At 35.0% G+C, this 72,089-nt stretch overlaps 3 protein-coding genes across 3 annotated transcripts in view; 1 reads left to right on the top strand and 2 right to left on the bottom strand.

Annotated features, from left to right (window-relative positions):
* LOC138191380 (trichohyalin-like) overlaps positions 1-3,731 on the bottom strand; it is a 7,627-nt gene extending 3,896 nt beyond the window's left edge. Inside the window, exons 1-5 of the mRNA XM_069138126.1 lie at positions 2,754-3,731; positions 2,556-2,705; positions 1,493-2,340; positions 180-1,379; positions 1-35 (exon numbers count right to left, since the gene is read on the bottom strand). The exon at positions 1-35 is cut by the window's left edge and continues 659 nt beyond it. Of these exons, the coding sequence (XP_068994227.1) occupies positions 1-35; positions 180-1,379; positions 1,493-2,340; positions 2,556-2,705; positions 2,754-3,731 (3,211 nt within the window). The remainder of the gene's footprint in view (positions 36-179; positions 1,380-1,492; positions 2,341-2,555; positions 2,706-2,753) is intronic.
* Positions 3,732-26,880: 23,149 nt separating this feature from the next.
* Positions 26,881-34,950, top strand: LOC138190769 (NADH-ubiquinone oxidoreductase chain 1-like; the record flags this gene model as incomplete). Its single annotated transcript, XM_069135048.1, is given in 3 exon segments — positions 26,881-26,912; positions 27,322-27,469; positions 34,165-34,950. Coding segments are annotated over 3 exon segments (966 nt in total), but the record flags the coding sequence as incomplete, so codon positions are not given.
* Positions 34,951-35,061: 111 nt separating this feature from the next.
* Positions 35,062-35,885, bottom strand: LOC138190741 (cytochrome b-like). Its single transcript, XM_069134946.1, is given in 1 exon segment — positions 35,062-35,885. A coding segment is annotated over 1 exon segment (777 nt). The 5' UTR covers positions 35,839-35,885.
* Between the last annotated feature and the right edge of the window lie 36,204 nt (positions 35,886-72,089).

Genomic DNA, 72,089 nt, shown 5'->3' with positions numbered 1-72,089 from the left:
TCTCCGATGCATACTCTATTACCGTCCATACTAGCCTGTCAAATAACCAAATCCTTTTTTCCCAATCCCTCCCAAACCTTCTTTTTCCTATTCCTCATACCTGCCTCATTACTACCCCTGCCTTCCGTACTCTCTCTTTCACCTGTGCTTTCTGTCCCCCATTGCACTTTACTCTATACCCTAAATAGCTGAACTCTTTCACCTCCTCTATCCTTTTCCCTTTCCATCTCCAATCTATGTTTTTCCTTCTACCGCCTCCTTTCCTAAATCTCATAATCTTTGATTTCCCTACATTTACCGTCAGCCTTTTCCTATCCATATACCTTTCTAACTTCCTAATCATTACCTCCATTTCCTCTTCACTTTCCGCTAGTAACACTATATCATCCTCATAAGCTAACGTGCATACCCTGCCGCCGGCTAACTCCACCCCCCCAACCCTTCTCCCTCTCCCCATTTCCTCTTCTAAGTCCGCCAGCAGCAGGTTGGACACATGCGGACTGAGCGGATATCCCTGCCTTACCCCCCTCGCTGTCCAAAACGCCTCTCCTAGCTTTCCCCCGCTCCTTACTCGACTCTTTGTTTCCTTGTAAATTTCCTCTATCCTTACCCTTAGCCCTTCCCTCACCCCTCTCCTTTCCATAGTCTCCCACAGCACCTTCCTGTTCACTGAATCAAAAGCAGCTTTCAGGTCCACAAAAAACGCCACCATCTTTCCCTTATCCTTTCCCACCTGCCTATTGATTAAATAAATAAGTACATATATATTGTCAATGGTGCTCATGCCTTTTCTGAAACCCGTTTGGTTTTGCGGTATCAAGCCCTTTTCTTCTACCTCTCTTTCTAGCCTATCCGCTAATGCCATCGCATACACCTTATATAGAGTTGGCATCAAAGTCACCCCCCTATACTCTTCTACCCTTTTCCCCTCCCCCTTCTTAACTATCGGCGCTATCAATCCCTCCCTCCAATCCTCTGGCCAGCCCTCCCCCACCCAAACTCTGTTACATGTTTTCCATATCCTCTGCTCCATTTCTTCCCCCCCATACCTCCATACCTCGCTAACTATTCCATCCCCCCCTGGTGCCTTTCCATCCCTCAGCTTTCCTATAACCTTTTTAATCTCTTCCCTCTGCAGCTCCCCTTCCCCGTCCCCCTTCCTATTTACCGACTCCCCGCCTTCTGTTACCTTGCTTTCTACCCTGCCTAATAATCCCATGAAATACTCCCTCCACTCCTGATCTCCTATTTCTTCATTCACCCTCTTCCACTTCTTTCTTTCCCTATTAACTATCTCCCATACCTTGCTTTCTGTCCTTGCTTCCGCTGCTTCTTTTATGAATCCCTCATTTTCTTTCTTTTTTCTCTCCTCGCATAGCCTATTATATTCCCTTCTTCTCTTTCTATACGCGACCCCTTCCCCCTTCCCTTTCTCCATTTCCTTAGACTCTGCCTAATTTCCGCTTTTTTTCGCCTACATTCCTCATCGCACCATCCCTTTTTCGCTTCCCTCCCCCTCCCTTCTACATCTAAGGCTCGTCTAAGCTCCCTTATTCTTTTCTCTATCTCTTTACCTACATCCACTTCTCCTATCCCCTCCCATTTGACTTCTGTTCTAAACCTCATCCTACCCTCCTCCGTCCAGTCTCCTCTACTAGTTGCCCCTACTCTTTTTCCCTTCCTTGTCCTAGTCACTGCCCCCCTCAACCACACTATTACCGGCTGATGATCCGAGTCAACCCTATCCCCAATCTCTATCCTTTTGACCCTATACCTCACCTCGATGTCTCCTATAGCGTAGTCTATGACTGTCGCCCCTGCCCCTTCTACATACGTAAATTCCCCCTCCTCATCCCCCTCCATGTTCCCGTTCATTATTGCCCATCCTGTCTCCTCTAAAAATTGCACCAGCTGCCTACCTTCCGAGTTTATTTTCCTGTCCTTTGATTTCCTACTCCTACTCTCCTCCTCTCCTTCTCCCCAGCATCCTCCCCCCTCCTGCCCTGTCCTGGCATTAAAATCACCCCCAACTAGCACTTTTACCCCTCCCTCTATCTTTTCTGCCCGCTCCTTCAATTCCCCTATCTTCTCTTTTAGTTCCCCATTTACGTATATTCCTACTACTACCCATTTTTCCCCCCCTACACTTATTTTCCTTGCTATCATGCCCTCTTTTACCTCTTCCCTCCCTCCCTCCCCACTTACTATCTCCCTTCTTACCCCTGACAACATTCCGCCTATTGCTCTTCCCTTCCTATTTTTTCGAACCGCATACTGCACTTCCCATTTATACCCTACTGGCAACTTATTTCTAATCCTTTCCCATCCCTTCTTTTCTATCTATGTCTCCATTAGAAATATTACATCCCACTCCCCTAGCCCCCTCCAGAAATCTTCATCCTTTCTCGCGAGCCCCGCCACATTCCAAAAAGCTACTTTCCACCCCTCCCTTTCTGTCTCGCCTACTCCCCTCTCTCTCCTCCTTATCTCCCTCCCCACCTGCCTCTGCCCCCCCCCCCCACTACCCATTCCCCCGTCTGCCTTTCCCTACGTACCCTTTCCTGTGCTTCTATACTTCCCTCTTGTCTTTCCTCGCTTGCTGACCTTTCCCTATCGCTTTCCCCTAATTTTCCCCTCCCCTCCCTTTGCCCCTCTTCCCTCGCTCTCCCTGTACCGTCCCTAAGCACCTCTCCTATCTCATCCCACTTTCACATTTTCCCTTCTATCCAGATCTTTGCATACCCTATTCTTACTCTGTTTCCCCTTCGCTCCTCAATTGCTGCTACCTCCCTCAACTTCCATTTCATTCTTCTCTCTGCCCAGGTGAGATCCTCGTCTATTCTCTCCTCCCTCCCTTTAAGGAGGCTTTTTCTTCCCATTACCTGCCTCTTGTGCTCCCTATTTCCTAGTCTTGCTATCCATATCCCCTTTTCTTCCCCCTTTTTCGCGCCTACCTCCCACATATCCTTTACCTCGACCTCTACCCCTATCAGCTGCAAAATCTTTTTCGACTCTTCCTTTTCTCTTCCCTTCTCAAGTCTCGCTCCTCTCACTACTATATTTCCCCTTCTCTCTTCCCTTTCTTTCCTCTCTATGGCCCACTCCATCTCTTTTAATCTATCTATTGTTACCTGCGCCACTTCCGCATTCCCCTGTACCTGCCTTTCTCCCCCTCCTTCTGCACTCTTCTTTTCTAATTCTATCAGCCTCTCCTTTACCCTTTCCATCTCCCCCCTTCTCCGCTCTTCTACCTCTTCAAGTCTTTTACCTAGATCCCTTATCATTTCCTTCATCTCCCCCCTCTCTACTTCCCACTGCTCTTCCCTTCTAGTCATTTCGCCTTTAATCTTTTCCATTTCTTCCCTGATCCCCCTTCCCTGCCCTTTGACCTCCTCTAGACCTATCTTTAGCTCTTCCCTAATGAACCTTAGCATATCTTGTATACCCCCTCCCTCTGCCTTCCCTTCCTCCCCTGTCTTACCCTCCGGCGACCGGTGCACTTTCCTGCTTTTCCCAAATACTCTTTCTCTTTCCTGCAACTCGTCTACCTCCTCCTCCCCTTTTTCCCCTTCCTCCTCCCGCTCTCTCTTCCATAAGTCTAGCACCGTCGCCGTCGATCCCAGGCTATGCCTCCTATCCCTCCCTAACGCTGCTACTGCCCCCGGCCTACCTTTCTTTTTCTCCTTCTCTTCCCTGTTCGCCCCTTCTTTTCGGCCACCCGCGTTACTCATATTCTTTCTCTCCTTCACCGCTCCCTACCTTATCTATCCGCCGCCTACCTGCCTACTCTATCCCCCTTCTTACTCCCTAGGTGTCACTGCCTATTTCTATCTTATCTGAATCGTTGCCGTCCGCCGGCTCTTTCTGCCTAACCCCAAAAACTCTCCCCCTTCTTTCTTTTTTTCACCTGCCCTTCCCTTCTATTCCTGCCTCCCTATTCCCTTCACCCGACCTCCCGTCTATGTCTTCCCCGCTCCTTCTCTGCCCTATTTCCTTTTCTCCTCACCTTTGCTATCCTGCTAAATTCTCGCCTTTTCTCTCGCACTTTTTCGCACACCTGTCACTCACATTCAAAACGGAAACGGAAGTCCGGATTTTTTTAATAATTATATTTATTTTTAATGAATTTAATTATTGTAAAAAAAAATTTTTTTTTCTTCAAATTTCTCTTTTTCTAAAAGTAAAATCAAAATTATAATACATATATGTATATATATATATATATATATATATATATATCATACATCAATATATTATACAATAATTTAAGAAATATGAATACATTTATTTATATATATATTATACAATAATTTAATAAATATAAATACATTTATTTATATATATATAATATACATTAATATGATCGAATATAAATGGAGGTAATTAAGTTGAATGATTCAATAAAGTAAGAACATGATTAATTTAAATAAATTATTTTTCTCAAATTAAAGAATAAGTAATGTTTAAAAATTGAAAATATGAAATTAAATTAATAATTATTCATCTATCTGTATGTTTTCTTCAAACCTTATAATAAGTTTTCATTCATTGTATAAATGTTCCAAATTACAATTCATAAAGTAAATCAAATGGCATTTTCCTAATAAGTAATATTTTTATTTCCATTAATATGTGATTATAAGATATATAGGATTTTTCTAATAATTATATTCATTTTCAATGAATTCAATTAATGTAAAAAAAATTTTTTTTTTCTAAATTTCTCTTTTTTTCTAAAGTAAATTAAAAATTATAATATATATATGTCAGAAACACACAAATAACGTGTGTTAAAAATGAAATAGAGACAGCAAGAGTGTGCTCTCAAGACACAATAAATATCTCACTGACGGCCGCAGTGACACAGCGTACAGAATTTATTAAATGATTTGATACAAAGATTAAAAGATGCAGAATAATCGTCATAAAGAGATTTCTCGATGGTGGTGCTAGCGGAGTGTATCGCGCACAGCCTTTTCAAAGTATGTTCTTTCTGACTCGATGACTCGAGCGAGAGTGCCCGGAATGCATTCCCCAAAAGCCTGAGACCTCTTCGTCCTTCTTTATTCTTTATGACCCAGGCCTCTACGCGATACAACACACTCGTGGTACCTGCACCACGCACCCCCAATAGGCTAAGTATTTCTTAAACGTCCTGACGACATCTGGTCACTCGATGTTCGACTTATGACCCTCCATAAACGTCATAAAAAGGTCGAGTGCGTCGTCCGGACTTCGTCCTCGACGGCGATGCGACATATACCGGGACAATCTCTTGAAACTATACATACAATGCGCATGCGCCAAATAATTCGATCTCATTGGTCGGTGAAATCGCTCTGTGGCGATGTTTTCGTTTGCTGAGCAGAGCGCCAACGTACACAAAATGAAACTAAAGCTTTAAATCTCTCGCGCGTAAAGCCATGCATTGAGGTTCTGCTGTTGTTTATTTTTACGTAACGTGAATTGTTTAAGAAGAACAGTATCGTTCACCAATACCGCGGTCGATATCGGAAGATATCCAACCTACGCAATAAAGAATTTAACGGAAAAGCAAATATCAAATGATACAGAAATTGGGTGTTATTTATTGAAAGAAGAAATTTGAAATTCAATGTGAAATGTCATTAACAAGTGGGAGTCTGGACAAACAGAGGTAGGTAAGTAAAAACAAAGTTTATTGTGAACAGATTCTTCATTTACATAAAATTGAAAATGCGTCTCATTAACGATTTATGTTTTGTGCATTTTATTGGAAATTAGTTGTATCAAAAAACACCAAAAGATCCTGTCTGATAATAATAGCTTCTAATATTTCCAAGTACGAAATAATTCATTGTCAAAGCGGGACTAAATTTGTCAGGCATGGAAGCATGTAGGTACATTTCTAATTACGTGATCTTTGACTATTAAAATATTTTAACATGGATTCAATGATAAAATTAGTTTTTTTTTCAGCATGCTCAAAGTTTGAACTTTGATTAACACGAGGAAAATTATGCCTTACCTGATGGTCAAAACGTTTAGGTGGCAAGGATCCTGGTTTCTCGAGCGGTGCAATCATTATGACCATCGAACCTGGTTGTTCCGCCAGACATCAGGTGCCAGAGTGAATTTCATCAGGCCATCGCCACCTTCTTAACATCAGTTGAGGCAAAATTAAAGAGCGGGATATACTACAGATGATAATAGCTGAATATCCCATCATTTTGCTTTGATCGAGCCAATAGCGATAAGTTTGTTACTTAACCGTTGCTGCCAATTCATTTTACCGAGGAATCATTCTGTGCACCATTGCAATTCAAGCATTATTATTGACAAGCATTGTTTTTCAAACTTTATACCATTTAATTTGGTATCTTATTTTGAAGCTTACTTCTACTCTCTTTGGCATTAAATTCAGATAAATAGTTTTTCAAGTCCTCAATTAGATTCTAGGGTTGAATTTTTCCAAGCAAACTGAATCAATCTAAATCCAGAATTGTTAAATAACTTCGGTCAAAAATGTCTTTAAATTTAATCTTAGTTGACGGTGTCATTAGGCTAGCTAGTTGCACGATAAGTTTAAACCAAATTTAATTTTACACTCTTTATAGGGTCCTACGCTAAGACTGGAAGCTTGTGAATCTCAATTTACCGCAATTATTTCTGCATTTCATGTTAGCATTGTCTGGAGCAAAAAAAAATCTCATTTTAAGATTGGAAACGGAACCTGAAACGTAGAAGTTATTCAGTAGCACGAATTGAAAACCAAGAATTTTATAATGGTTTCTGCAACAAAGGGACTCTTTCCAAATATCCTTGTTAGAAGGTGATGTTCGGAGGACTATGAACAAGATATTGTATCGGATTACATTATTTGAAAAAAAATCTTCATGAACTTCGTTAAAAATTAGATATTAATTCATTCTGATGGAATAAGGGACACAATCTTGAATCCGATAAGTCAATATCCTCGTCATAATTTTCTGACATTACTCTAAAACATGATTGTCCTTGAAGCTAATTGTGACGTTAAGGCGCATTTTGAGAAAGTTGATTTTCAACTTGTGTCATAGGATGTGATCTACGTTCCTGGTTTCTACGCTTCCGATTAGATTTTCTTTGTTTTGAACCGCACTAACATGAAATACAGAAATCATTTTAATAAATCTAATATTACTTGAATTTTCAATTTGAGTATTAGGTTCCCGTCATTAATTTGATCAAACATCATTGAAAATTTGCGAAATGAACTCTGATATTCATTAGAAAATTTTTAATAGTAGTAGCAATAATTTACTGATCGAAAAACATACATTGACTATCGACTATTTGTAAATTTTGTTGAACTATTTTCGAGAAAAAAAAAGAGTCACCATTCTGTTACAGATAGTGAGATATTTAAATTTCTTGAACGCTTGGCTTAATGTCTCATTTTCAAAAGTGATAAAATTCAATATTACCACCTGAAATCACAAGAGAGTGAGAAAGTTGCTTAGTTACTGGAAAGTGGCGATGATCTTTGTACGTGTGATAAATTTAATAGGCAGATAACAGTAAATATTAGAGATGTCATTATTTTGGCCGTATCACCTGTTGATAGAAATAAACTTCATTGTTATTCCTAATGTACGAAATAATAAAAGTGATCAAATAAAATGTTCCCACCTACCTGCTGCGTTTCTTCCAAGCACCCAACATTGAAACAGATTTCTCATTTCAGTCAAATGAAGCCAATTTTCAAAGAGCATTAGCATCAACTTTCCGAGTCACTACCTCGACTGTTTGAGATTCTAACCTCAAAAATTCGTATGAACTACATCACCGCCAGAAGCAGAGTTTGACAGCTGAAACTCGGAGTCGCCAGCCTGTCCGAGCAGCCGATAAAACTCGCGCATGCGCATTATATGTATAGTTTCAAGAGATTGTCCCGGTATATATATGTATATATATATATATATATATATATATATGTATTATACATTAATATATTATACATCAATATAATTGAATATAAATGGAGCTGATTAAGTTTAACAATTCAATAAAATGGGAAAATAATTGATTTGAATAAATTATTTTTCTTAAATTGAAGAATAATTAATATTTGAAAATTGAAAATATAAAATCAAATGAATAATTATTTATCTATCTGTATGTCTTCTTTGAACCTTATAAGAAGTTCTGATCCATTGTATAAATGTTCCAAATTACAATTAATGAAGTAAATTAAATGGCATTTTCTTAATGAATAATATTTTTATTTTAATTGTTATGTGAGCAAATAATTGAAAAATATATAGAATTTTTTTAATAATTATATTTGTTTTTAATGAATTTAATAAATGTAAAAAAAATTTTTTCGTCGAAAATTTCTCTTTTTTTAAAAGTAGATGAAAAATTATAATATATATATATATTATACATTAATATAATCAAATATGAATACATTTATTCATATATATATATTGTGACGTGGATTTTTCCCGCTCCTCGGTCACTCGGAGGAAATGACCGAGAACTTACCGCGTGCACAATAATTTGGCGTCCACGATGTACCCTGGATCTAAAACAATATCGCAAAGTTTTTGTTGGGCGCCTGGCGTGATTAACACGCCTCGAAATCATTAATGCGCTATTCCTTGGGCATATGCTCGATAGCTCAGTACCGCGGAGAGAGAAGGGGTAATTTTTGGAAAGAGAGAGAGAGACACTCGAAATACACACGCTACTTAACAGAAGTAAAATAAAATCTCATATTTCCCAATAGCGGTGATACAAACAAAAAAAAAGATAATCCAAAAGTCGCTCATCGCGAGTCTAAAATTAAACAGAAAATTACACGTAACCTACTCTATTTCTTACTCTAATGAGCTCGCGGCTCCCTAACTAAAACGACACTCAAAGATCACAAAATCCTCATACGCAATTCTTTATTTGCAAATTCGTTATTTGTTTTCCATGGCGATTATTGCTCGAAACGAAACGAAAACTAATTATTCGACAGTGCGCCGTCGGGCTACCGAACAGACGGCGTCCTCAATCTCACCCGAGATCTCACCCGACTCGGAGCTTCGACGCTACCGCGAGCTGCCCTAAATCTAAACGAATCCGCAAACGTTACTGTATTTTAAACGCAAGCAAAACTCAATGCTCAAACTTCTCGTCTCAACTGCTGCTCAACGCAACGGCAATTTCGACTATACATCACCTCAACTAGACCAAAAACTATCTTAACTAAACGGCAACTTAACTAAGCGCAAGCACCACTACATTTAACTTCAACTAAACTCAAGCTCAAGGTAACGCAACTCAATCTACATTATCTTAACTAACGGGTACGGAACTCAATGCAGGCGCAACTAAACGTAACCTAAACTATACGCAATCGCAACGCATCCGAAATCAAATCTTTTCAAAATCCTCCAAAACGTTACCCGCTAATCCGAGCACTCCAATTCGGCACTTCCCGACCTACTCGAGAGGTGACACTTAAAAAACCCGATAACGCGGCTCGACCCGGTACAGCGAAATTCGGCTATACTTGATTTCACTAACGAGAAAGACTCAACTAAAACCCGTGACTCTACTCAACTTTCTCAGGAACTCAAAGTTTACTCTACTCTAACACGCGTACTCAGGCTATGGTCATCAAGCAAAAGAATCGGCAAAAGAATTTCGAGTACTTCTCTACGACGCAAATCCAAAACGGCTATCCGGTACTCGGCAAGCCTTCTCGTAATTATGCTCGAAATTCAATCGCGGGGATAGAAGCAGCGCTTACCTTTTACATCCTTGCAACTCCTTTTTCATTCCCCTCGCGATTTTTGGGCGACTCCATTACTTCGCGAAACTCCCCAAAACGCGACTACTTGTCACGACCGCGAGAACTGGAGTGGTTTCAAAAACCTACTACCTGCCGCAACACGGATCTCGATACGCCATCCCACACGTGACGTCATACCCACAAGAATACGCAATAATCGATCCGTCATCGATTTCGTCGATCGCGCAACTCGACGCGCACCTTCGATAGCATCGCTGCGCAGAACTTAAAGCTAGATCGCAATCTCGTCCTCCGCGCAGCTCCATGACGTCTTGGCGGTGAGCGTGGTGCTCCCTCGTCGCTAGTCGGTCCGTCGCAAGTTCGCCGGTCAATTGTTGGCGGGGTGAAGGGGAGAGGCTGCGGCGCGCCGGCCGCCAGCGGGAATCGCATCCACCTTGGATTCCCGCGATGCGGGGATTTGCGTCGGCTCCCCCTCCGCAGCCTCGACATCCTTCCTTCGCAATTGTCACTAGTTCGTCACTTCGCAATTTCCTCGAATTCGTTGTCGACTTCTTGCCTGATGCCGTTGTAGCTCGAAAAATAAAAAAAAAACAAAACAAACCTGAAATATCTTACGCTATTCGCTAAGGTGTCCCCTCTCGCAGTTTCGGATGCGTGACTCTAGTCCTGGCGCTCTTTTGCAAAAACTTCGCGACTCAATTTCCGAAATTTCTAAATTTTGGTTCCGCCCATGGTGCAAAGAGCCCCTGGTAACGGGCATCAAAAATGTCACGTTACAATATATATATTATACATTAATATAATTAAATATAAATACATTTATTTATATACATATATATTATACATTAATATAATTGAATATGAATGGAGGCAATTAAGTTAAACAATTTAATAAAATGCGAAAATGATTATTTGAATAATTATATAAAAATGCGCCGGGACGCCCCGCATTGCGTCCGACAGTCGATCACAGGCCGCGAGGACATGGGTCTATTACGGTCAAAGTCGTGCAAAAGGCAATACGCGTCGTCCCAGAGTCGATCTGTGGCAGTGGGGACTCGACACGAGCAGCGTCAGAGTTGAGCAGACGGCAATGATGGGCGTCCCGCAGTCGATCAGAGGCCGTGGGGACACGTGTCAAGTCCGTTCAAAGTCGAGCAAAAGGCAATGCGCGTCGTCCCTGATACGATCCGTGACAGAGGGGAATTGACACGAGCACGGTCGAGGTCGAGCAAAATGCAATGCGCGTCGTCCCTGAGTCGATCGGTGGAAGAGGGTACATGACACAAGAACGGACGAGGTCGAGTAAAAGGCAATGCGCGTCGTTGCAGAGTCGATCGGTGACAGCGTCGACTTGACACGAGCACGAAGAGAGTCGGGCAGGACACAAAGTCGTGCAAAAGGCAATGCGCGTCGTCTCTAAGTCGATCCGTTGCAAAGGGTATTTGACACGAGCACGGTTGAGATCGAGTAAGAAACAATGCGCGTCGTCCCAGATATGACCAGTGGCAGAGGGGAATTGACACGAGCACGGTCGAGGTCGAGCGAAAGGCAATGCACGTCGTCCCGGAGGCGATCGGTGAAAGAGGGTACATGACACGAGAACGGTCGAGGTCGAGCAAAAGGCAATGCGCGTCGTACCGGAGGTGATCAGTGACGGCGTCGACTCGACGCAAGCACGATGAGAGTCGAGCAGGATGCAATGAGGGGCGTCCGGCAATCGATCAGCAACCGTGGGGCCACGCGTCAAACACGGTCAAAGTCGAGTAAAAGGCAATGCGCGGCGTCTCTAAGTCGATCCGTTGCATAGGGTACTTGACACGAGCACGGTTGAGATTGAGCAAGAGGCAATGCGCGTCGTCCCCAAATCGATCCGTGGCTGAGGGTAATTGACACAAGCACGGTCGAGTTCAAGCAAAAGGCAATGCGCGTCGTTCCACAATCGATTAGCGATGGCTTCGACTTGACACGAGCACGATGAGAGTCGAGCGGGACCCAATGCGGGGCGTCTGGCAGTCGATCACAGGCCGCGAGGACATGAGTCTATCACGGTCAAAGTCGAGTAAAAGGCAATGCGCGGCGTCTCTAAGTCGATCCGTTGCATAGGGTACTTGACACGAGCACGGTTGAGATTGAGCAAGAGGCAATGCGCGTCGTCCCCAAATCGATCCGTGGCTGAGGGTAATTGACATAAGCACGGTCGAGTTCAAGCAAAAGGCAATGCGCGTCGTTCCACAATCGATTAGCGATGGCTTCGACTTGACACGAGCACGATGAGAGTCGAGCGGGACCCAATGCGGGGCGTCTGGCAGTCGATCACAGGCCGCGAGGACATGAGTCTATCACGGTCAAAGTCGAGCAAAAGGCAATGCGCGTCGTCCCAGAGTCGATCCGTGGCAGTGGGGACTTGACACGAGCAGCGTCAGAGTGGAGGAGGAGGCAATGCAGGGCGTCCGGCAGTCGATTTCAGGCCGTGAGGACATGTGACAAGCACGGTCAAAGATGCGCACGAGGTAATGCGTGTCGCCCGGAAGTCGATCCCGTTTTTCTAAATTCATGGGTGATTCATTTTCGAGTATTAAAAATATGAAATCGAATGATTAATTTTTTATCGATCTGTGTGTTTCCTTAAAACTTCCTGATAAGTTCCAATCCATAGTATAAATGTTCCGAATTACAATCCATAAAGTACATCGAATGGCATTTTTTAAGGGAATAATATTTCCATTATCATTAATGTGAGCGAAAAATGAAAAAATGTAAAGGATTTTTTTAATAATTACAGTTATTTTTGAGAAATTTGATTATTGTAAAAATTTTATTCAACTTTTTTTTTTTCAGAAGTAAACCGAAAATTTTGAAATGTTTAAATAGAATATGAATCATAAATTTATTCATCATTTTTTTATTTTAATCAATAATGTATATAAACAGATGTTACATTGATATAATTCATGTTCAAAAATTAAAAATATGAAATCAAATAACTAATCATATATCTATCTGTATGTTTTCTTCAAACTTTTTAATAAGTTACAATCCATTGTATAAATGTTCCAAATTATAATCCATAAAGTACATGAAATGGCATTTTTTGATTGAATTATATTATTATCATAATTAATGTGTGAGCGAATAATGAAAAAATGCGACGGATTTTTTCAAAAATTATAATCATTTTTGAGAAATTTAATTACTGTGAAAATTTTTTTTTCAACATTTTCCTTTTTTTGGAGGTAAATTCAAATATATAATATATATGAATGTGATATACATAATAAATTTATTTGTCACTATATTATTAAATAAATTATATATTTATACGAATGATACATTAATATAATTAAATATGAATGGAGGCAACTGAATTAAATAATTTAATGATATGAAAAATAATTTACCTCAATAATTAATTTTTCTAAATTTAAAGAATAATTAGCTTTGAAAAATCAAAAATATGAAATAAGATATTTAATTATATATCTATCTCTGTGTTTTCTTCAAACATTCCAATAAGTTCTAATCCATTGCATAATTGTTTCAAATTGCAATCCATAAGCGACATTGAATGGCATTTTTTTAATGAATATTACTTTTATTCTGATTAATATGTGAGCAAACAATTGAAAAATATATAGAATTTTTTTGACAATGATATTTATTTTTGAAAATTTAATTAATGGTTATTGTTTTTTTTCCGAAATTTTTTTTTCAAAAGTAAATTAAAAATTATAATATACATATTAAATTTATTTTTAATTTTTTTTTCTTTTCATTAATTATATATGTATATATACAAATCATACATTATTGTGATTGAATATAAAAATGAAGGCAATTGAATTGAATAATATGATGGTATAAAAAATAATTAATCGGGGTTTACCATTTTTCTTGTATTCAAGAATAATTGATTCTCAAAAATTAAAAATCTGAAATCAAATAACTAATCATATATCTATTTGTGTGTTTTCTTTGAACTTTTTAATAAGTTGTGATCCATCGTATGAATGTTTCAAAGTACAATCCATGAAGTACATCAAATGGCATTTTTTTAATGAATTATATTTTCATTTTAATTAATATGTGAACAAATAATCAAAAAATATATAGGATTCTTTACATAATTATATTTTTCTCGAAAAATTTCAATTATTGTGAAGATATTTTTCGATGAAAATTCTTCTTTCTTCAAAAGTGAATTGAAAATTATAATATATTTAAATGAAATACATATAATAAATTTATTCATCATTTTTTCCATTTAATTAATAATATATATTTACAAATTATACATTATCATAATTGAATATAAATAGAGGCAATTGAATTGAATAATTTGATGATAATGTGTTCACAACAACGTGAACACAACTCGTTGGTCGCGCGCCTTCCAACTCACGCGAGGCAACCAGCCTCGCGTGCTTTCCAATCACGCGACCCAGAAGAAAGTGTGACGTCACGCACGCCGCTCACGCCACCCACGCAGCTGAGCGCGTTGCGTAATCACCGAACGTGGTCTCCCGCTATCAAAGATCCACCGAGGCTGGAATAAGAGACGGCCGATCAGACCGATCGGCAGGACGCTTCGGATTCAACTCATCTGACAGACGCTGACTCTTCAACGACTCCACTCCAAACCCATCGACGTTACACCAACTGCTGACTGACTCTGCGACTGCTGACGGAACTCACGACAGACCTGACTACACGACGTTGTATGACGGACTCCTTTTATCTGGCTTCGGCCAGCGAACAACCAAGGTCAACTGCATCCAACCCGCCTGTCCCTTGGACACTACATCCAATCGACGTTCCCGCTCGACCACTGACCAGACCACCAGCTGTGCTTCTCTCCTTGTGGGATGTACGCCGAGCACGCCTAACTTCTCCAAGCTATTACCGGCGCATCCCACCTCCCGTATCACCATTTCCTGAGCCGCAGCGTTCTTTTGCGACAATTGCCACCCAGACAACAGACAGCGAGTCGGAGTCTCCGACCAAACCAACTGAGAACCGCCGTCCCCCAACGCCTCCCAGTTCACCGGAAAGTAGATACACTCCGCCACCCAGGACCGTGACCGATCCCCCTAGACGACCAACCTCTTCACTGAAGCCTCCACCACACTGTATTATCACTAAAACGACACCATGTATTACTTGGCAACCATGCAAATTACTGTACATATGTAAATAAATTAAATAATAAGTATAGAAATAAACTCAACACCACAACTCATCAAAGCGACTCACACCTTCCAAGCGGCTCGGTCGAACTACAAGCTCCCAAAGAGCGAACATAATGAAAATAATTAATCCGAAATAATCTTTTTTCTGGAATTGAAGAATAATTCATTTTCAACAATTAAAAATATGAAATTGAATAACTAATCATTCATCTATCCGTATGTTTTCATCAAACTTTTCAATAAGTTGTAATCCAATGTGGAAATGTTCGAAATCACGATCCATAAAGTACATTAAATGGCATTTTTCGATTGGATACTATCTTTATTATAATTAATATGTGAGCGAAAAATTGAAAAATATATAGAATTTTTCTAGTGATTATATTCATTTTCAAAAAATTTCATTAATGTGATAATTTTTTTATCAATTCTTTTTTTTCTAAAAGTTAATTGAAAATTATAATATATACAAATATAGTATAAATGATAAATTTATCTATCATTTCATTCACTCAATCAATCATATATATTCACAAATTATACATGAATATAATTGATTATAAATGTATGCGGATGAATTTAATAATTCAATGATACAAAATAAAATAATCCAAATGAATCATATTTCTTAAATTAAAAAATAATAGGTTTTCGAAATTTAAAAATATGAAATTAAATAACTAATCATTTATCTGTCTGTATGTTTTCTTTACACTTTTCAACAATTTCTAATCCATTGTATGAATGTTCCAAATTGCAATCCATAAAGGACATTAAATGGCATTTTTTTAATGGATAACATTTCTATTTCAATTAAAATGTGAGCGAGTAATCAACAAATATATAGAAATTTTCTAATAATCATATTTATTTCTAATTAATTTGATTAGTGTAAGAAATTTTTTGTTTTTTTAGAAATTCTTTTTTTTTCAAAAGTGAATTAAAAATTATAATATATATACATAAAATATAAATGATAAATTAATTTTCTCATTTTTTTTATTCAACAATTTTGTATATATATAAATTACCCACTGATATAATTAAATATAAATGGGGGCAATTAAATCAAATAGTTCAGTAATATTAAAAATAATTCATTTCAATAGATCATTTTTCTTGAATTCAAGAATAATTAATTTTGAAAAATTGAAAATATAAAATTAAATAACTAATCACATATCTATCCGTAAGTTTTCTTCAGACTTTTCAATAAGTTCTAATCCATTGTACTAATGTTCCAAACTACAACCCATAAGGGACATTGAATGGCATTTTTTCAATTAATACTATTTTTATTCGAATTCATATGTGAGCGAATAATTGAAAAATACAAAGAATTCTTCTAATTATTATATTCAATTTCCCTCCTTTTACAAGTGAATTGAAAATCATAATATATATAAATAAAATGTGAATAATGAATTTATTCATCATTCAATTCATTTAATCAATTATGTATATACAAATTATACAATAATATTATCGATTAGAAATGTAGGCGAACAAATTGAATGATTTATTAATATAAAAAGAAATAATTAAGATAAATCATATTTCCTGAATTAAAAAATAATCAGATTTTGAAAATTCAAAATATCGGATAGAATAACTGATTATTCATCTGTCTGTGTATTTTCTTTAGACGTTTCAATGAGTTCTAATCCATTGTATGAATGTTCTGAATTGCAATCCATAAAGGACATTGTATGGCATTTTTTTAATGAATAATATTTTTATCTTAATTAATACGTAAGCGAGTAATCGAAAAATATGTGGGATTTTATTCATATATGTATTTATTTTCAAAAAATTTGATTAATTCGAGAATTTTTTTATTCTATGAAATTTTCCTTTCTTTGAAATTAAATTGAAAATTATAATACATATAGATAAAATATAAATAATAAATTTATTCATCATTTTCTATTATTTAATCAATTATACGTATATCCAAATTTTACATTAAGATAATTCAATATGAATGGTGGCAATTGAATTGAATACTTTGATGATATAAAAAATAATGAATTTTTGATAAATCATATTTCTCAAATTAACAAATAATTTGTTTTTTAAAGATAAAAATGTGAACTAGAATAACTGATTATTCATCTGTTTGTATGTTTTCTTGAGACGTTTCAATAAGTTCTAATCCATTGTGTGAATGTTCTAAATTACAATCCATATAGGACATTGGATAGCATTTTTTCAATGAATAATATTTTTATTTTAAATAATATGTAAGCAAATTGTTACGGGGTGGATTGCGTAGACTCCGATGAGCGGTAATCGGAGCTCACTCCACGCCCAGCCAAGGTGTTATTTGGCCATTGTAGGGTCCGTTCACGTCGACTATGCACTCGCGTGCTACTACTCCCAATGCAGGAAGTGAATGGAATAGAAAGGGATCGGTATTAAGGGAAGGTGAACGATTTAAAGTATATGGTTGTTTATTAGTGGTCAATGCAACGGAGTCGGTCAAGGGAAAAAAGGTTTGGTCTTGGTTTAGAGGGATAGGTGTCTTGCTTGAGCGCTGGGATGGATCTGCCTGGTTTTGCCGGATGTAGCAGGCAAGCTAGCCGCGAGTTACAGGAGAACCTGCTGACTCGCGAACGATAAGGGTAGACTACAGAGCGTAAAGTAACTAAGAGCGTGGGAAGGGAATATGAAGTCTGGAGGACGTAACACGCCCCCCCTTGGGGAAGAACATTCGGTGAGAGTACGAAATAGGATGTTCGGAAGGAAGCGGAATGCCATGAAACGTAGTGACTCACTTACAGAATATTACAAAAAAAGGTCTTAAAATCTAGCGCCTAGATGTTAGTGCGCGTTTAAGTGGGTTAGTGTACATTTGAATAAAAAAAAAAAATTTTATAAATGACATCTTATCGTACTGAATCACTTACAGAATATTACAAAGAGGGGGCTTAAAATATAGCGCCTAGATGTTAGTGCGCGTTTAAGTGGGTTAGTATACATTTGAATAAAAAAATAATAATTTATAAATGACATCTTATCGTACTGAATCACTTACAGAATATTACAAAGAGGGGGCTTAAAATATAGCGCCTAGATGTTAGTGCACGTTCAAGTGGGTTAGTTTACATTTGAATGAAAAAAATTTCTAAATGACATCTTATAAATGTGGTGGTATATATGATAGATATTGTGTATGTTATAAACGAAACTTATGCAACGTGCTGATGATTCGGATGCATGGGAATTTGGTGGAACCCGGAAGCAAGGTCGAATGTGGAAAAGTATTCAGCTGAGCCAAGCTGGTCAAGGATTTCCGTGATATCGTGCATGGGGTAGGCGTCGCCGACTGTTTTTTCGTTAAGTTTTCTGTAGTCGATTACCATACGCCATCGTTTATTGCCGTCACTATCCGGTTTTTTTGGAACGATCCACACCGGGGAATTATACGGAGATGAGGAATGTTTAATAAGATTTTGTTTGAGTAGCTTATCAACTTGGGATTCAATTTTGTCTTTGTGAATTTTAGGAAAAGGGTATTGTTTGGTATGAATAGGCGTATTGTCCGTCGTGGGGATAGTGTGATGAGATAAATTGGTGGGGCCTGATTTATCACCTGGGAGATAAAAGAGATGGTTAAATTCTGTTACGAGGTTAAATATAGATTGTTTTTCGGTCTCATTCAAATGATCAAGATGTACGCTGCTCTTTAGGACGTCCAATCTTTCTGACCTACTGTCAGTCAAGAGCACTGTTGCGGCACCGGGACAGGGTGTACTGTCGTCAGGGATAGGAGGATCGGATTGCAGTTGCGCGAGGTCAGTGGACTGGATGGGGCAAGAGGGGGGATTATGAGTCGGTCGCGATGTACGCTTGGCGGCAGGAAGAATTAATGAGTTGCTGAGGAGAGGGCCTGGGTGCGAAACGAGGGTTTTGGCGCGGGCATCGCTGTGGTGGTTACTCGATGCAGTGGGCGTAGCGTTGGGCATGACTGTACTCAGTGGCTCGTCGAACTCGTCTAGGGTTACTGTTGGGGGTCTTATCTCTACGGCAGATTCGTTACAATTGAACGCGTACGAGTAAGCTATGCCGTTCTGGTTTTCAACTAACGCTTCACCACATAGAACATTGTTGCCTAAATCGATGCGTTTAAGGTAACCTACTTTAGTGTCTGGGTTTGCAACTATTAGTGGGATGGCTTTCACGGTACGGGCCTGTATTGTAATTACGCGCGTTTTTTCGGGTGCGGACGAGGGTTCATCGAATTTATCAAAGTGGATTGGCAATGAGGATCCAAGCATCACCGAGTTCGAGTTGAAAGAAATAGTTGCTTTCTCTTTTCGTAAGAAGGGCTGGCCTCAGATGCCGTCGTGCGGAATCGGAAACGAGTCAGGGACCAAGTGAAAGGTATGGGATTTATTATTAAAACGTATTTCCGTTTTTGCGATAGTTTGCGTCTTTTTGTCGGTTATACCAGTCAGCGTCAAACGTTCGTCGGTTGTTCGTCGTACGAGTGGCCTAACGGAACTTTCTTTGACCAAGTTGACGTCTGCACCGGTGTCAATAATAAATGTAGATATTTTTATTAGCTCGGGGGTGTCGATCGAAATTAGTGGAGGGTCAGCTGAAGCTGTTATGAGGACATGACTTGAAGATCGGAACGCTAGTTGTTTGCATTGCTCGCGGGCGCGTTCTTCCCGCGGGCGATGTTCCCGTTTAAATGTTTATTTGAGCCTGCATTGCCTTGGTTATTACGCGAATAGGATCTACATCGGACTACTGTGTGGCCTCTGCGATTACAATTGTCGCAGTATAGTTCTTGATTTCTGTTGGTCCTGTTGCATTCATCGTGGAAGTGGCCCATTCTGCGACATTTAGTACAATATCTTTTACTTTGCAAACGGTGACATTCCGTGATAGAGTGACCCTGGTGGTTACAAAATTGACAAGTGCTGGGCAGAGCATTAACGTGGTCAGCAGAAGTAGTGTTCGGATGGAGCGCTTGGGCGTAGGTTCCGGGTTCGGTACGAGGCGCTGGTTGATAAACGTAACCACGTGTGGGCAATGACATCAGGGGGGGAATAGAGGAGGCCACGGTGGGCACCTGAGACGGAGGAGCAGTATGGGGGGGTAACGGCAGACACATGGGTGTAGAGAGGGTAAAATAATGTGCAGAGAATTATATCTGACGGTTAATTAGCTCGGCTTCTTCACCTTCGGCGATGCTGACGGCAGTTTCGAAGGTTGGTAATGGTCTGATAGTAGCGATTCTCCACTCCAATTCTGGCCGAAGCCCTCTAATAAACGATCTAGAGGTATCCTTCTTTAGATCGTTCAGTCGAAGCGTTGCTAAGTCTCGTGGGTGTTTGGCTATGATCGCTGTGCTTATTTCTTTTGATATTGCTCTTATTCTGCACGAGTAATCTATAATGCGCTCATATGGTTGTTGTGTACTTCTATCTAATTGAGCAGATAGCTGGCGTATGGGGATATCCGGGCAGTATGCTCGGCTACAAAAACAGAGAACAGCATGGTTGTAGGCAGCTGGACGCAGGTGAAACTTGAAGAGGCGATACACGTCATGCGTCGGCACGAGGAGGGTATAGATGAGGTACTCCGTGGCGTGTTGATAAATAAGTGTGGTGATCCAGGTCTTAGGGCGATGCCACTTTCGGGTCCAGATTCTCTTCTTAACAGGGTTGCAGGAGTCCGAATGAGCGGGAAGGGTCCATTCGATATTTGTCGGTTCGAAAAGTGATGTGTTCAGATGCGGTGTGCGGCTTAACTTGGCTATCGCACTAAATTTTCACTCGCTACACAGTTATTCGACGTCGTATCAATCGATGAATTTCAATAGTACCAACATGTGACGGAGTTATTGAAATTAGGAACTCTTTGCAGAGCCTGTGTCCGTGGCGAGTTGAATAGGTTCTGCGTGCCTGTCACAGTACTTTGTGGCCCAGAGTTCGTTCGTAACACGGCTATCACTGATTGGTACGGCGTTAGAAATTTTGAGCACTGAACACTTTCGTAGAAAACATGCAGCACTGCACTGACGAGTAGGTCGACGGGCAAAACCACTGCCACCAAAATGTTACGGGGTAGATTGCGTACGCTCCGATGAGCGGTAATCGGAGCTTACTCCACGCCCAGCCAAGGTGTTATTTGGCTATTGTAGGGTCCGTTCACGTCGACTATGCACTCGCGTGCTACTACTCCCAATGCAGGAAGGGAATGGAATAGAAAGGGATCGATATTAAGGGAAGGTAAACGATTTGAAGTATATGATTGTTTATTAGTGGTCAATGCAACGGAGTCGGTCAAGGGAAAAGGGTATGGTCTTGGTTTAGAGGGATAGGTGTCTTGTTTGAGTGCTGGGATGGATCTGCCTGGTTTTGCCGGATGTAGCAGGCAAGCTAGCCGCGAGTTACAGGAGAACCTGCTGACTCGCGAACGATAAGAGTTGACTACAGAGCGTAAGGTAACTAAGAGCGTGGGAAAGGAATAGGAAGTCTGGAGGACGTAACATTCACATCAATTAAATTCATTAAAAATAAATATAATTATTCAAAAAACCCTATATATTTTTTAATTACTTGCCCACATATTATTGGAATGAAAATGTTATTCATTCAAAGAAAGCCGTTTGATTTACTTTATGAATTGTAATTTGGAACATTCATACAATGGATTAGAAGTTATTATAAGGTTTAAGGGAGCTTTCCACTGTGACAGCCCGAAAAATCGCTGTTTTTCGCGATTTTTTTTTTCAAGAAAAAATAATCTAATCGGTCTGGTTTTTTTTTGTATATCAATTCGGTATTGAAAAATACAAAACAATTTTTAAAGATCGATTCATTCATTAATTAATATCTATAAAAATGATGAAACAATTGTTGCAGAAAATGCACTTGGATGTGGTGTCCACGTTGGGGGTCACAATTTTGATCTGAAACAAAAAACACAAAAAGATTATTGATCGGTATATAATCGGCTTTTGTTTTTTTGCAAAAATGACGCTGGTTTGAACAAAAAGTATCGATTTTAGCATTTTTTTTAGCAGTTTTTTTTACAAAAAAATAGGAAGATGTCGAAAAAAAAAGCTTCCATAGCACGATAAACAATGACGTTAAGAATATTGTGTAAAAAATTCAACTCGATAGCTTTAAAACTCTGCCCTCCAAGTTGGACACCGTTTTGAAAAATGCTGTTTCGAGAAAAACGCGTTCAAAGTTTCAAGTGAGGGAATTATAAGTAAATCGTTTACTTACGGTCAATCAGCGATGCCAGGTCCATACAATATCCCTTCTGCTTCTTCGAAAAGATCGTACTCAATGGATTGTTCAGTCTGACGAGCTGTCCTCGCCTCTTTGCTATCCAGGGACGCCCGGCGGTTTGCTTGGGTGATGCGCGCATTCTTGTACTTAGCGGCGAAATCTGCGGCGCTCGGCCCTCTCGTGCATCCCATCGTCTCCAAAATTTTCAAAATTGGGTCGTAACCTTCATTGAAGGTGCACACAGCACACTGCGTAGCGATTTCTACTATCTGCTTGCCGCAGAATACGTGCTTTGGGGCTAGTTGCCACACACAGTGATTGATTGATTTTCAAGAATTTAGCACGCCATCCGCTTTTTTTTGAAAATTGAGTGCGACAAAGAAATAAGTCGAGCGACTAATTTACGGCTAATTAACGGCAAATTATGCAATAGTCCGAATTCACATTTTCGACAATTGGCGAGCCAAGTTCATGTACGTGCAGGTAGGAACGAGACAATAGAAATAACGGTCGCACAGGCAGACGGCCGACGCAGCAGCTGTAGCGCTCCGTTGCCTTCTTCCAAGAAATGCTGTACAGTAACCGAAATAATCTGAATTTCGGCATGAAAATTCTAGGGAATATTCGGAAGAGTGTATACTATTCGATAAAGCAAAAAAAAAAAAAATCGATTTTTTGAAAATTCCACACTGGAAAGCTCCCTTAAAGAAGACATACAGATAGATAAATAATTATTTATTTAATTTCATATTTTTAATTTTTAAAAATTAATTATTCTTCAATTGAGGAAAAATAATTCATTTAAATAAATTATTTTCTTACTTTATTAAATTATTTAACCCAATTACCTAGATTTATATTTAATTATATTAATGTATAATATATATACATATATAGATGTATATATTATAATTTTCAATTTACTTTTGAAAAAAGAGAAATTTTGAAAAAAATTTTTTATCACATTGATTAAATTCATTAAAAATGAATATAATTATTAAAAAAATCCTATATATCTTTTAATTATTTGCTCACACATTAATTAAAATGAAAATATTATTCATCAAGAAAATGCCATTTAATTTACTTTATGAATTGTAATTTGGAACATTTACACAATGGATTAGAACTTATTATGAGGTTTAAAGAAAACATACAGATAGATAAATGATTATTTATTTAATTACATATTTTTAATTTTCAAAAATCATTATTCCTCAATTCAAGAAGAATAATTTATTCAAATTAATTATTTTCTCATTTTATTAAATTTTATAACTTAATTACCTCCATTTATATTCAATTATATTTATGTAAAATATATATATATATATATATATATATATATATATATAAATGAATGTATTTTTATTTAATTATATTAATCTATAATATATTAATGTATAATTTAATAATTTGTATTGTATAAAAAGATAAGCTAATGAAACTAATGTGTTCATATCTCATAGATAAAGATTTTAATTTTTTTCTTTTTATATAAAATGCCTGAAAAAAGGGTTATTCTGATAGAATCAATTATGTAATATGATAATTACTTTTATAGTTGATATAAATCATTATAATTTTTAATGATAAATTCAATTTTTTTTCCAAATTTCATGCAATTAGTTAGTTTGAATTAATATTTTTATTTAATATTAATTTTCGGTATTTAAATTACTATCAATTCTTCATTATGAATTGATGCTTGAATAGGAATGGAAGTGAATTTATTGTCATTTATTCGTTTATTAATAAATAGTAGTAATAAATTATCCAAATTTTTTAATTCTTTAATGTTATATTATATTATTTAAGTTGGGGCTTCTTCTCTTCTATTTATAAGAATTTTAATAATGAAAATAAATTTAATTTTCATGAATATAAATTTTTTTATGATTTTATTACAAATTAGATTGATTTTAAAGTTAGGGGCTAGTCCATATCATTGTTGATTGGTAAAGATTATTAATAATATTAGATAAGTCAATTTTTTTTTCATTTTAACTATTCAAAAAATTGCTCCGTTATTCATTTTAATTAATATTAATAACAAATTAATTATTTGTATATCAACAATTTTATCTGGATTTATAGGTTCATTGTTAGGATTAAATCAAACATCATTACAATTGATTACAATTAACTCTCCTATTAATCATATATCTTGGATGTTTATGTCAATATTAATTGATTTTTATATTTTAGTAATTTATCTAATAATTTATTCTTTAAATAATATAATAATTTGTATTTTTTTTATTTGTTTTATTATAAATTATTTGAATCAAGTTTATAAGTTTAATAATATAAGGTATTTTATATAGTTTTTAGTTATAATAATATTTATATCAATAGCTGGTATTCCACCTATATTTGGGTTTATCCCAAAGTTTTTTGTTTTCATTTCAATAGTAAATGATAAATTTTTCATTGAATGTTTGATATTTATTATTTTTACATTAATTGTTTTATTTTATTATATAAATTTAATTTTACCTACTATATTATATTTAAAATTGATATTTCAATTAAATTTTAATAATTTCATATTTAATTTTCATTTTTTTATGATTATTTTATTCAATGTTTTTATTATATTAATAATTTATTTTATTCCATTATATTTTAATAATTAATTTGCAATAATTTTAATAATTTTTATAATTTCAAATTTGCCATTTAATGTTACATATATTTCACTATGAAATCAAGAATTTAAGTTAATTAAACTAATAACCTTCAAAGTTTCAAATAAAAATTTGTTTTTAAATCTCATTTTATTAATAATAGATTCAAACTATTTCTAAAGATTTCAAAAATCTTTGTGCTTATGACACTAAATAATATGTATTTATATATTATAATTTTTATTTATTTTTTATTGAAGTTTGATTTTGGTTTTTATATAAGTTTTATTATTCATTTTTGCATGAATTTTTTTAATTGATTGAAAATATTTTTTTGCAGCATTTGATTTTAATAATCGAAGAAATTTAGAATTATGAATAATATAAATAGTTTAGACACAAAAATTGTGCTAGCAGTAGCGGTTAAACGTTTTATACAAATTAATATTTTTAATTAATAAATTGTATTATCTATTTATATTTAATTAAAAACAATTTTATGGTGAAATGAAATTTCTTGATTATATATATAATAATTAAATATTAATATAATAATTGAATTATATATAATAATTAAACATAATAATTAAATATATATATATATATTATTTTATGAAATCTAAAATTTGAACTAGGATTAGATACCCTATTATTTTAGATGTTAATATTATATTTCAATAATTAATAGTTATGTTCTTTAAAATTAAAAAAATTGGCTGTATTTAAAACTAATTAGGGGAATTTGTTTATTGAACGATAATCCGCGATAAATCTTACTTTAATCAATTGAGTTTATTTATTTTCGTTTACAGAATATTTTTTAAAATTATTAATTTTCATTAAATTTTATAGAAATTTTATTTCAGATCAAGATGTAGCTTATATTAAAGTTTAAATGAATCACAATGAAAATTTTATTTTTGGATATTAAATTAAAATATTTATCTAAAATTGGACTTCATAGTCAAATTTAAAATTATATTTACTTGAATTAAGAATTGAATATGTACAAATCGCCCGTCACTCTCATTATAAAATGGGATAAGTCGTAACAAAGTAAATATACTGGAAAGTGTATTTAGAATTTAAATCATTTGGAAGGATTTTTTTATTCACAATAAATTGAATAGTTGTTCAATTCAACTTAATTTGGAATTAATGAATTATATTTTTTACAATTAAAATTTTTTTATTAATAAAAATATTTTTATTAAATTTATAATTTTAGTATTGTTGAAAGAAAAAATAATTTAAATTACAGTTTAATTGTATATTGATAGAAATTTGAAATGTTTTGAAAAATGAAATTTTTAAAAAAGTATATTTTATTTATTGTACTTTGTGTATCAGGGTTAATTGAAAAAATAATATAAATTAATATTTTTCTCGAATTGAAAAGATCTATTTGATTTTAAATTATTTTTAATGTTTAATAATTATTTTGATATAAAAGTTTTAAGGGATTTGCTTTAATTCTAAATTTTATAATTGATTTTAAATTATATAATTATATTTTAGGCTGAGAATTAGTTTTAATTTGAAAATTGTAATAATTTTATAAAATTATATATATACATATATATATATATATATACACATATTATTTATGAATTTTAGTTTTAATTTAATTTTTTTTATCAAAATAATTTAATTAATAATTATTTAATTTAAATAATGATTGAATTAGTAAATATTATATGATTTATAAATATAAATTTATATGAGAGTTAATCATAAGGAATTCGGCAAAAATTTAATTCACCTGTTTAACAAAAACATGTCTTTTTGATAAAATATAAAAGGTCTAATTTGCTCAGTGAAAATTTTAAATAGCCGCAGTATTCTAACTGTGCAAAGGTAGCATAATAATTTGTTCTTTAACTTAGGACTGGAATGAATGATTTTACGAGATTAAGGCTGTCTTATAATTATTAGTTAATGAATTTAATTTTTGCGTTAAAAAGCCTAAATTTTATTGGAGGACGAGGAGACCCTATAGAGTTTTATAATTATATTTATTTCATTAATTAATTTATTTTCATGAAATAAATATAATTATTTTGTTGGGGTGATAATTAAATTTAATAAACTTTTAATTTTGTGTTACATTAATTAATGAATTTTTGATACTATATTTTAGATTATTAGATTAAATTACCTAAGGGATAGCAGCGTTACTTTTTTTAAAGTTCTTATTGACATAAAAAATTGCGACCTCGATGTTGGATTAAAATTTATTTTGGGTGTAGAAGCTTAAAAATTTAGGTCTGTTCGACCTTTAAAATTTTACATGATCTGAGTTCAAACCGGTTTAAACCAGGTTGGTTTCTATCCTTGATTTTATTAAAAATTTTTAGTACGAGAGGACCATAATTTTAAATTATTATAATTTTATTTAAAATGAATTTTATTAAATTTGTTAACTATTTTGGCAGATTAATGTAATAAATTTAGAATTCATTTATACTTTTTTTAAGAAGATTAATTTTACTTATTATGGTATTAGTAAGAGTGGCTTTTTTAACTCTTTTAGAGCGTAAAGTTTTAGGTTTAATTCAGATTCGTAAAGGGCCTAATAAAGTTAGAATTGTAGGTATTTTACAGCCATTTTCTGATGCTATTAAGGTGCCGCTGACCTGGCATGTCCTATATATATTTCGTGACGTCAGAAGCGGGGAAATCGCCCGCACAAATCCTGATAAAACGGGGATATGAATCTGACTGGGAAAATTTTTAAAAGATAGCTTGAATAAAATTGTACGTCTGTATCTCAGTCACTACTATCGCAGATCATTGATAACGTCTAATAAAAATAATGATGAACTCAATAAAATCACGTCGCGTCAAACATGGCCGATCGGGCTAGCGACTTGTTGAATATTCACCGTTTGTACGATATCAGAATTTCTTTCACTTTTGCCAAGGAGATACCGACGTACAAAAACACACACGTAATCCGGGAAAACCTATAGCACCAGTCAGTTTTCTGTAAATATGGCACGATTTGTGCGGGCGATTTTCAGGTGACAGGCGCCCGTTCTGATGCACGAGAAGTCTGTAATTTAGTTCAACGTTGAACCTCCAGAAGCGCTGTAGTCAACCGAAGCGGTACCAGATGGTAAAACGACATGGTAATACGCACACGTCCTATGTTTCTGCTAAAGCAACAATCTGCAGTGCCGACGAGAGCATAGGCTTTTAGGTGGATACGAAAAAATGTACAACTCACTCAGAATAACCGTTAGATTTTGAAATTCGTGCATATTATAAGGCATCGTTGGGAAATGGTAACATCAGTTCACAATCGCGGTAACTATTCGTAATCGCACGTAGCCCGACTATACGTGAACGGGGCATTCCATGCGAAACCGACCAACCCGTGACCTCGACCAATTTTTATTCTATTGAAAATTTCACACTTTCTTGTACCTGCCAAAAGCAGTCTTTCTGAAATATTTTAGATGTTTGTCTCAACCCATCCAAACACCATAAATTTATCAAAATATCGCACAATTTTTTTTTAAATGCTCAATACTTTTCCAAAACCCGATATTAAAATAACATACTGTTTCTTTTCTCGTTTTGAGTCGTGGTTCGGCAAAGAAAATTATTCTTTTTCGTTTTATTGAAGGGTTTTGGGGCATTCTACATCGAGTACGCACCACTTAAATCTACCTTTTTTCATCGATTTGATAGAAAATCATTAACAAAAACGAAAATACCTATCCTTTAATTCCTGTTCGTCGAAAAGGCAGATATAAATGGCGAATAATTGACATAGAATGCCCCATATACGCTCCGGATATCCTCATCTAATAGTAGCATCAATGTCCGCAAAATTGTCATACTTTCAGATTATTGACCGAAAGATTAGATGCGGCAGCAAAATAAATACCGAAATTGCAGGAAACACGCAAGTATAGGCGTGAGTGTTTAGGGTTGAGATAAAAAATTGTGCTCTTGAACAGACCAATATTTATTTATTTATAGCAAATATGGAGGGGGGGGGGGGGGGGCCCGGTTGATAATCGTCCGAGCCTGTTTTAAAGATTACCCTAATACATACGCGAAATTGTTTCTGAACCGAATGTGTTTAACAATACTAGAAATACATCCCGCAAAAAATCTATGTCATTGTACATACATACAATTACTGCATACAACGGTTCAAGATTCGTGGCAAATATTTTACAGGGCCGATCCTTGTTAAAATTCTGATGAAGAATTTGCTCGCCAATTTTTTCTGTTTTTAATTCTCAACAAATAAGGATTTCATACTTTATTTGCTTCGTTTCATTTGTCAATTACGCCTAGTTCTGAATGATGCTACCAAAATTTTTTTTTACATTAGACGAACTACCTGAAAGTTACTCATTAGGTGGAAATCGTTATAAAACTACATACCGTGACTTCTCGTAGATGGTATACGCTACGGATACGCTAGCGAGTTTTGGGTTGGTTTTTGCATCGTATACGACCTACGAAAAGTCAGGGTATGTGTTACTGTTGTACATCAAATCCGGCACAATCCTATAAGATTTCACAGAAATTTGGAACTCTCGAAGGAATCAACTTCTTCGGATTCCGAGTACTATCCCTCACACCCCACTGTCCCCACTATCCTCGCGGCCGTCACTTCTGCGTTTCCTCGTGTACCGTCCACATTCACTTTTCGCGGCGAACGAAGCAAACGCGAGTGTTTTGGTAATTTGCCGTGTCACAAGTTCTAATCACGTGCAAATTTTCACTCGGCCAGTGTGTATACAGATATTTGTTACAAGCAACAATAATCTTGCGAGTGCAACAATGGATGAGTTACGTCGCACGGCTGAACCGAAAAAAGGTTAAATTTGACGCACCGACGAACGAATCGTTCGTTGCAATGGTAAGTGTTTTATACTACAAATTTCTGTTATGCAATTATACATATCATTTACAAGAATCCTGCCAAATCTGCACTTGCTATGCAGGGTGATTCGTAATTCACAGCAAATACTTGACAGGGCGAATCCTTGTCAAAATTGGAGTCGAAAGTTCCTAAGAAATTTTTCGGGAAAACGCCTTTTTTCATTCAAAGAAATGGAAATTTAATTTTTTCGGATTTCTGTTTCGATCAACCTTTTAATTTCTTGGGTCATCGTCAGAATTGATATCGAAATTCCCCGGTTAATTTGTAAATAATTTGTACGAAAATTTTTTTTTCACAGCTGTCTCGGGGGGGTCACTGGGAGTGTAAATTCAAAATGGCGACCAAATCATGCTTATGCGTATATTCGAAAAATGGTTTTTTTTAGGTTAAAATGGTTTTTCTTGAATAAGTCGGCCGGTTTTGATTTTACAGAAAAACCGTCGGAACAAAAGTTGTATCAATTTTGATTCTCTACAAGTTTAGTTCATACAGTTTTTCTTCCAGGATCAAGATTTTTGGAATTAAACCTGAAAAAAGCGACAAATTCGAAATATTTCCATTATCTCGTTTATTTTCAACTTAATGGCATAAATGAATAGCAACAAACTTGTTGATAATCAAATTCTGAACAACTTCGGTTCTTACCTTTTTTCCAAAAATCGATATTTTCGGAATTTAACCCGAAAAGGAAGGATTCTCCGTCAACTCGGCCACTTTTTTTTCGACCCATAATTGGTTAAATCAAAGTACTACTAAAAGGTACTCTGCGTGAATTTTTTCAGATTTTGCAATTCATTATTTGAGAAATTGCCTTTTTTTTCTTCAAATGAATATACACTACCGTTCATAAGTATGGAAACACTCGCCCCAGATTGTTCTCACTGTACCCATGATGCTCATTGTATTTCTACGAAAATGTACACCGTTGAGGAGTGGGGAGGGACTTCCGGCATTTTCATAGTATAGAAAAAAAATGTAGAAAACAAATCGTCTTGTTTACGTTTACTTCGAAAGAGTGGCGTTCGAAAGATCGTCGTTTTTTTGACATTTGTTTCGATCGTCGTTCTGTTATACATTTTTGAAAATATTGAGTAACCAAATTGTATACGTGTTTCAAATTTTCTTTTCTCTGTTCTCTTCATATATAATCATTTTGATTTTTCGTTAGGAGTGTGCAGAACATAAGAATTGCTGAATGCTTCGTTGCGAATACCACAATTTTATCGGAGCCTAGATTCGAATGCTCGGAGAGTTCAATTATTATAATCGTGCGGTAATATTCTTTTCCGATAATAGGAGAAATTTACACGTGTTGACATATACCCTAAGTACGATGCAAATATGCGAGAAATTTCAAATCTTAAGGAAAATAAATATTACGACTGTTATTATTTCATCATATAAACCATAAAAAGTCAGTTGGAACGAAATTTAGGTTCTTGAATCAGAAATATCATTCTGACAAAAAATGACCGCGTATTTTCCAAAACAATAAAAGCTTTTTCGAAGTGATATGTGAGCATAAAAAGTCAAAACCTATTTCTACGATTTTTTTTTCCGAAAGCGCCGAGTCATTCAATTTTGTTGCAAAATGGGCGCGCAGTAAACTTGAAGAATCAATATCTCATCTCCGGTTCTATTTGACGTAGAAAAATGATTCACAGCACATTCGCGAGCAGGGAGGATAAGCTTTCGTAGAAAACTTTGGTTTATCCGGAAACATTGAACATTGTCATTGTTATTAACGAACGAATTGTTTAATGGTACCATTTTTTGGCGAGGCTTCTACCATTTTATACATTCTGTTAAAAATCTTTCCGATTACAAATAATCCGTCGGGTTTGACGAGGAATTTCCCATTCATATTCATTCCGAACGACCATACGTTAGATATCTGCTATCAGTAGTAAAATATTGAACACGATGAAATTTAGAGTGATTCGTAAAAAATGAATATCTTAATTTCAAAAGAATTATCTCAACTTTTCGGATTATTCAAGATGATCAAAATTTTTAATCACACTATTCCATTTCATCAGATTCGACCACTCACTTTCAACATTTTTGTGTATAGTGAGATGGCGCGGACACATAGTTATAAGAGAACAGAAGAGGACCCATGTATTTGTATGTGTCTTTATATGATAAGGAGGGGAGAGCATGAATTCTCTGCCAAAGTATATTTTTATCGACAAGTACTAATCATGTTATGGATTCTGCATTGAAAAAGCGAAACAACCAAATGAACACGCTTATATTTTACAGGATAATCCGTCGTAACCGTTGGACGGACGCAATGTCACATGCCGCGAGGAGATCTTCGTGGAGTGGTAAACTATGTTCGAATTACATTACTTCGCAAAGGATGTTAGAAACTCCCATCAACCGGGAGAAGGAACTGTTTCGTACAACCCGCAGCTTCATAGTTACCTCGAATCTCAGATACTATTTCCTTGCATTTAATATCTCAGAGGGTATAAAAATACTCCTCAACGTCGATGTCAACAATTGTTTCATATATCCATAGTAACATGAATAAAGTGTTACAATATTATATATAATCATTTTTTGAAACCCTTTTCACTAGTAAAATAGCTTCGAACATAAAATTATTTCATTATTGTCAGTAGAGTTGTGTGTAACAAGCTATGTACAATTCCAGAATGATTCCAATACAGTAATACCCCGAAGTTACGCTATGGGTCGTTCCGGCATTGACGGCGTATGTCGAAAAAAACGTAAGTCGGGGTGCACTTTTTATACGACTGTATAGTGTACATATATATATAATATATATATATATATATGTATAAATACTCACCAGAGATAATCATGTATGTACCTCATAGAAAACCTCTGAAGAAGAATGAGAAATACTCTTTATTTTGGAAATAGAAAATGTTCGAGCACAGTCGTCTGCCGACACAAAGATTTTTTTTTCTCGCGCACAGTCACTATCCGTAGACTGAACGAATAATCGAATACAATGTAATGCACGGACGGAAAATAAACATGACCATTCAAGTTTGCCGACAAGGAGAAGCGGAGTTGGGGGGGGGGGGGGGGGGGGGGGGCGACCGATGGCGTAACTTCATAAAACGAGACCACAACGATTCGTACCCGTTTTCTTTCAATAGTATTTTTCGAACATATTTCCAAATATTTACAAATGGTGAATGGTGATATTTATGAAATCATTTTGAAAATACTTCGTGCTGTGTAAAATTAATATTGCGCGATATGTTTTAATGTATATGGGACATTCTTTTACAACCAAACACCTTTGAGACCGACACATTTTTTATTCAGCTGAAATTTTTTTTGACGAGATCTATACCGAAAAAATAGGGATACGTATTCGAGGATTTTTTATTTCACATATTTCGTAAAATAGAGGGGATCGAAAATTTTATAATTTGGTGTTTTTTGGCTTGGAAGACTCAATTTCAAAAATTCATAACGCCGATTCTATTTGAGCTGGAAAGTTCGTTTTTTTCATCTCAAAGCTAATGAAATGAATCTTATTACAACAATTCTTTCATTAACGATTATTCCGAAATTTATACTGTTATAAACAATTAATATGTTTCAATCGATCTTTAGCAATTGCCCCAACCTCGTAGCGAGTTCTTAGCACAACCATCGTATTCTACGTCAAATTTTTCATCCATAACGTATTTTGAATTGATGGAGAATACGATGGTCGTGCTGAGAACTCGCTACGAGGTGAAGGCAATAGCTAAAAATCGATTTAAACATATTAATTATTTATAACAATATAAATTTCGGAATAATCGTAAATGAAACAATTGTTGCATTAAAATTTATTTTATTAGCTTTGGGTTGAAAAAACGAACTTTTCAGCTCAAAGAGAGCCGGCGTTATGAATTTTTGAAAATGAGTTCTCCGTGCCAGAAAACACCAAATTATCAAATTTTCGATCTCCTCTATGTTACGAAATATGTAAAATAAAAAAATCCTCGAATACGTATCCCTATTTTTTCGATATAGAACCCGTGAAACAATTTTAAGCTACATCAAAATTGTGTCGGTCGATTTTTATCTAAATCTCTCCGATTCGTCAAAGAATGTCCCATATTCAAGGGTGTTTCACGGAACAATAAATTGAATTTGCTATATTCACCGTAAAACTATCAAAATAATCAGTTCGGTCTTGATGCAATCGCTACACACATGACGTCATCATTTGCATGCAAAATTCGGGTCAATCCTGGTGGTATGGTTACCGACTCAGATTCAGGCCTTTTACCGACCGCGTTTTGTCTAATATTGTGTTGCGCTACTCCCCGGTGGAGAGTACCACTTTCGAATGGTTTGGAACCGAGAAAACTTACGCAGAGGGCGCTTCGATCGATTACAACTTTTAGATCCAGGTCAGCGGCACCTTAAGTTATTTTCTAAAGAGTTTTCTGTTCCTTTAATATCAAATTTTTTTCCTTATTTTTTATCTCCTTTAATTATATTAATATTAATATTGATTTGTTAAATAACAATACCTTATGTTACTAATTTTTATTCATTTGATTTAAGTTTGGTGTTTTTTTTATGTTGTTTAGGTATTGGAATTTATCCTGTTATAATTTCTGCATGATCTTTAAATTCCAAGTATTCTTTTTTAGGCATATTACGTACTGTAGCTCAGACAATTTCTTATAAAGTTAATTTAGTTATAGTAATTTTATCAATTTTATTTTTAATTGAAGGTTATTCAATAAATTCATTTAGTTTATATCAGGAATTTATTCGATTTATTTTTTTAACTTTTCCTTTAAATTTTGTTTGATTCGTTATTTGTTTAGCTGAAACAAATCGAACACCTTTTGATTTTTCTGAGGGGGAATCAGAGTTGGTTTCTGGGTTTAATATTGAGTACAGAGGTGTAGGATTTTCATTAATTTTTTCATCTAAATATTCAAGAATTTTATTTATAAGTATATTATTTGTTTTAATGTTTTTAGGAGGCGATTTATATAGTTTTATTTTTTATTTAATAATGATTTTTATTAGATTTTTATTTATTTTAATTCGAGAAACTTTGCCTCGTTTACGTTATGATAAATTAATGATAATGGCTTGAAAAAAAATTTTACCTGTTTCATTAAATTATTTAATTTTATTTATGGGTTCAAAATTTATATTTTATAGTTTTTTATCAAAAATTATATTAAAAATTTAATTATTTGAGTTTAAATCAATAAAAGATTTAAAACTTTTATATTATGTTTTCAAGACATAAACTTATTCAAGTTCATTGATTTGTAGGGTTAATTTAATTTAATAAATAGTCTTATATTTTTGTTAATATAGGATATATTAAAAAATAAAAGAAGTATACTAATGTTAAAATTTGTCCAAAAATAATAAATGGATTTTCTACAGGTCTTATTCCAATTCGTGTTAGTATTGATACAATTCTAATAAATATTCAAAATAGAAATTGTCTGAATGGATAAAAATTTAATCCTTTAAAATTTATTATTTTATAAAAAGGTATAATTAATAAGACTAAAATAGATATTAAAAGAAGAATTACTCCTCCTAATTTATTAGGGATAGATCGTAGGATTGCATATGCAAATAAAAAATATCATTCAGGTTTAATATGAGGTGGGGTAATTATAAGATTAGCAGGGGCAAAATTGTCTGGGTCTCCTAATATATTGGGATTTATTAAAATAATGTAAATTAAAATAAAGTATATTAAAATAAATCCTACAATGTCTTTTAATAAAAAGTATGGTTGAAATGGTATTTTGTCAATATCACTATTAGTTCCTAAAGGATTTCTTGATATTGTATAATGGAGAAATATTAAATGAATAATTGTTATTATAATAATAATAAAAGGAATAATGAAATGAAGAGTAAAAAATCGTGTTAGTGTAGCGTTATTAATAGAAAATCCTCCTCATAATCATTGTACTAAGAATTCTCCTAAATACGGGATAGCTGAAAGGAGGTTTGTGATTACAGTGGCTCCTCAAAAAGATATTTGCCCTCAAGGTAAGACGTATCCTAAAAATGCAGCTGCTATAGTTAATAATAACATTATTGTTCCTGTCATTCAAGTTGGTTTAAAGTTGAATGATCCAAAAAATATTCCTCGTCCGATATGTAAATATATACAGACAGTGGTGTAGCTATCATAGGGCCAGGTGGTGCAGTGCACCAGGGCCCTGGAGCTCAGGGGGCCCTCTAACCTCAGCTTTGAAAAAAAAAAAAAATTTAAAAAAAGAAAAAAAAAAATTTCAATCTAGTGACTGTGTTTTTTTCAAATCAACATCACCATATCACCAATTATAGAACTCCTTATTTAACATTTCCAACACATGCGCCAAGCGTCCTCGATAGGCATGTTCTGTTTGTTATCGTTATTTCGGTTATTTGGTAGTTTGGATGAGTAAACCAGTAGCTCATTGGATCAGCGATAAGCTCACGTGCTTGACGGTCGCGAGATCAATTCGCCAATTCCACCCATCAACTTTTTAATGAAGTTTTCATTCGATCTTGCCTAGCATCAGTTCTCATTTATGATATTTGTGGCGATGTTTTCAACCTTCTGGGGTCTGGGACGTACTACAATAGTTCAAATAGTTGACGCTAGGTGTGTCGCTGACTGTTGTAATTCGTAATTCCCTACTACCAGCCTTATTTCATCAAGGATCACCACTAATGTTATGATTTCTATTCCGCACATCCATCCATCTGGCACCAAATTCTGCTAGAACTCATTTTCGCTAAAAAAATTTCCGATGACAAAATATGTATGATACAGGTTGCAGCCCAACGGTAACCGTATAATCTATGATAGCTCTCAACATGATCGACAACAAAAAATAAACAACGTTATTCTAAACTCAAATTCAAATTGACAAATGAGCTACTATTGAAACTATGATATTTTCTTATGACCTTACGAGTTAATATTGATTTTACCGCATGATTACCAAACAAGCTGTTTCGTGGGTCTTTTTTGTTGAGCTTCCTTTAATCTTTACTGAACATCAAAAGCAATATAGGAAAATCTCAGTAAGTACTCCGAATTTCTAAAATTTCGATAGTTAACAATTAACAATTATGGAAAGAAAAAAAGAACGTAGCGGTGCCGCAAAGCGGAAACGACGTCAAGAAAGGGAAGAAAGTAAAAAAAAATTTGTCAAGCTAGACAGCTTTTTCACGAAACCGCTTTCTGCTACAGTTCCTTCAACAGCTGAAATATCGGTCAAAAGTGACAAGTGTTCATTTATTGATAACGTGGGTACAGCTGTGTTAATTAATAAAGCGACTCGAGTAGATCAGGAATATCAGGATCCAATAACTACCACCAATGCCACTGCTGAAAATGACTACCTCGACGCTTCCGTGCAACCTACATTAGAAGAATCATCCATTTCTACGTCTTCAAAAGTTCTTGAAATTTCAAATGACTTGGGAAAGTACATGAACAAGAAATTGAACGATAACGAAAAACGGCTGATTTTTGACAAAGGACCTTTGAAACCTCCGGGACCTTTTCCGAAGGACCCCCACCAAGATAACAGGAGCTTTTCGGAAACGTATTACGTTCCTACGTCACAATACGGTCCAGTTGATCATTTTTGGATATGCTACTCGAAAATGCTGGATGCTGCCTACTGCCAACCGTGTTGGTTGTTTGCTTCGCAAATAAATGCATGGTGCACAGGCATTCGGGACTCGAGGCATTTATCAGATAAAGTTAAGCAACATGGTTCCTAGAAAGCATAAACGGAGGCGTGCGCTGTGTATGAAGCGTGGCAAAAAGTTCTACCATCGACAGAGAACTTGAAGATGAAATTCGCAAAGAAGCATCATTTTGGAGACAAGTTCTTCGGAGATTATTCGATATTATAATTACTCCTGCGAAGAGTTCTTTGGCTTTGAGAGGACATCGAGAGGATCTGAGTGAAGGAGGAAACCACGGAAATTTTCTCTCAATTGTCCAACTCGTTGCTAGATACGACCACATCTTGCGTCAAGTTTTGGATATGCCCAGAGGTAAGAATTTATATCTCGTTTACTAAGTTTATAATTTATGTTATTATAATCTAATGTTTTCTCATATTTCCCATGTTTTTAGGATCAACAAAATACATCAGTGCAACGATTCAAAATGAAATGATCGAATGTTTTGGCACCAAACTCGAGAATCATTTATTGGATCAAATCAGGGCGTCACCGTTTTTTACCATTGTTACGCCCCGACGTACCGCCTCGGCGTACCTTTTTTTAAATTCCATTTCATTTCATTTCTTTGATTACTTCAATGCACACATATCATTTCATCAAAATCTCATATTCTAATAACGGCGAGTTCCACCCCTCCTGGCAAAAGTCACGTAGAGACCAACGATGATCCCTAGTATAAGGTTCAACTTTATTCTATTTAACTGGTACCAAGAACTGAGATAGGAGACTGCTGAATTAGCATCAGTAGCGCTCAGCCTGGAAATATCCCTCTTTTTAAGTTAAAACTATAATCAATAACTAGGATAAACCACTACCTTTAGAACCACCAAATTAAAATAGATTACTTATTGGAATGTATGAATGAATGTGTGAACATTGCATGTAAATATCTTTTGTTCATATCTTCAATGTGTCACCGACGAGATTGAGAATCGTCGGAACACCGTCGAAGAGCGAGAAGTAACGCTGACCATGTGGATTTGGGCACCAGGAGGTCGCCCTCGCACCTCATTGGCTAATTACCGTTGTAACTAATTACAACTGCAGCTCCTTGGACCCTCGGGCCCAAGAAGCCGCGTCTTTCGTCTGTCAAGTCGCGAAGTGCGTGGACGTAAACCCGGATGAGCCCTTCTCGAGCAAGAGTAGCGTTTGGAAAATCTTAGTTGTGACCGACCTAAAATCTCGCGCTAATTCGTTAAATTCGAGCATTCGGTTATTCTGTTAGCTGAAAGAGACTCACTATTTTCTACGTTTCAATCTTTTCTGTTCTTTACTAAATCTCATCATTTCGCGGATAGACATTTTTATGCAGTTCCATTTTCCATAATTAAATTGAGTTCGGCCCTGATTCAAACGAATCAGGTAATTCTAAGTAATAATAATAATAATTACACCATCATTTTCAATAAATAAATCGTTGCAATCAATTTCATCATACATTAAAATCAGAAAATTGACACTTTCAACCTTGCGATAACAAGATATCATTCTAAATTCACAAAGACGAAGTGACCGGCGTTCAACATCATTCGATTCATCAACTCTTCCAAATTTGAGGTGAGGCCCCCTGGTCCAGCATTCTACCGACGCAGACCGACACGATCCGACGGCTCTCAATCTCGTCGACCGATTCACCAAAAGCTAAGTCAATCCGAGTGTTAACCTTCAAAATTAGACGAATTCTTGTTTCACCTTGATAATCAAAACTACTTCAGTAAATTCGCAAAAACCAAGTCTAGAATTGGTGGCTAGCTTCACTACCCCCAATTAAATTGTACTTATTGTTTCCAAGAATCAAAGAATAAGACTAAACGATTATATATATATAATCGATTTAAGATAATCTAAAAAGAGAGATACAATACAATAATCACGACCAGCTAGTTATAACCATCGTTCAGAGTAGATGTTCCTGGTACCAAATAATAATATCCTCTAGGATAGTATAACACACGATTTTTTATAAACTTGAAAACTTTATAAATTGTTATTTTTGGCTCATATATCATTATCACCATCGATTGTTACCAGATATTTCAATAACTAAATTGAACCAGAATCTACTACATCTTTTACCAGTTAAATCATATTAAACATTTATTCTGAATGACCTTCTTCCCATTTTCTTTATTATAAAATTGCCTCAACTATTTAAACAAACCTCACAGACCTGTACAGGTCTATGGCAACACGATCCTACAAATTACCGGCTTATCGAAAGGTAAGTCTTTTCTTAGTTTCAATTATTATTCATTGTCGTTACGTGGGAGCTAGATTATTCAATTAATCATCAACTACCACCGCTCAGTACACACTCACCCCCACGTAACACCATCATCATGGATACCACGCAGGACATATCAAAAGTGGATCAACTAAGCATCGTCGTAAGATATGCAGTGATATCAAGATCGGAAAATGGACAACCAATCGATATTGAAGTAAGAGAAGTATTTCTAGGTTTCCACTCAGTCACTAAACACAGCGCCGCGGATTTGGTAAATCAAGTTACCACGTTGTTCTCCGAAAAGGGTCTTGATTTTAAAAAGTGTGTTGGGCAAGGTTACGATGGGGCCAGTGTAATGAGTGGTGCGTATAATGGAGTACAAAAACAAGTTAAAGATATTCAGCCGAACGCAGAGTACGTACATTGCGCCAGTCATAATTTAAATTTGGTAGTTAATGATGCCGTTCGAGGTTCCGTCGAAATTCAGAAGTTTTTTGCAACAATTCAAGACCTGTTTAACTTCTTTGGAAACAGCATTAAGCGCTGGGACCTTTTATCGAAATTCACCGGTGAATCAGAACTTACTTTGAAAAAATTGAATCCGACAAGATGGTCCAGCAGGGTAAACTCAATAACTGCAGTCAAACTTCGTTTTTTCGATAGCATAAAAGCATTGTCCGAAATAACGCTGAAGAGTTCCAATAAAGATGAACGTAGTGAAGCAGAAATTATAAAATCAAAAATGCTGAATTTTGAGTTTGTATTTCTTTGTGAATTCATGCACAGCGTATTGAACAACATCAATTATGTTTACAAAATTTTGCAAAAACGTGATATCGTTTTGGATGAGGCGAGTTAGGCTTTGGACGAAACAACGGATAAATTGAAAAAGTATCGAAATGACTTCGAGTCCTTCAAATCCAAGTCTACCGAAACCGCGAGAAAGTACGATAACGATCCTACCTTTCCAGAAAAGCGACGGAGAAAAACTACAAAGCATTTCGATGAATTGGCTTCTGATCACCGATTTGAAAACCAGGAAGAAGTCTTTAGAGTAACTATTTTCAACAATGTACTCGAGATAATAATCAATCAGTTAGATGCGCGTTTTATTGGTATGAGTGCAGTTTGTAAATCGTTCGACTTCCTGATGCCAAAAAATTTGCTTAGCTGGAATGAAACGATTTTACTCCAGAAATGTGATCAGTTTCAGAAGAAATATTGCGATATAATTGAACCCAATTTTTCGCTCCAATTTCTCAATGTTTATCATCTGATCCTCCCTCAATTAATGAAGACGTCGTCTATTCGCCAGCTTTGCAAAGAAATTATAACGAAATTTGGTGTGCTCGAATGTGACCTTGCGGAAGTGTATACAGCGATGCTTCTGTTTCAGACAATTCCCGTTACTTCCGCGGCAGCAGAAAGATCTTCCAGTAAACTGAAGATTATAAAAAATTATTCAAGAAACAGCATTCGACAAGGTCGCCTCCGACATTTATCGTTAATTGCAATAGAAAATGAGGCGGCATCAAACTTGGATTTGAGTGAAATTATAGACGAATTCGCAAAAATTAAATCGCGCAAGAGATTGTAAATTGGGCGGCGAATTCTGTTAAAAATCGTTTTTTCCCTTAATTAATCTCATCTGTATAATAAATATTCTATATTGTCATGTGCATCGTTGTTTATTTATTCCCTTTTTCTTCTATTAAACACATGGAGATTCTAATAGAGACGACGTATGGATTTAGCCTACTGGGGATAAGTTCAACTCACTGTTTCCTATTCTTATTCTTATCAATAATTTTGAAGGCCAATATAAGTTCAAACTACGCGGAAAGAGGAGAGGAAAAGGGCCCGATTCTTTCCCTATGCACCAGGGCCCTTGTCCCCCTAGCTACGCCACTGTATACAGATGAAAAATATAGAAGCACCATTTGCATGTAAATTTTTGATTATTCAACCATTATTAATATCTGGGTAAATATGAATAATTCTATCAAATACTATTTGAATATTAGGTGTATAATGTATAGCTGAAAAAATACCTGTAATTAGTTGGGTTACTAAACATAATCCTAACAATGAACAAAAATTTTATATTGAATTAATATTCGATGGTGTTGGTGAATCTACTAAACATCTATTTATAATTTTTATTAAACTATTTTTTAAACGTAAAGGTAACATTGGAAAGTTTTTCGTAAAGGTCCTAAACTGATATTAGAAATTTTTACAACAATGATTAGTGTAATAAATAAGTAGTTTATTATTATAAATGAAATGATGAAATTTGGTTGATTAAATAATTTATTTAATGATATTTTAATTAATATTCTTTTATTTAGTTCAATATAAGGGAATTTTATTGTATCTTCAAATAAAAAATTTATTTTATTATAATTAATTATTAATATAAATATTAAAACAATTACGATAATATTTAATATTATTCATTTGTTGAAAAGAAATTTCACATTTGAGATTAATCTTGATACATAAATAAAAATAATTAATAATCTTCCTAAAAAACTTGAAAAAATTATATATGAGTATCAAAATCTTATATTTAACATTACTGATGTTACAGAAATTAAAGATGTTTGGATTAGTAAGATTAATCCTATTGTAAATGGAGTTTTTGTTACATATATTATTATAGTGTTGATTAACATAAATAGTATGAGAATTTTTATAATGAATTAATTTAAATGAATTTATATTAATCAGTTTTAAAAAAAAATTTTTTCTCTGATTTGCAAAATCAATATTTTTAATGAACTATCAAAACTTATATTTAATATTAAATTTCAAAAAATAGTTCATTAAAATATTAATTTTGGAGATTAATGATAGAAATTTTTTTTCTTTTTTTTGAAATTGATATATATACTGTGACGTGGATTTTTCCCGCTCCTCGGTCACTCAGAGAAAGTGACCGAGAACTTACCGCGTGCACAATAATTTGGCGTCCACGATGTACCCTGGATCTAAAACAATATCGCAAAGTTTTTGTTGGGCGCCTGGCGTGATTAACACGCCTCGAAATCATTGATACGCTATTCCTCAAGCATATGCTCGATAGCTCAGTACCGCGGAGAGGGGAGGGGTAATTTTTGGAGAGAGAGAGAGACACTCGAAATACACACGCTATTTAACAAAAGTAAAATAAAATCTTATATTTCATAATAGCGGTGATACAAAACAAAAAAAATATAATCCAAAAATCGCTCATCGCGAGTCTAAAATTAAACAGAAAATTACACGTAACCTACTCTATTTCTTACTCTAATGAGCTCGCGGCTCCCTAACTAAAACGTCACTCAACGATCGCAAAATCCTGATACGCAATTCTCAATTTGCAAATTCGCCATTTGTTCTCCATGGCGATTATTGCTCGAAACGAAACTAAAACTAATTATTCGACGGTGCGCCGTCGGGCTACCGAACAGACGGCGTCCTCAATCTCACTCGAGATCTCACCCAACTCGGAGCTTCGACGCTACCGCGAGCTGCCCTAAATCTAAACGAATCCGTAAACGCTACTATATTTTAAACGCAACTAAAACTCAATGCTCAAACTTCTCGTCTCAACTGCTGCTCAACGCAACGGCAATTTCGACTATACATCACCTAACCTCGACTAAACACTATCTTAACTAAACGTAAACTTAACTAAGCGCAAACACCACTACATTTAACTTCAACTAAACACAAGCTCAGAGTAACGCAACTCAATCTACATTATCTTAACTAACGGGTACGGAACTCAATGCAGGCGCAACTAAACGTAACCTAAACTATACGCAATCGCAACGCATCCGAACTTAATTCTTTTCAAAATTCCCCAAAACGTTACCCGCTAATCCGAGCACTCCAATTCGGCACTTCCCGACCTACTCGAGAGGTGACACTAACAAAAAAACGATAACGCGGCTCGACCCGGTACGGCGAAATTCAGCTATACTTGGTTTCACTAACGAGAAAGATTCAACTAAAACCCGTGACTCTACTCAACTTTTTCAGAAACTCAAAATTTACTTTACTCTAACCCGCGTACTCAGGCTACGGTCATCAAGCAAAAGAATCGGCAAAAGAATTTCGAGTACTTCTCTACAACGCAAATCCAAAACGGCTATCCGTTACTCGGCAAGCCTTTTCGCAATTATGCTCGAAATTCACTCGCGGGGATAGAAGCAGCGCTTACCTTCTACATCCTTGCAACCCCCTTTCCATTCCCCTCGCGATTTTTGGGCGACTCCATTGCTTCGCGAAACTCCCCCAAAACGTGACTACTAATCACGACCGCCAGAACTAGAGTGGTTTCAAAAACCTACCACCTGCCACAACACGGATCTCGATACGCCATCCCACACGTGACGTCATACCCCCAAGAATACGCAATGATCGATACGTCATCGATTTCGTCGATCGCGCAACTCGACGCGCACCTTCGATCGCATCGCTGCGCAGAACTTAAAGCTAGCTTGCAATCTCGTCCTCCGCGCAGCTCCATGACGTCTTGGCGGTGAGCGTGGTGCTCCTTCGTCGCTAGTCGGTCCGTCGCAAGTCCGCTGGTCAATTGTTGGCGGGGTGAAGGGGAAGAGGCTGCGGCGCGCTGGCCGCCAGCGGGAATCGCGTCCACCTTGGATTCCCGCGATGCGGGGATCTGCGTCGGTTCCCCCTCCGCAGCCTCGACATCCTTCCTTCGCAATTGTTGCTAGTCCGCCACTTCGCAATTTCCTCGAATTCGGTGTCGACTTCTTGCCTGATGCCGTTATAGCTCGAAAAATAAAAAAACAAAAAAAACTGAAATATCTTACGCTGGTCGCTAAGGTGTCCCCTCTCGTAGTTTCGGATGCGTGACCCTAGTCCTGGCGCTCTTTTCCAAAAACTTCGCGACTCAATTTCGGAAATTCCTAAATTTTTGGTTCCGCCCAGGGTTCAAGGAGCCCCTTGTAACGGGCATCAAAAATGCCACGTTACAATACATATTATTATAATATGTATGTATGTATATATTATATTATGTATATATTATAATAATAATATAATATGTATAATATAATATGTATATATATATATATATATATATATATATATATATTACATATGTAAACAAATATGACGAGGCCTATATTCACCTCATCATATTTCTTCCTCACTCCCAAATTTGAAATTTCACCGCACAACAATAAGCGCCTTTGGCAGTTTCACGGTCAATAGTAGATACGTGTAAATATGAGCGAATAGAGACAATAGAATGCCGAAGGCATATGACAGATGAGTACATAAGCTATTATCAGCGAAATCGCACGTGGAAACGTCAGAACGAGAGGAAAATAAGCTGTGAATGTCGTTTCTCCATTTACAGGTAATATTATTTTTATTCAACGTAGAATATAAGTACGTAATGTAAAGAAAAGTAATGTAATGTACTAGTGTACGAAACAATAAACTCCATTTACAGAGGAACTCATCGCAGCTTCGACAAAGTTAAAAAAGGAACATTATATATATATTATATATATATATATTATATTATATATATTATACATTGATATATTATACATTAATACAATTAAATATGAATACATTAATTTATATGTATTGTAACGCTAAATTCTGTTACCCTCGGATGAGGACTTACCGTTGACACTTTGGCGCGATTCTCTACTTATCCGCAATATCAAACTATAACAAAATAATTACGTTGGGCGCCAGACGCGTTAGCGTCGATTTTCAAACAATAATGCAAATCAATAAAATTAACACAAAACCGTACGAAAGAGATAAATAGAGAACCCGTTGTATGGCTGGCTAGGCACAGGTACGATCGCGTACATACCGGTAGAGTGGCGGAATTCAAGGCAGCTAACAGTAATTCCAGAATCAAAGAGAATAACAAAATAAAGAATAAACTCCAGTCAAAAGGGAAAATGAACAGGTCAATCGATCATATATTGTCGAGAAGGTTACATGAGTGAGACAGGCAAATAAGATGGTATCGACAGCGGTAGTTAATAAAATAAATAATCGTTGTTCACAAAAAGTTCGGTAGAATAGCAGTAAACGGTAGCTTTAGAACGAGAGTCGGTAGTTAACAGAGAAAAATGCACGTAGGTCGAGAGATGCGATATAATGCAAGAGTTGACTTGAAACTACACGTCACTGGGCGACGTGATCTTACCCAAGTTGCAAATGACGCTACGAGAATTATTATTCTGTCAATTAGAACGAGAGAACTTTACTGCGATCGGTAGAAAACAACGTAACGATAGTTCGGTAGATGATACGACAAATTTACCATAAATTATAACCAGTATGAGAGATTGACATTCAGTAACAATTTACCAAGTCGGCAAACGATCGACTAGGTAGCCTTCGGTAGAATTATTCATAAACGGTAGATTCGATAATTTATAATCATTACATACTTGAGGAATTAAATGGTGAATTCCTAAACATAACTTTTGAAAGAATACCAAAATACAAAATTATGAGAAAGTGAGAATTTCGGAGAGTTTACAAAATAGAGAAATATGTATACTAAAATATACCGCAATACAAAAGAATGATTCACAGAACTTGATTTAACAAAATAAAGAGAAATAAATAACACGCAAAAATGATATGAAATTGCCAATAGCAATAAAGAAAACGTACGGTAATATCTAGGGTTGATTCTACGCTCGCTTGTACTCCAAGGAACTCGATATACGATACAATAGGCACAAAAATAAATAAAAATATAATAAGCGATAACAGAAATAAAATATAAAGCACACTACTATTACAAAAAGAATATGGAATAAAATATGAAGCCAATAGGGCTCAAAATACGGTGGAAAGTGCAGAAGCAGGCTAATAGAGATTCACAAATAATCAGAAAATCATAAATACAGAGAAATAATTATTTGGCAGCTACGAGGTCGCTCAGATACGAAAATAATAAATTACTGAAATCATGCAGTCACACGGCGGCTCACTGCAACTTTAAGTCGTGGACCATGATTCACACAAAGTCGATAAATACCATAAGAAAGAATAGAGATTATGAGCAACTTCGTAACGATACTATTCAAAGGCAGAAGCCTTACCTTGGCGGTTGACTTCAGGCACACAAACTGACTCTAATTTAAATCATACGTTATATTAGCAAAACTGAGAAGGAAGGGAAAAGGAATGAAAAGAGTTTAGAAGGATGAAGTTTTCGGTAGGATAAACGATAGAACGATAGCGGTAGAAGGATAAGGTATCGGTAGCTTAAATCGGTAGAATGATGCGGAAAGCAAAGCTGTCTCTCAGCAGGTCAAGCGTAGAATAGCAGGTCGTAGTTCAGCTCGCCGATCTCGCGGTTGTCGTGAGGTGATTCTTCTTCTTTGATTGGTGGGTTGACCCCCACCGCAAATAGACCATCCCCCTGTGGCGAATATTGTTTACTGCGTGGTCATACGTTTTCCAAAATTACCGCTAGATGTGGCGTAATGTGCTGCTCGCGATTTCGTCGTTGACACCAACTCGTACGATTTTGTAGCTGCTTCGGTTTACGGTTCAGGCTGCCTATCATCGGGGACTTCTTTGGCAGAGGCATACACAGGGTGCCTCTTGGTCAAAGTTACCGGGTGGAGAGTGACGCCTCATTGTTCACCTCCACCGGCTTTTGTACAGGCAGTAGCTAGCTGCCTGTACCTGAGGTCGTGCAGTGAGACGGTTGGCCAAACCGTGGACCACGACCCACACAATTAGTCCCTACCGATAGGAAGATAGCGTCGATCCTCAGAATGATGGCTTTATCAACCTGGACGTAGTGGTTTGGGGTCGGTCCGGCGCCAGGCCGGTAAGTTGGAGGATGGCAGGCTACGGTCTGCCCTTCACGCCATCCTTACGGCATCCGATAGAGCTGGCAGCTGGTTCCTCTTCGAGAAACGGTGCCCTCGGCCACCGGGAGGATTTTTATCTCCCTGTTCACCGGTAGTCGAGCCGATACGGAAGGTTCGGGTGGATGCTACCCCAGGTGTATATAAAGGTGCACCAAGGTAGCCAGTGTAGTCTGGTGAGACCGTCAGTAGGCAAAGTCGTCGAGAGCTGCAAACGGTAGCTAGTGGTCCCTTGTTGATCGGGATCGTTGTCGTCCAAGTACCTTATTAGCTTGCGCCGAAGCGCGAAATAAAGAATTTACAAAAAAAAAAAAATTAGTTAAAAGTAGTTATTGCCTATTTTGTATCGAGTTTGGTTGGAGTACCCTGCTGAGGACGCGTAAACTAAAAATAATAGCGGTTGTGTGCCCTTGTGACGGGCGACTCTGAAACGCCACGTTACAGTGTACATTATACAATAATATAATTGAATATAAATGGAGGTAATTGAGTTGAATAATTTAATAGAATAAGGAAATAATTGAATTAAAGAAATTATTTTTCTCAAATTGAAGAATAATTAATTTTAACAAATTAAAAATATCAAATTAAACAATTAATCATTCATCTATCTGTATGTTTACTTCAAACCTTATAATAAGTTCTAATCCATTGTATAAATGTTCCCAATTACAATTCATAAAGTAAATTAAATGGCATTTTCTTAATGAATAATAATATTTTTATTTTAATTCATATGTGAGCAAATAATTAATAGATATATAGGATTTTTTCAACAATTATATTTTTTTTTAATGAATTTAGGTACTATAAAAAAAAATTTTTTTTTTTTAAATTTCTCTATTTTTAAAAGTGAACTAAAATTTATAATATACATATATATATATATATATATATATATATATATATATATATATATATATATATATATGTATATATATATGTATATATATATATATATTATGCATTGATATAATTAAATATAAATGAAGGTAATTAAGTTAAATAATTCAATAAATTGAGAAGATAATTAATTTTAATAAATTATTTTTCTCAAATTGGAGAATAATTAATTTTCAAAAATCAAAAATATGAAATCAAATAAATAATCATTTATATGTCTGTATGTTTTCTTTAAACCTTATAATAAGTTCAAATCCATTGTATAAATGTTTCAAATTACAATTCATGAAGTAAATTGATTGGCATTTTCGTAATGAATAACATTTTCATTTCAATTAATATGTGAGCAGATAATTAAAAGCTATATAGGATTTTTCATCAATTATATTCATTTTTAATGAACTTGATTACTGTAAAAATTTTTTTTTCTTTTGAATTTCTCCCTTTTTAAAAGTAACGTCAAAATTATAAAATGTATATATATACATAATATACATTATTATAATTGAATATAAATACATTTATTTATAAATATATTATACATTAATATAATTGAATATAAATGGAGGTAATCAAGTTGAATAATTTATTAAAATAAGAAAATAATTAATTCATTCAAATTACTTTTCTTAAATTGGAGAATAATTAATTTTCAAAAATCAAAGATATGAAATTAAATAAATAATCACTCATCTATTTGTATGTTCTCTTCAAACCTTATGATGAGTTCTAATCCATTGTATGAATGTACCAAATTACAATTCATGAAGAAAATTAAATGGCATTTTCTGTATAAATAATATTTTTATTTTAATTAACCTGTGAGCAAATCATTGAAAAATATATAGGATTTTTCCAATAATTATGTTTATTTTTGATGAATTTAATTACCGTAACAAAAATTTTTTTTTTAAATTTCTCTTGTAAAAGTAAATCAAACAGTATAATATATATATATATATTATACATTGATATATTATACATTGATACAATTATATATAAATACATTAATTTATATGTATACATTTTACAATAATAAAATTGAATATAAATGGAGGTAATTGAGTTGAATAATTTAATAGAATAAGGAAATAATTAAATTAAATAAATCATTTTTCTCAAATTGAAGAATGATTAATTTTCACAAATTGAAAATATGAATCTAAATAAATAATCATTTATCTATCTGTATGTTTTCTTCAAACCTTATAATAAGTTCTAATCCATTGTATAAATGTTCCCAATTACAATTTATAAAGTAAATTAAATGGCATTTTCTTAATGAATAATAATATTTTTATTTTAATTCATATGTGAGCAAATAATTAATAAATATATAGGATTTTTTCAACAATTATATTTTTTTTCAATGAATTCAATTACTGTGAAAAAATTTTTTTTTTTTAAATTTCTCTCTTTTTAAAAGTAACGTCAAAATTATAATATGTATATATATTAGGGTGCTTTTTTTTTGGACCATATTTTTTTTTTTTCGGTCCCATCATGAAATTTCGTTGGCAATACAACAAAAAAAATTCCCTGAAAGATTGAGCCCTTAATATTAATATTAAGTGCTCGCCCAAGGCATGTAAAGATTTCCCGCTTAAAATACACGTAAACTTTAATTTTTTTCTTTAAAACATCTACAGTTCAGAGGCATTCTATGGTGTAGTCTAGGACGTCAGTAGATTTTCTTCGGAATGAAATGCTCTACAAAAGTGCTCATTGCGGTGAAGTCGTAACTCACACCGGCGAAGTCGTACGGGCCACCCAAACCCAATTTTTTCATGAAATTCTTGTCGTTTTGCCCGTATCTCGTAAATGACAAGAGCTACAAAAAAAATATTCAACAAATTTGTCGGAAATTTAATTTCCTAGAAAAAAGTTCCAGAAAACCAAATTGCTAACATCGATATTTATTGAGATATTGGGCTTTTAAGGTGAGGAAGTATGGAATTTTCATGAATTATTGAGTTCAATTGTCGAATTATTGATTGTCGAATATTTTTTTGTTTTGTAGCTCTTGTCATTACAATGACAATTCTTGTCATTACAATTACAATTCTTGTCATTACAATTACAAGAGCTACAAAACAAAAAAATATTCGACAATCAATAATTCGACAATTGAACTCAATAATTCATGAAAATTCCATACTTCCTCACCTTAAAAGCCCAATATCTCAATAAATATCGATGTTAGCAATTTGGTTTTCTGGAACTTTTTTGTAGGAAATTAAATTTCCGACAAATTTGTTGAATATTTTTTTTGTAGCTCTTGTTATTTACGAGATACGGGCAAAAAGACAAGAATTTCATGAAAAAATTGGGTTTGGGTGGCCCGTACGACTTCGCCGGTGTGAGTTACGACTTCACCGCAATGAGCACTTTTGTAGAGCATTTCATTCCGAAAAAAATCTACTGACGTCCTAGACTACACCATAGAATGCCTCTGAACTGTAGATGTTTTAAAGAAAAAAATTAAAGTTTACGTGTATTTTAAGCGGGAAATCTTTACATGCCTTGGGCGAGCACTTAATATTAATATTAAGGGCTCAATGTTTCAGGGAATTTTTTTTGTTGTATTGCCAACAAAATTTGACGATGGGACCGGAAAAAAAAAAATATGGTCCAAAAAAACAGCACCCTAATATATATACATATTATACATTCATATAAATAAATATAAATACATCTATTTATATATATTATACATTATTATGATTGAATGTAAATGGAGGTAATTAAGTTGAATAATTCAATAAAATTGAAGCATAATTAATTTTTAAAAATTAAAAATATGAAATTAAATGAATAATCATTTATCTATCCGTATGTTTTCTTGAAACCTTATAATAAGTTCAAATCCATTGTATAAATGTTCCAAATTACAATTCATAAAGTAAATTGAATGGCATTTTCGAGATGAATAATATTTTTATTTCAATTAATATGTGAATATAAAAATTAAAGATATGAAATTAAATAAATAATCATTCATATATCTGTATGTTTTCAATAAACCTTATAATAAGTTCTAATTCATTGCATATATGTTCCAAATTACAATTCATGAAGTAAATTTAATGGCATTTTCTTAATAAAAAATATTTTTATTTCAATTAATATGTGAGCAAATAATCCAATAATATAGAGGAATTTTTTCATAATTATATTCATTGTTAATGAATTCAATTGATGTGAAAAAATTTTTTTTTTTTTTAAATTTCTCTTTCTTTCAAAGTAAATTAACAATTATAATATATATCTATATCTATATGTATCTATACTTAATCTATACTAAACTATACTAAATACTTAATTATGTATCTATATTTAATTATATTGATGTATAATGTATTAATGTATAATATATATGTATATATATATACATATATATATATATGAAATATATATATATTATATACATATATATATATATATATATATATATATATATTTCATATATATATATATTACATTACATACATATATATTATATTACATTACATATATACATATTACATTACATACATATATACATATTACATTACATACATATATACATATTATATTACATACATATATATATATATATATATATATATAATATATATATATATTTCATATATACATATATGTATATATATATACATATATATTATACATTAATACATTATACATCAATATAATTAAATATAGATACATTTGTTTGTATATATATATGTTGTAACGTGGCGTTTCAGAGTCGCCCGTCACAAGGGCACACAACCGCTATTGTTTTTAGTTCACGCGTCCTCAGCAGGGTACTCCAACCGAACTCGATACAAAATAGGCAATAACTACTTTTAACTGATTCTTATTTTTGTAAATTCTTTATTCCGCGCTTTGGCGCAAGCTAACGAGGTACTTGGACGACAACGATCCCGATCAACAAGGGACCACTAGCTACCGTTTGCAGCTCTCGACGACTTCGCCTACTGACGGTCTCATCAGACTACACTGGCTACCTTGGTGCACCTTTATATACACCTGGGGTAGCATCCACCCGAACCTTCCGTATCGCCTCGACTGCCGGTGAACAGGGAGATAAAAATCCTCCCGGCGGCCGAGGGCACCGTTTCTCGAAGAGGAACCAGCTGCCAGCTCTATCGGATGCCGTAAGGATGGCGTGAAGGGCAGACCGTAGCCTGCCATCCTCCGACTTACCGGCCTGGTGCCGGACTGACCCCAAACCACTACGTCCAGGTTGATAAAGCCATCATTCTGAGGATCGACGCTATCTTCCTATCGGCAGGGACTAATTGTGTGGGTCGTGGTCCACGGTTTGGCCAACCGTCTGACTGCACGACCTCAGGTACAGGCAGCTAGCTACTGCCTGTACAAAAGCCGGTGGAGGTGAACAATGAGGCGTCACTCTCCACCCGGTAACTTTGACCGAGAGGCACCCTGTGTATGCCTCTGTCAAAGAAGTCCCCGATGATAGGCAGCCTGGACTGTGAACCGAAGCGACTACGAAACCGTACGAGTTGGTGTCAACGACGAAATCGCGAGCAGCACATTATACCACATCTAGCGGTAATTTTTGGAAAACGTATGACCACGCAGTAACCAATATTCGCCACCGGGGGATGGCCTATTTGCGGTGGGGGTCAACCGACCAATCAAAGAAGAAGAATCACCTTTCGACAACCGCGAGATCGGCGAGCTGAACTACGACCTGCTATTCTACGCTTGACCTGCTGAGGGACAGCTTCGTTTTTCCGATTATTCTCTCGATCATTCTACCGATTCAAGCTACCGACACCTTCCCTTCTACCACTATCGTTCTATCGTTCATTCTACCGAAAACCTTCATCCTTCTAAACTCTTTTCATTTTTTTTCCCTTCCTTCTCAGTTTTGCTAATATAAAGTATAATTTAAATTAGAGTCAGTTTGTGTGCCTGAAGTCAACCGCCAAGGTAAGGCTTCTGCCTTTGAATTGTACCGTTACGAAGTTGCTCATGATTTTTATTCTTTCTTATAGTATTTACCGACCTTGTGTGAATCATGGTCCACGGTTTAAAGTTGCAGTAAGCCGCCGTGTGACTGCATGATTTCAGTAATTTATTATTTTCGTATCTGAGCGACCTCGTAACTGCCAAATAATTATTTCTCTTGTATTTATGATTTTTCTGATTATTTGTGAATCTCTTTTATCCTGCTTCCGTATTTTCTATCGTATTTTGAGCCCTATTGGCTTCATATTTTATTCCATACTCTTCTTGTAATAGTAGTGTGCCTTATATTTTATTTCCGTTATTGCTTATTATATTTTTATTTATTTTTCTGCCTATTGTATCGTATATCGAGTTCCTCGGAGTACAAGCGAGCGTAGAATCACCCCTAGATATTACCGCATTTTTCTTTATTACTATTGACAATTTTATACTATTTCTGCCTGTTATTTATTTTTCCGTATTTTGTTAAATTAAGTTCTGTGAATTATTCTTTTGTAATGCGGTGGATTTAAGTGTATTTCTCTATTTTGTAAACTCTTCGGAATTCTCTCACTCTCATAACTTTGTATTTTGGTATTCTCTCAGAAGTTATGTTTAGGAATCCATTATTTAATTCCTCAAGTACGTAATCATTATAAATTGTCAAATCTTCCGTTTATGAATAATTCCACCGAAGGCTACCTAGTCGATCGTTTGCCGACTTGGTTAATTGTTACTGAATGTCAATCTCTCATACTGGTTATAATTTATGGTAAATTTTTCGTATCATCTACCGAACTATCGTTACGTTGTTTTCTACCGATCGCAGTAAAGTTCTCTCGTTCTAATTGACAGAATAATAATTCTCGTAGCGTCATTTGCAACTTGGGTAAGATCACGTCGCCCAGTGACGTGTAGTTTCAAGTCAACTCTTGCATTATATCGCATCTCTCGACCTACGTGCATTTTTCTCTGTTAACTACCGACTCTCGTTCTAAAGCTACCGTTTACTGCTATTCTACCGAACTTTTTGTGAACAACGATTACTTATTTTATTAACTACCGCTATCGATACCATCTTATTTGCCTATCTCACTCATGTAACCTTCTCGACAATATATGATCGATTGACCTGTACATTTTCCCTTTTGACTGGAGTTTATTCTTTATTTTGTTACTTTCTTCAATTCTGGAATTACTGTTAGCTGCCTTGAATTCCGCCACTCTACCGGGATGTACGCGATCGTACCTGTGCCTAGCCAGCCATACAACGGGTTCTCTATTTATCTCTTTTGTACGGTTTTGTGTTAATTTTATTGATTTGCATTATTATTTGAAAATCGACGCTAAAAAGTCGACGCTAACGCGTCTGGCGCCCAACGTAATTATTTTGTTATAGTTTGATATTGCGGATAAGTAGAGAATCGCGCCAAAGTGTCAACGGTAAGTCCTCATCCGAGGGTAACAGAATTTAGCGTTACAATGTATATCATAAACACTAATATAATTGAATATGAATAGAGGTAATTGAGTTAAATAATTTAATAAAATAAGTAAATAATTAATTTAAATGAATTATTTTCCTTAAATTAAAGAATAAATAATTTTTATAAATTAAAAATACGAAATAAGTAAATAATCATTTATCCATCTGTATGTTTCCTTCGAACCTCATACTAAGTTCTAATCCATTGTATAAATGTTCCAAATTACAATTCATAAAGTGTATTAAATGGCATTTTCTCAATAAATAATATTTTTATTTTGATTATTATGTGAGCAAATAATTAAGAGATATATAGGATTTTTTTAATATTCATATTTTTTTTCAATTGATTCAATTAATGTGTTACGTCCTCCAGACTTCATATTCCTTTCCCACGCTCTTAGTTACCTTACGCTCTGTAGTCTACTCTTATCGTTCGCGAGTCAGCAGGTTCTCCTGTAACTCGCGGCTAGCTTGCCTGCTACATCCGGCAAAACCAGGCAGATCCATTCCAGCACTCAAGCAAGACACCTATCCCTCTAAACCAAGACCATACCCTTTTTCCCTTGACCGACTCCGTTGCATTGACCACTGATAAACAATCATATACTTTCAATCGTTTACCTTCCCTCAATACCGATCCCTTTCTATTTCATTCCCTTCCTGCATTGGGAGTAGTAGCACGCGAGTGCATAGTCGACGGGAACGGACCCTACAATGGCCAAATAACACCTTGGCTGGGCGTGGAGTAAGCTCCGATTACCGCTCATCGGAGCCTACGCAATCTACCCTGTAACAAATGTAAAAAAAAATTTCTCTCAAAAATTTCTCTTTTTTTGAAAGTAAATTGAAAATTATAATATATATATATATATATATTTATATATATATATGTCGGAGAACGGCCAGATAACACTCGCGAACTTTGTGTTTTGCGTGTGGGACGCATGATGAACCAACTTTTTATTCTTTTACAAGATAAAAACGGAACTTAACTTATTGAACAAAGCTTTTTAAAATTCAACGTTTATAACAAGATCCAAAATGCTCAATGTTTATTCTGTTATTGATCTTTGCCGTAGTTTCTCTGGAGACCGAATAGAAGAAAGCGGTGATAATCCTCCTTGTTATTCATAGCATCATCCTTGACACGGCTAATCCTGACAATCACACGTCCTCGTGTGCCGTAATACAAAAATTAAAAGATATTTAGACCGTTCGGCCAACCTGATCATATTACCATTCCAAAAATCACGATGTGCTTTAACAAATCCATAAGTTTTAACAAATTTCGTACTAAATAACAAGTCCGGTGACAAACTGTTGACAACACCCCATTTCATAGAAATCATCTTCTTTCCACAAGAGCAAGAACTACAATCTTCTCAAAAGACTTGCATTCCTCTCATGAGACTTATATTTTTATCCAAACATGTAATTTCCACACACATTGCCAATTATCAATTGGGCTTCACATATGTGACCGTATGACAACGTCAAGCCGTCCATACATCGACATTTCCACACACAGTCGCCTCATGCGACAGCACCACACCATTAGCCGTTACATTGCGCCATCTCCGCTCACCGAAATGAATAAGGTTTTTTTTTTTGACTTGCAACTAATAAGCGTAATGAATGTGTGCACTAGGATCAAGCTCAAACCAAAGGGAATGACAATCATTTCCTACTCCAATATTCTGATGAATTTCTTATAGCAGGTGCGCCAACGAGGATGTCACAGGTTATTAATCCAAAAATAACACATTAAATTTGTAATTTAATACCTTGAATACTCAATGACTCTTCAGAAGATTTATCAAAATCAATATCCAATTCTGAAGGTACAGAACAGTCAGGCATTGCTCGAAGACGGTCATGAGCGTATTTGTACGTTCGATTACAATTTAGAGATTTTAAAATGTACCGATCTCCGTCTAACACTTCAATAACACGAAATGGCCCTTTAAATTTTGAATTCAATTTTGTTTGATTTCTTTCGTGATTTTCAATTAAAACATAATCCCCAACAGAAAATTTTAAAAATTTTGCCTTTCGGGCATCATATCGCGATTTTTCAATTTGCGAGTTAATCTCAACCATATTGGCTGCTCGCTCTCTGATTTCCGATAAGTCAATTTCTTTTTCACAATCAGTAATCGGTTACAGATTCAACGGTCTGGCTACGCGACCAATCATCAATTCCAGAGGAGTAGCTTTAGTCGCACTACTGACGGAACAATTCAGTGCCAGTTGAATATCTCCAAGAGAATCCTGCCAAGATCTATTATTATCAACCTCAACAGAAGTGAGCATATTTTTAAGTGTACTCATAACACGTTCGACTTGACCATTGCCTCGACTAGTACCAGTAGCAATCAAGTGAAGATTAATGCAATGGGAAGCACAAAAATCACGAAAATTTTTGTTTGCAAAACATCTCCCCTGATCAGCAATCACACGAACCGGTGCTCCAAATAATGTGACGATTGATTTTAAAGCTTTTATAGCACTTACAGCATCAATAGAAAGAGTATGGTAAAGAAAAACAAACTTAATAAAGGCATCAATAAACACAAAAACATATTCTTTAATATTACTATTGCCACTAAGCTTTCCAGTAACATCAATATGAAGAGTACGCCAAGGAATACTCTTTGGGATTGGATGTAATTCAGCTTGAATTTTACCAGAAGTAGATTTGGAAATTCGGTAAGTAATGCAATTTTCGACAAATTTTCGGACATATTTGGACATATTAGAAAACCAATAATGTTGGTAAGCCTTCTCTAAAGTTTTATGCCATCCCAAATGAATAATCGATTCATGAACATGATTTATTATAGACCACTGAAAAGCTTTAGGGATTATTGGTAAAATACGAGTGTCATTATTTCGCTGTATTTTTCTGAACAAAATTCCAGATTTAAGTTCGTATGTATTAGAAACATTTGAGTCAAGCTCATCGTTTTCTAATTTAGAAATAAGATCACGAATTTCGGCATCTTTCTGCTGCTCCGCTTGTAACCAACCGTGAGAAATTTTTGAAAAATTTATACGTTTTCGCTCAACAGTTTCAACATTCAGTTTGTCATTCTCAGGTAAAGGATTTCGAGAAAAGAAATCTGCATGTGATAGATTTTTTCCTTCTCGATAAACAATATCAAAGTCGAATGACTGTAAAAATGCCCACCACCTATAAACTCTTGGGGATAAGTCAAGTTTTGCACGAGATGCCTTGAGAGAATAACAATCTGTAAGTTTTAGTTTAGTTTAATTTATTGAGCTTCTAGGACAATTACATAATCCATAGCCCAGGGGGCACTTATACAATTAATTGACACATTTAATTATAATTCTTAAAAAACAGAGTAAAATAGAATAAAACAAAATAAAATAATAAAGTAATAAACGAGACTATTACAATCAAGATAACGGCAATACAAATTTACTTTTCTTATCGACAGAATGCGAAGTGATACTAAAGAGTACGCGACAATTTATTCGTTTAAAATAAATGCTCTCAGACGACAAGCCTGAGGTATGAACAGGCTGAGAGCTTTTATAGTTTGCATATCAGGATTTTTCAGAACATCGTGGATTTTAGGAGGTGCAAAACCAGAATTAATCAGGTACTGCTGACGGAGATGAGCCAGGACTGGGCAGTCAGTCATGAAGTGTTCGATGGTGTCATTTTCCTTGGTATTGCAGATTGGGCATTTTGAGTGGTAGTGCAGTTCATAGCAGCATCCAGAGGTTTTAAATGCAAAGTAAAATTTGCTGGCAAGTCTTAGTTGCATAAACAGTCTGGTGGCGTTGAGCTTCATCCTTTTGGAGAGATATTTGCAGCAGCCTCTTGGATTATCATTTGTGTAAGGTGTTTGTAGGTAATGGGCATTACTGGCCAGCCGCATATCTTCCCACCAGGTTTGATTCTGGTATCTGCGTAGGAACGTATCCCTGTATGAGCACCATGTGGGTAAGTCCAGTTTTTCGAGACGTGGTACTATATCTGGATAGTATTTTTTGATGATCTCGAGAAGATGACAAAGCCAATTGAATTTAGCCTTGGATTGTGCAGCCTGGGAGAGACTGCTCATACGTTTAAGGCAGATCTTTGGTAGCCGCTTATCATCCATTGCCAGAATCTTGCAGATCCAGTCCCAGGTTGCCTTCAGTACGAAGTACGCTAGTCTAGGTCGTCCTAGTTCCACTCTTAAGAGAGCACCGGCAGTAGTCTTTGGCAGGCCGAAAACTCGTTTGAAGAACTCACATTGAATCTTCTCTATGAGATCAAGGTTCGATAGTGCCCATATGGGTGAGGCATATAGGAGAGTAGCTTGAACGATGCTGTCAAAGAGTTTCATAATGCACGGCACAGAGTCGGTTTTGGTTGAGAAGATGATTCCGGTGACTGAGCTGAGAGCTGAACGAGCTTTGTTGATGGCATTGATTGCAGTGGGGCGGCTGAATCCACTGGCCGAGACAGTTAGACCCAGATACTCATAGTTGTCGGTAATTTCGATTTTTTGATCACCAAAGCGGAAGTTCAGGTCTCTTGGTAGACGACCAGCGCAGCGGCAGTAAATTATTTTGGTTTTGCCAACGTTGACTGCTAGTTTGTTTGATTGACAGTATTGCGTGAGCAGATTTAGCTTCTTCTGGAGATCGGACTTGGTATGAGCGAGTAGCGCGAGATCATCCGCGTATAGCAAAGACAGTATGTCGCATTTACCATCAATATTGATACCGATGCTTCCGTTGTCTCTGAAGAAATCCTCGAGGTCGGCTATAAATAGGATAAACAATAGCGGACTCAATATTTCGCCCTGCAGGACACCCTCTGCGACGTTAAAGTTCTTTGTTGTTCTGCCGTTGCTTTGAATTTTGAAGGTTGCAGAGCTGTACATTTTGCGAAGCAGTCTGACCAGTTTTGCACTAACACCCAGTTTGTGTAGCTTTAACCAGAGGAGCTTATGATTGACGGAGTCAAAGGCTCTCCTGAAATCTACAAACAGAATGTAGAGTTTGGCCGTAGGTTGACGCAATCGGAAGTTTATTGCCGAGAGTAAGTTAAACAAATTATCTGTGCAGCCTTTTTTGGCTTGGAAGCCAGCTTGCGACTCAGGGATGGCTCCAGTGTCACGTGCCCATTTTTCCAGTCGTTTGTTTAGCATGTATGTGAAAACCTTGGTAACATGGTTGACGAGTGCGATACCTCTGTAGTTTGAGGGGTCGCCACGGTCGCCTTTTTTATGGAGCATCGTTATCGAAGTAGAGAACCAGTTGCTAGGTATAATTTCAGTGTCTAATATTTTATTAAATAGACAGAGCGTGTAATATTTCCAGTTAGATGGCAGCGATTTGTAGAACTCGCTTTTGACTTTGTCGGGACCAGCTGCTTTGTTTGATTTAGAGTATTTTAATGCCGAATTTAATTCCTCGATAGTAAATTCTAGGTCCAGTGATGGGTCTAGCACTCCGTAGAATAGTGTTTCGTCCGGTTCCTTCGGCGGAGTTACCAGTTTATAAAAAGAGTTCCAGGTTTCTATGTCTATAGGAGTAGCATTGGAATTATGCTTCTTTCTATGCTTCTTGATGGTAGCCCAGAAGTCGGCAGAGTTTTTGATGTTTGCCAAGGTTTCCAGTGCTCTCTTGTGCGACTGATGCTTTTTGCTTTTGACCAACGCTTTGAAATTCTTTTTGGCACTAATGTAAGCTGACTTTTCTGGGTCCTTGAAGCTTGCTTGTTTGAATCGCGCGAATAGGTTTTTTAGCTCGTGTTTTTTGTATTTGCATTCTTCATCAAACCACTCCTGTGACTCTCTGTAGTAACTCTTGGAGGATGATTTCTTAGACATACCTGCATGTTGGGCACTTTCGATGATGGCATTATATAAATTTTCGTTAAGAGCGTCTATCGGGGTGTTATTGAAATCCACAGCAATTTTGGCTGATTGTAGCATTTGAAGTTTGAAGTCCGAGCGACTTGCCGGCAACCAGTGATAGGTAGTTTTGACAACTTTGTTTGTGGCTGTGCCGTGCTCGGCTGAGGCCGTGCAGTGGGGATTAAGTATCGTCAGAAGTAGGGGAAAGTGATCTGAGGGGTTTTCGGCATGTAAAACCTCCATGTCGTTGATCAGTGGCAGGCTTTGGATGTTGGCCCAAACAAAATCAATAGTACTGAGTCCATTGCCAAAGTAGGTGAATTTGCCAGGTGAGTCGCTGGGCGTCCTTCCATTCAGGAGTATGAAAGAGTTATCAAGCATAAAGTTAGTTAGTAAGCGGCCCTTTGTGTCTGTTCTCAGATCATTGGAGATTCTCTGCTCGGTCAGGTTGGTTCCGAGAATGATCTCCTCGGAGATTTGGCCCAAAGGACCAACGTGTGCGTTGAAGTCGCCCGTGAGGAAGCAGGCGTGATGCTCATGTGATTGTGTGATCTCATCAATCGCGAGTTGTAATAATTCCAAGGAAGATACTATGTCGCGTTGAGGGCGAAAATAGATACTCCCAATGATGATGCTGGTAGGACCGAAAGAGGCCTTTGCTATGAGCCAGCTGTCTGACGAATCCAGTATGGTGATGTTTAGAGATTTTCTGGCAATAATAGCAATGCCGCCGCTGGCATGTCCTAAGCTTTTTTCTTTAATGGCAGGAGCTATATGAAGTGTGTAATCTTGGAGGCTTGCTGGAAGAGTGAAAGCTGTTGTTGCCCAGGTCTCGCATAGACAGATTATATCAGGACGCGGAGAGAATGTGTGTCCAAACAAATTCTACATGCCTCTTGCATTCCACGATAAGATTAGCAGTTTTTTGTATCTGTGGATGGTGAAGGAGTGGGAATGGAACTGTTTTGGCTGTTTAGGGAGCGGTTTATCGACGATTTGAGCTGGTCTTCCCAAAAGTCCCAAACGAACAATTCATTATTCATTTCCAACCTGGTACCTTTTATCTTCGGGTTTTTGCCATCTTTTCTCATGTCGGCTGCGGTTTCTTTAATCTTCTTTAGGCAGTAAAGTTCTCTATTAGTGTATTCATTGTTTAGTGACAAGGTCGAACCCTTTAGAACCGTACGCTTGGCATTCATTACTGTGTCTTTGGCTTTTTCATAGCTGAGTTTGATTTTTAAGACTTTTCTGTCTTGACGCATTGGTATAACATCAATAACTGCATTAGATAAGCTGAATTTTTCCTCCATGAATCCATTTATCTGGTGTATGAGGTTAGGTTCACGCCAGTTGTGATTCTTGGCTATAATATTGAGCCGCTTTGCAGCTTTTTCTTGTTGGCTAACCAAGTCCTCCAGCTTATGGAGTCTGGCCTTATTGACTTCAGCTTCTGAGGAAGGATTTGTGGTGGACAGCGAGATGTTCCCGGACTTGAGTGTTTCAAGCTCCTTCTCGAGTTTGTCTTGCCTTTTTGAGATGTTATCAATCCGGCCCAACAATGTTTTTTCGCTCTTCAGGAAGTCGTCTCTGATGGCTTGGATAGCATTTTGATTTTCGCGCTGACTGTTCTTGATCTGCTCTTTGAGAGCTTCAGTATTGTTGTTAGCCTGTAACTGCATCTGCGCAATTTGGTCTGTTAACCTCCCTAGAAGGGCTGAGATGGGGTGAGCTTCACCAGTGTTGCTCAAATCGGACATCATCGCGTCAGGATTTGACACAAGAGAAGCGGAGTTGGAAGCTTGGTTAAACATCTTTTTGGCAGCTTGTGTTGTTTCTTCTGAATCGGATGGTGAGTCGTCGGGGTCTCTATCATCAATGGTCCTTTTCCTGTTAAGATAATCTTTAATGTCACCAAGTGAGGCGGCTCTTTCTCGAGTAAAAGTGAATGCTTTGATTGGAGCCCCGGGTTTCTTGGAGCTGGCAGGTGAGTTGGTGGGATTGTGAACAACACCGTCTGGTTTCGGGCTGCTGTTTACCATATTTGTGGGTTAAGGACTACCGCCTGGCCGCACGAGGACCAACCCGGGACTGGCATTTATTTATCTGGATTAGTTTAAGAGCCTGAATCTCGATCACACTAATTTGCAGGTTAAAATTTAAAAGCAGATAGTTTATATTAGAGTCTGTTTATATGCCCTGATCAGAAACCTAACCTTCAAGAGTTGGCATCTCGGGCTTTATTTAAAATTCTAGTTAATTTGACGCGAACTTTTGTACTTTTGTGTTTAAAACACTTTTTGCTGCGTTACAATTCAATAAATAGCACTTCGGCACTGGTAGGATTTTTACTTGTTTTTAAAACTTTTTATTTTATTCACAACATAAATAAACACGAGGTTACTCAAGCAGCGCTACAGTGGCTCCCCCTTATAATCTGTAACTACTGTAAATTTTCTACCATGTAAATAATGCCGAAAATGCCTAATAGCATTCACAACAGCAAGTGTTTCCAATTCATACGAATGATATCGCGACTCTATTTCTGTAGTTCTTTTGCTAAAATAAGCTACAACATGGGCCTTTCCACCAACTTTTTGGATGCAAATTGCACCGTAACCAACTGAGCTAGCCTCTGTATGTAATTCTATAGTAAAATTTGGATCAAAAATCATTAAAAGAGGAGAACTCGTCAGGTGAGAAACAATTTTTGTTCGAATTTCCTCAAATTCAGATTTCCAATCAATCCTACTCTTTCCATTAGTAAGTTCATACAAAGGACAAACAAGTTTAGAAAACCCTTTTATAAATTGCCGAAAATACGAGGCAAGTCCAATAAATTGTCTAAGTTGAGTAACAGTTTGAGAAGGCGGGAGTGCAGTCAACGCGATAACCTTGCGAGGATTTGGTCGAATTTCTCCTGCCGAAACTTGATAACCAAGAAATTCTATTTTCGTTTTCAAAAATGAACATTTCTTTAGATTGACTGAAAATCCAGCTTTAGTCAAGGCCCCTAAAACAACTTCTAATTTTCGAATACCCTCAATAATTGTTTCTGATGGGATGAGAATATCATCCATATAACAAATAATAGACGTATTCACTAGATCTCCCAAAGCTTTGTTAATTGCTCGCTGAAAAACAGAAGGTGCATTTTTCAAACCAAAAGGCATTGCTAAATATTCGTACTGCCCGTCAGGAGTAACAAAAGCAGTCCGTTCAATAGAATCTGGGTGAATAGGAATTTGGTGAAAACCGCTAGCCATATCAAGAGATGTAAAATAATGAGCACTTCCTAGTCTATCTATCTGATCAGCAATAAGCAGTAACGGATATTTATCAGCCACCGTATTATTGTTAAGCTCCCGATAATCAACACACATTCGATCAGAACCGTCTTTTTTTTTAACTAAAATAATGGGACTAGCAAAAGGAGAACAACTGGGTCTGATGACATTCTCCTCTTGTAATTCCTTGATTTTATCTCGCACTATTTGACGTTCAACAGTCGAAAGACGATAAGGTAGTCTTTGCACGGTTCGGTTAGGATCTAGCAAACGAATTTCAAGTTGTCCAGTCGTTACTCTAGATTTAGGTGTTCCTATGACGAAAGTTGAACGAAATTTGTTTAAAACATCAACCAAGAGACGTTTGTCATGTTCAGAAACGTCTGTTTTTATTTCGTCAAAATTAAATGAATGATAATCTACTTCACAAACATTAACCCTCGGAATTCTTTTTAGAACTAAACTGTCAACTGTCATTTCTATTCAGTAACCAAGAGATAATATTTCTCTTCCAACAAGAATTTCAGTACTAAGAAAATCATCATGAATCACATGAAATAAAATTTCCAGGCAATGATCATTTATAGTCACTTGTGCCAAGATTTGAATGACACTTTGAATACTGGAAGGACCGATACCGGAAAGGATGACTACAAAGTTCTGACGTTTTCCTGAAAATTTTTTAGCGATGCTTTCTTTAATCAGAGAGCATTCAGCACCGGAATCAAAACAAAATGAAAACTTCTCACCGGAATGTAGTAACTCGCCAAAAGTCGGTTGAATAGAACACGAATTAACACGACGCTCAATTTGACCTTGAGCAAGGGTATTTTGTCCAGATCCAGAAGACTTCTTGCAGCTTGTAGAAACATGTCCAACTTCTCCACATTTGAAGCACGTCACAAAAGATTTCACAGCGGTGGAGGGTATTTTCTTTGAAAGATTTCCAAAGTTGTCCGGGATAGTGCTCAATGAACGACTTCGACATTCCGATATTTTGTGTCCAAATTTTCCACAGTAAAAGCATTTTAATGAAGATACATAAGTTCTCAGTCGTTTGGAATCGAACGATGAGCCCTCTCTGGCTTGAGAAAAAGGAAAAGCTCTTTTTCGGTAATCAACGGCCATAAGTTCTTGTTGTAACTTCGTTCGAGAACTTATTTCCGTAGTAAGAGCCAAACGTTTTAAACGTGGATCCAACTGAGCCACGTGAGAAAGAACAATCGAAACAGCAATTTCTTCGGAATTCATCAGTTGTAGTCGTGGAATAAGAACACTTCAAACTCGACTTGAATATGCAGCGATATTTTCATCTCCATTTGGCTGTCCCGAATATAACGAAAGTAACGTCGCCGCGGGAGTTTCAATAATTTCATATCGCGCGAGAAAAATGTTTTTAAATTGTTCCCAAGTCATTCCGTTAAAGCTGATTTGAGGAAACCAAGATGCAGCTGATCCTTTCATAGCTTTACTCAACGCATTTACTAACTTGCTCCCTTGAAGTTCCTGTTCTTGCATACACAAGCTAGCTGTCGAGCACCATGCTTGTGCATCGATATTTTGCTCATCCGGATTGAATAGCGGAAAAGTAACTTCATGATAAGAAACAGCAGTTGGACTTTGCATTTTTCGAATTAACTCCATTATATTTTTTATTTTGATTCTCAAACAAAATTTGCCAACGATCTTCCGAAGTATCAGAATTGCGTTGAGGAGTCTCGGACGGTAATTCTGAAATGGATGGTTCCGCGTCCCTTCGGTATCCCACTTCTGATGTCGGAGAATGGCCAGATAACACTCGCGAACTTTGTGTTTTGCGTGTGGGACGCATGATGAACCACCTTTTCATTCTTTTACAAGATAAAAACGGAACTTAACTCATTGAACAAAGCTTTTTAAAATTCAACGTTTATAACAAGATCCAAAATGCTCAATGTTTATTCTGTTATTGATCTTTGCCGTAGTTTCTCTGGAGACCGAATAGAAGAAAGCGGTGATAATCCTCCTCGTTATTCATTTCATTATCCTTGAAATATATATCTATATGTATATATATATATTAGGCTGATTCAAAAAAACGGCTAATTTTTTTTTTTAAATCCTCACATCAAAACTTCCGAGAAGGTGTGAAAAGACGCCTGTCAAAAGCAGAGCCCTTAATATTATTATTAAGAGGTCGCGCATCGGGAATTTCTATTTCCCGTTTAAATAACACAGGAATAAATTTTTAAAAATTTTGCAATTTCGTATTTGTGCAACGGCTCATTGAATTAGCGGACCAAAGCATATTTTTGTAGGAAATTTGACGCTCTACAAAAACAGTCCTTACAAAGTTTTCGATAGTCACACTCCTTCAAAAGTTATTCGAGGTCAAAGTTGAACTTACAAAAAAATTCAATGTTTTTTTTTTTCGATGATACTATGAATCTTTTCTCATTATTATGTTATAAAAATATATTTAATAAATATATCTTACTCTAATTGGGCTTTTTCAATCATTAATTTTCCCATCGAGTCAATATAAAGTTACCTTACAAAAACGCGATGTTAAATAATAAACATGTTATCATGGAGAATCCATAACTGATGCACTTGACTATTTAAAAACGTAATTGTGCCGAAATCTATCCTCTTTATAACAAAATAATGAGAAAAGATTCATAGTATCATCGAAAAAAAAAAACATTGAATTTTTTTGTAAGTTCAACTTTGACCTCGAATAACTTTTGAAGGAGTGTGACTATCGAAAACTATGTAAGGACTTTTTTTGTAGAGAGTCAAATTTCCTACAAGAACATGCTTTGGTCCGCTAATTCAATAAGCCGTTGCAAAAATACGAAATTGCAAAATTTTAAAAAATTTATTCCTGTGTTATTTAAACGGGAAATAGAAATTCCCGATGCGCGACCTCTTAATAATAATATTAAGGGCTCTGCCTTTTACAGGCGTCTTTTCACGCTTTCTCGGAAGTTTTTATGTGAGGATTTTGAAAAAAAAAATTGGCCGTTTTTTTGGAATCAGCCTAATATATATACATATACATTAATATATTATACATGACTATAATTAAATATAAATACATTTGTTTATATATATATCATACATTAATATGACTGAATATGAATGAAGGTAATAAAGTTCAATAATTTAATGAAATAAGAAAATAATTAATTTGAATAAATTATTTTTCTTAAATTGAAGAATAATTAATTTTCAAAAATTGAAAATATAAAATTAAATAAATCATAATTTATCTGTCTGTACGTTTTCTTTGAACCTGATGATAAGTTTTAATCCATTGTATAAATGTTTCAAATTACAATTCACAAACTAAATTGAATGGCATTTGCTTAATGAATAATATTTTCATTTCAATTGATATGTGAGCAGATAATTAAAAAATATATAGGATTTTTTTTAATAATTATATTTATATTCAATGAATTTAATAATTGTGAAAAATTTTTTTTTTTCAATTTCTCTTTTTTTAAAAGTGACGTCAAAATGATAATATTTATATATACATATTATACATTAATATAATTAAATATCAATACATTTATTTATATATATATTATACATTAGTATAATTGAATATAATTGGAGGTAATTAAGTGGAATAATTTAATAAAATAAGAAAATAATTAATTTGATCAAATTATTTTTCTTAAATTGAAGAATAATTAATTTTCACGAATTAAAAATATGAAATTAAATAAATAATCATGTAACTATCTGTATGTTTTCTTTAAACCTTATAATAAGTTCTAATCCAAAATATAAATGTTCCAAATTACAATTCATAAAGTAAATTAAATGGCATTTTCTTAATGAATAATATTTTTCTTTTAATTATTATGTAAACAAATAATTCAAAAATATATAGAATTTTTTTAATAATTATATTTATATTTAATCAATTTAATTAATGTGAAAAATTTTTTTTTCGAAAATTTCTCTTTTTTTAAAAGTAAGTTGAAAATTATAATATATATATATTAGGCTGATTCAAAAAAAACAGCTAATTTTTTTTTCAAAATCCTCACATAAAAACTCCCGAGAAGGTGTGAAAAGACGTCTGTAAAAAGCAGAGCCCTTAATATTATTATTAAGAGGTCGCGCGTCGGGAATTTCTATTTCCCGTTTAAATAACACAGGAATAAATATTTTTAAATTTTTCAATTTCATATTTTTGCAACGGCTTATTGAATTAGCGGACCAAAGCACGTTCTTGTAGGAAATTTTACGCTCTACAAAAAAAGTCCTTACAAAGTTTTCGATAGTCACACTCCTTCAAAAGTTATTCCAGGTCAAAGTTGAATTTACAAAAAAATTCAATGTTTTTTTGTGTTCGATGATACTATGAATCTTTTCTCATTATTTTGTTATTTTTATATACATATATATAATATACATCAATATATTATACATTAATATAATGAAGATAAAATTAGTCGAAAATTCCGGTCAGGGAAAGAAGTTCAATGATTTGGAAAACGTAAACATAATAATCGTTTCCGATGTTTCGGCCGGGCCCTGCCGACCATCTTCAGGAATATTTCTATAATAATTACCAAAAAGAATGTTTCAAAAAACAATTCTGAATTGAAAGCAGCGAGGTACGTTTATAAGTATAGTTGTTGTTGTACAACATTTGTTGCACTTATACTCTTATCTCTCGTGATCCCACCATTAAAATACAAAAACAAGTCGACGATATGATAAGCCTGTGGCAACAGAAAAAATTTATAGATTCCAACTCGGCAAAAAATCTTAGAACGTACAACTCTTTGCCTCCTAAAATATATTTCCTACCAAAAATTCATAAGAACAATGTACCTCTCAGACCAATTGTTTGTAACATTAACTCTCCCACTTACAAAATGTCAAGATTTTGTACTAGTGTACTCTCTAACATAACAGGTACATCCAACTATCACATCAATGACACTTGGTCTTTTGTAAACAAAATTAGAAATACACCAATCCCTCGAGAACACCTGTTACACTTCTCGCAAAAATTAAGGAAACAACAAAATTTTCGAAATTTTTTGGTAATTTTCAACAGGCTGTATTTCAGTGAAAAATGGTCGTACAAGAAATAGAGGATCAAAGCTTTTGAAGCTTAAAGACTCTAGTTTTTGAATTTTTTGATTGACAATTTTTCGGAGCACTATTAGCCATGCAATCCTTGGATAAAGCACGAAGAAAAAATTTTCAAAATTTTTTATATTTGTTTTTTTCGCTCTACGGGCATGGAAAAATTTTTTTGAGCCAAACCAATGAATAGGTCGCATAGCCTGTTTATTCAGCTTCCAGATACTTTTTTTTAAACCTCGATACGACCAGTTGTCTCCGAGATATCGAATTTTGAATGCCAAAGGATCACTCAACTGCCGATATCTCCAGAACTACTGGTCGCCTAGCGAGCCGAAGGGCAGTTTCTTTTTCTGCAGAAAATTTCCTACAAAAATCTGTCATCGTTGATGTCAAAAAAAATTTTTTTCCACCTGTAGCGTTAACGTGAAAAAAGAGCAAAAAAATGCCATTTTGCCTTTTTTTGGATAATCGACTGTATCTTCGTCAATATTAGGGGGAAGGCTTAGGTTAAAAGAAAATTTTACAGCCCAATGTACCCCAAAGGTCCCCCTGAATCGGTAAATCGATCGATTCAGCGGTTTTCCTGGACCAATTGATTGAAATTTTAAAAAAATTGAGGGAACAAGGATTTTGTTTCTTAAGGAATTTTTGGATAATCGACTGTATCTTCGTCAATATTGGGGGGAAAGCTTAGGTTAGAAGAAAATTTTACAGCCTAATGTACCCCGAAGGTTCCCCTAAATCGGTATATCGATCGGTTCAGCGGTTTTCCTGGACCGATTGGTTGAAATTTTGAAAAAATGAAGGAAACAAGGTTTTTGTTTCTTAAGGAACCTTGTTCTCTTGATTTTTTCAAAATTTCAATCAATCGGTCGAGGAAAACCGCTGAACCGATCGATCTACCGATTTAGAGGGACCTTTGGGGTACATTGGGCTGTAAAATTTTCTTCTAACCTAAGCTTTCCCCCCAATATTGACGAAGATACAGTCGATTATCCAAAAAAAGGCAAAATGGCATTTTTTTTCTCTTTTTTCACGTTAACGCTACAGGTGGAAAAAAATTTTTTTTGACATCAACCATGACAGATTTTTGTAGGAAATTTTCTGCAGAAAAAGACACTGCCCTTCGGCTCGCTAGGCGACCAGTAGTTCTAGAGATATCGGCAGTTGAGTGAAAAAGAATCCTTTGGCATTCAAAATTCGATATCTCGAAGACAAATGGTCGTATCAAGGTTTGAAAAAAAGCATCTTGAGGCTGAATAAACAGGCTATGCGACCTATCCATTGGTTGAGCATGGAAAAATTTTTCCATGCTCGTAAAGAGAAAAAAAAAATGTAAAAATTTTGAAAATTTTTTTTCGTGCTTTATCCAAGGATTGCATGGCTGATAGTGCTTCGAAAAATTTTTAACCAAAAAATTCAAAAAATAGAGTCTTCAAGTTTCGAAAGCTTTGTTTTTTTATTTCTTGTACGACCATTTTTCACTGAAATACAGTCTGTTGAAAATCACCAAAAAATTTCGAAAATTTTGTTGTTCCCTTAATTTTTGCGGGAAGTGTATATACATATATGTATGTATACATATATATATATATATATACATATATATATAAAATAATATTTTTGTTTCAATTGATATGTGAGCAAATAATTAAAAAATATTCAGGATCTTTTCAATAATTATATTTATTTTCAGTGAATTTCATGATTGTAAAAAAAATTTTTTTTCCAAAAATTTCTTTTTTCTCAAAAGTCAATTCAAAATTTTATTATATATATATATACATATATATATATATATATATAATAAAATTTTGAATTGACTTTTGAGAAAAAAGAAATTTTTGGAAAAAAAATTTTTTTTACAATCATGAAATTCACTGAAAATAAATATAATTATTGAAAAGATCCTGAATATTTTTTAATTATTTGCTCACATATCAATTGAAACAAAAATATTATTCATATGGAAGAAAAATTCATTTAATCAATTATTTCCTTTTTTCATTAAATTATTTGACATTATTACCATCATCTATATTCAATTATATCAATGCATAATACACATATATATACATATATACATATATAATAATATACATGTATATATATATATATATATATATATATCATAATTTTGAATTAACTTCTAAAAAAAAAAGAAATTTTTGAGATAAAAATTTTTTTTTCGATAAATAAATTCATTAAAAATGAATATCATAATCAAGAAGATCCTGTATGTTCTTCAATCATTTACTCACATCTTAATTGGAATAAAAATATTATTTATTAGGAAAAACAATTGATTTCAATCAACCATTTCCTTTTTTTGTTAAATTATTTGACTCGATTATCTCCATTTATATTTAATTATATTAATGTATAAAATTGAATTATATACATACATATAAATATTATGATTTTTGATTTACTTTGAAAAAAAGAGAAATTTGAAAAAAAAAAAATTTTTAATATAATTAAATTTATTAAAAATATATATAATTATTCAAAAAATCCTATGTATTGCTTAATTATTTGCTCACATATTAATTGAAATATAAATATCATCCGTCAAGGAAAATAATCTATTTAAATCAATTATTTTCTTATTCTATTAAATCATTTAACTTAATTACCTCCATTTATATTCAATTATATTAATGTATAATATATGTGTAAGTTAATGTATTTATATTCAATTATATTAATGTATAATATACAAATATATATATATATATATATGTTATGATTTTTAATTGACATTTAAGAGAAGAGAAATTTGAAAAAAAAAAATTTTTTTACTATAATCAAATTCATTAAAAATACATATAATTAATCAAGGAAACCTATGTATTTT

Source organism: Neodiprion pinetum, chromosome 1, assembly GCF_021155775.2.
Source record: "Neodiprion pinetum isolate iyNeoPine1 chromosome 1, iyNeoPine1.2, whole genome shotgun sequence".
Taxonomy (NCBI): Eukaryota; Metazoa; Arthropoda; class Insecta; order Hymenoptera; family Diprionidae; genus Neodiprion; species Neodiprion pinetum.
This window is presented reverse-complemented; position numbering and strand designations above follow the sequence as displayed.